Here is a 72,089-nt window from a genome sequence, read left to right on the forward strand (position 1 = left end):
AAAATAGTGTAAAAATTAATATGAAATTTTGTTATAAATTTGCTTAATCATTTTAAACTTATTCAATATGTTTAATCACACAATCGCTTACCTTTCATTGAATAAAATTAATTAATGGATTTCAAAAATTTAAGTTTTTACCTTTCGAAAGTTTTTACCTTTCGAAAGTTTTTATTATGAGTCTAGTGAATATAGTATTTTTATTCTAAAATTGCAAGATGTTAAATTGTAAGTGTTGTATGGAGTAAATTCGCTTAGTAGTTTGGAATCTCCTCAATAAATTTAAAGGAATGTTATTGGTGAGATATATTTTGTGCATATATTTGTACTTTAATTGTACATTGGAAACATTTTTCAATGTTTTATTTATAATTTTTAAATTATTTTTTTTAGTGATAATGAATTGAACTCAATCTATAAATTCATTCTCAAGTACAAATGTTAAAAGTTGTATCTTACGAAGAGTTATGAAACACAATTTCAACTTTATCAATATGTTGTTTAAAAAGGTTTGTTTGGAAAGCAACCACTCTTGACTAAATCATTGAGTATTGTTTAGAACACAATCACTCATGTCTAAACATGATTATTGTTTGAAATGCAGTCACTCATGGCTAAACCACCACTGAGTATTGTTTAAAATCAACTACTTCTGACTAAACCACACATGCTTACAAAGAAAGTGATATAAAGGTTCACATGGTTGCTCTCTAAAAAGTAAGGTTACGTCTTACAACATATACAAGGGTTATGCACTATTCTAGATAGTTATGGAACACAAACAATATTCTTACAAAGCTTAGGACCAAAAAGATTTAAAGGCTTTGAGTGTTAAGGTTGGTAGCATTTTGACAACTCTACTTCTCTTTAACTCTTTTTCAAAATGAGATATTGCTTTATATAGAGCTTTGAAGAATTTAGTTGTTGTAAATCATTTTTTTCCCAATGACAAATTATAGGAAAATATCAAGGTACTTTTTTAGTTAGTTTTTTCCTTAACTAGACTCATTAGGAGAAGACAACCTTTTTGTACGAATGAAAAATGTGAACACATTTTCCTAGAATTGAATGAAAGGTTAACCATTACAGGAGTGCTAAGAGTTTTAGATAGTTTGTGATATTAAAGAGGTGTAGGTTGCACTTTGATGCAAGATAAGAGAGTAGTAACATATGTCCTAAAAAGTTGAAGACATTATTTTTATGGTGTTCATTTCATGATATTTAATCACAAAATTTTCAAATAAACTTTTTTATATCAAAAAGAGCTAAACATGATGGAGAGGATGTGAATGAAATGATTTAAAGATTGTGATTTTGAATTAAAATACCATATAGGAAAAATTAATATCGTGATCGATGCATTGAGTAGAAAATCACTTCTCATCTTCTCAATGTTGGTTTAAGAATCGTTGTTGTTAGAAGAGTTAAGAAACCTTAACCTTAAGGTCCACTTAGAAGGTCACAATTTAAGTTTTGCTTATAATAGTTGTCTCTAGTAATTTAAGAAATCATATTAGAGAGAAATAAACGGTAGACTTAAACCTTCAAAATCATGGAGAAAAGTGAAATTTGTATGACACAGGATATGACCTTAACTTTTATGGGCAAGTTATGTGTTTCCAAGAAAGAAAGTCTTAGGAGATTTAAAAAAAGACACTTAGAAATAGTTCTTTTTTTTTATATAAATCCTAATGCAAAAAGAATGTATCAAGATGTAAAAAAATGATTTTTTTTGTTTGAATATGGAGAAAAAACATATCAATGTGTTGAATGCCCAGTGTGTTAGCAAATTAAGATTGAACATAAAAAACCATTAGGTTATTATAACCTCTTACTCTAAGTGGAAGTGGGAGAACATTATTACATATGTTGTTCCTGGATTTCCATGTTGAGCTATAAAATTGAGTTAGTTTGGTTTATTGGTTCTATCCACCTTAACCACTTAAGGAATGAGTTAACCTAACTCGGTCTACTTTTTGGTGAGACTTAAAATTGTTGAGATGAATTGACCGACCACGAGTTTGTAAGTTAAATGAGTTGATCCACTTAATTTAAAAATAAATATTTTTTCTCAAAAAATTATAACTAAGTTATAGTTTCTCACTAATTCTTAAACTTTTAAACAATCATAAAATACAATTCTTAAGAAAAATATAAGTCTTAAGTCCTTATCCATTGATTTTCAATATTGTTTTGAAATAAAAACATTTAAGCTTTTATAAAATTTGACCGTATAAAGCACCATCTAGATCGATTTTCAAAGGATATATATATATATATATATATATATATATATAAATATTCTTCCTATCCAAATTAATTTGGGGGTTTAGAATGAAACAAAATTGTAAACGTACCAAAACTTGAAAAACAAATGAAAAGTCACATTTGTACAATTCCACTTATCATATATAGTTCTATAAAAATTCAAATCCAATTTTGAATAATTAATTGGTTCAATTAATTAATTCAGTCAAACACACACCATTAAACTAGAGATGCAAATCAAATCAAAATAGCATTCAATCTTATCCTTATTTAATTATCAAATTAAGATTCAACCAATTCTTATTTAATTAAAATAAACGTGTACATAACTCCAATTTATTGCAAGAGAAAGGAAATGGTTTAAAACCTAAAAATCAATCACATTGAAAATATTTTCAATGTGTAATAAAATTATAACTACGTGCACATAGTATGTGTCATCATCTATAAGGACCGAGAAAAATAGTCTTAGAGTATAAATGGTACAATTAAAATGACACCGGAATATTTTATTATTAAAGTGAAAAGGCTATATAAATAGAAATTTAGTTATTCAGGTTTTCATTTTAAAAGAATCATCATCTCTCTAAAAACTCATTTTCCTTCCCTCTGCCTTCTCTCTAAAATTTCGACCTCCTCACTCGTCAAATCAACAATCGGAGTCCGCCATTGGACTCCTGGCAGTGAACTCTACAAGATTGACCGATCAAAATCTTAGATAGAGTAAGTTCATTTTTGGCTCCTTTTCCTTTGAGTTAGTTTTGATATGGTTAAGTTGCCTTTTAGTTTAAGTTTGCATGTGAGGTTTTTATCTTCAGAATTAGTCTCTAATAGCTCAGGATCCTAGTGATATAGTTAGATTTGTGATCAGGACTCCGTGGTGCAGGTTAGGGTATCCTTGAGCTTTTGATGGGTTTGGAGAGCTCTTAGTGAGCATCGGCTAAGTCCAGGTAAGGGAAGCTAGTTTAAAATTTTCAATAGAACCCTAGGTTAGAAGATTTGAATGTGAGTGTGACGTGGTCACCAAATTTGGACATAATAGCTCAATGATTCAATGAGAATGATTGTATCATGCTGAACAGGAAATGTCATTGTAATGTGTAGATTTATAATTTATGAATTGAATGAGATGTTGATTTATAATCTAATAGGAATATTAAGTTATGCAGATTTTTTTTGCATATTTTGCTCAAGCTAGCAAGTTTTAGCTCAAGCTAAAATTTCTGGGTGCTCTCAGGTTGTGTTTAGCTCAAGCTAGCAAATTCTAGCTCAAGCTAAAAAAATTCGGGTGCTCTCGGGTTGAGTTTAGCTCAAGCTAGCAAATTCTAGCTCAAGTTAAAATTCTAGGTGCTCTCGGGTTGATTTTAGCTCAAGCTAGCTAATTCTAGCTCAAGCTAGACTCTCTAAAAATAAATAAATAAACAAATAAATATGAAATTTGTTTTCTATATATATATATTTTAAAAGGTTGATTTATTTCTTTTTGTATAGTTATAAATTATATAGACTTTTATTTCATGTATATTTAATTGAAAATCTCTTTAATTATACATTTATATGATTAGTAGATGAATTGTGGTATGTTTTGGAAATTCTAAAATTTTGTATGATTTGATTCTTTGATGTTGGATTTTTGTGAGGTTATTCAGAGTATGAATTTTAATCAAGACAGTATTTTCAGGAAAGAAAATACCATGTTAATTGTTTAGGATGTGCATTGACTAGGGATTCGTCTAGAATGAGATATTCTGACTCTACTGAGATAATGAAATCATATAAATGAAGTTATTCAGGTGGTGAGAGTCGAAGGAGGTTCATATGAATGAGTAAGTTGTTTGAAAGATAATTAACTTGACATGTTATATGAGTTAACCATGTCATACTATGAGAGAGATGATATTGAGATTATTTATGCGCATAACTGTGTGGATTTCACAGTGATGTAGTATGACAGGTGCAGATTTCTGAATCTAAGTCAACGTACGAGTCTTTCGGAAGTAGAGTCAAGTGTCTATGTGTTATGAGTTAGTAGAAGTATGACATGAGATGAATATTGAAATTGTTGATAGACACTTGGTTATGTGGAATGCATGATAAAGGATGGATTTATGTGGATGTTTAATTTATATTGATGTTATAAGTTTTAAAAACACCTAGCTTGCCCTTTGTTTTGTTTTGTTGTTTTTTTTTTTACACGGGAGCAGGTGATGTTACAAGTGATAAAGTTTCTCAGTGAGAAGATGGATGATGAAAAATGTTTATTTTCTTTTGAAATCTTTTTTTAATTTTATGTAAATGTTTCAAGTCTTGTAAAGAGAGAGATTATTTGAAATATTATATGAAAGAATTGCAGATATATTTGTATTATGTTTATATATTTATTTTAATATTTCATACATATCATGGTTATTAGATATGGGAAAATATAGGGATGCTACATCATTCATAAAAAAAAACTGCATCATGTTAGAGTTGGTTGTCCATCAATATTAAATAACATTAGAATCTTGATCAATGATTAGATAACATTAGAATCTTGATCAATGATGAACAAATGTCTTGATACATGTAAGCGACATCACCACACGTATTAAGTGTTTGTATTGCACACATTCGAGCAACTCAATTTTTGGGATGATGACTAATTGTTTTCATGTGTGCTTTCTTTTGTATTGTGAAAACCACAATACTTGAAGGAAGAGAAGAAAGTGTGCGAAAAAGACAAAGTTATGAAAAATGTTGGAAAAAATGTGAGGCTAACCTAAATCAGAGGGTGAATTAGTTTGGAAATTTTTTTGGAAAAAATTAACCATTTTCTTTAAGTGCTTTGAAAAACTATTCTTATTAGAAAACTAAATGCAATTGATTGTGGAATTAAGATTGAAAAAGATTAGTAATTACCAAATATAGAGAAAACGAGATATCACACATAAATTTATACTGGTATAGATAATCACTGATCTTAGATCTAATCTCAAATTTTCAATCTTAGAATAGTTTGAATCTACTATTTTTATATATTTATACAAATACTCAACACAAACTAAACAAGATCAACTCTTGAATACAATCAAAAGGATATGTCATACACTTGAATCATACCAAGAGGAAACAAACTAAATTAGGTCTTGAAGACTAAAGAGGATACCAACTAGAAATAAGAGAAAAAAATGTTACTAGAAAACAACATAAAAGAATTAAGTAGCATGACAAAACCTTTTGAAAGAATTGTTTGAAAAATCTTGAAATCAATATTTAAGAACTCAAATTATCTCTATAAATGTTTGTAAATTTGCTCTTCAAAATATTATATGTATAAAATAATATAATTTTGAAAACATTGATTAAAAGTTATTTTAAACGCATTGAATCAGTTATCTTATGTTTGTAATTGATTATTTCCAGTAAAATCTGAAAATTAGATAAAACGCACCCTAAATCCTAGAGAATATAATGGATTATTTTTTTAAAACAAGTTTTTCTCCTTTCTGTTTTAATTAGTTAACAAAGAAGATAATCTTGTTCTAAAGCATGAAAACAAACTTTTAAAAAATCACATATTTTTAACCTTTCTAAAACAATTTAATTTGGTTAATTTTAAGATTCAATGTGTGCTAAACTGATTTTTTATTTTTTTATTAACTTGTGTGTAAGACTCTCAATCACATACAATAAAAACCATAACACACAATATTGGACATCAATATCTTTAAACATTATTATCAAAACAACTTCTCCTAAAGTTTAAGTTTGACTTTGTTCTTCAAATCTAACAAAATAAAAAATAAAAAAAATTGAATATAATGTTGTTCTTTTAATAAAACATTTACTTAGGAATGACATGAGTAACGTACCCATTGTAGTCCACTCACCCTTGACCCACAAAAACAAGACAGAATGGGTTGTCCGTCATAGCAAAACATACTAGAATACAGTTAATAATTATTTAAAATTGTAAATACATAATATACTTTTTAGAAAGATAAATTTTATTCATATGATAAAATCTATATAATTATTTTTATTTCATTTTATATTTATAAAAACACTTTTAAGTAATTTGGATCACCCGCTTAATGCCACAACTGAAGTGAATCGGCGAATGAAGCATGATGAAGAGAAAACATGGTTGAGGGCACAGAGAAAGCTTTAGGCAGCAGCAAGAATGACGTTGGGAACTGCTCATGCAAAAGCGCGTTTCATGGGAAGCACTTCTACGTTCTCACACTACAGAAAAAAGATTGCAGTGGCGAACTTATTCCAGAAGTACGGTTTTCCCTCTTCTCTCATCAACACCTTCATCTCGCGCAATCCTTCCCTTCTCCACTCCCCTCTCCCTCAACTCCACCAATCCCTCACCACGCTCTTCTCCCTCCGCATCCCCCAAAACGACGTCGTTTCCCTCCTCACTACCCACCCCTTCCTCATCCACCATTCCTTCCACCAAACCCTTCAATCCCGTCTTCCCCATCTCCAAACGCGCTTCCCCACACTCTCCCATTCCACCCTCGTCAACCTCCTCCTCTCTTCCGCAAAGTTACACCTCGACCCTCTCCAACTCTCCCCCAAACTCCACGCGCTCAAAACCAATTTCGCGTTTTCTGACGCCACCGTGGCCAGCGTCCTGGAAGGGTTCCCCGACGTGGTTGTCACGGGCGAGAACGAAATCGCGAGCGTGATCGATTTTCTCGTGGGGTTCGGAATCCCCCGGGGCGAGATTGATCAAGTTGTCCGTTCGTTTCCTAGGGTTTTGGCGCTCGGTGTTGAGCACAGGCTGAGGCCGTTGTTTCGGGAAATCAAGGAGCTAGGGTTTTCCAATCGCGAGATGAGGGGAGAGATCTCGCGGGACCCGAGGATTCTGGGGATGGAATTGGGAGAATTTACGCGGTGCTTGAGGCTGTTAGAGAGTTTAAGATGCAGGGAAACTATTAAAGAGAGGGTTTTGGGTTCGGGTCTGATGAGAGCGTGTTTTGAAGTGAAGTTAAGAGTGGATTGTTTGTGTGGGTATGGTTTGACTCGAAGGGATGCTCTGAAGATTATTTGGAATGAGCCAAGGGTGATTTGTTACGAGGTTGCGGATATTGAGAGGAAGGTTGAGTTTCTGGTGCAGAGGATGAAGTGTGGTGTGGAGTGTTTGGCAGAGGTGCCTAAATACTTGGGTGTGAATTTTGAGAAGCAGATTGTGAGCAGGTACAGTGTGGTGGAGTGTTTGAGGGGGAAGGGTGCGATTGGGTTTGAGGTTGGGTTGAAGGATTTGGTAATGCCTTCTAGGCTTAGGTTCTATAATCATTATGTGAAGCCATACCCGGAGTGTGAAAAGATCTATGGAAGGTTTTCTGGGTGTGGTGTTCAAGTTAAGACGAAGCATCCCGCTGGACTGTGGAAACTGTTTAAACCGCAGAAGTTTACTGAAAGGGATGAAGATGTGAAGAACGTGAGGTCCTTCATGGAGTCTCTGGTTTAGTGGTCTGATCTTTGCGTATGATGTTGGTTGGACCTTTGGTTTTGGTGGGATGAATTTGAGTCAATGAATGACTATCAAAATTGAGTTTTGACTTCATACCCTACTACTTTTGGTATTAATATTAGTACTCTGGAATTGCCCAATCCAGATTTTTTGATGTGTTACTGAAACCGAGCTTTGTAGGAAATATGTATGCTCATATTTTTGCTCAAAGAAAATAATAACAGGGTCTTGCAGCGAAGAAGGTGACATCATAAGAGGCACTGATTTCTCTGTTCTATTTGACTATCGGGCATAATTTGCTGTAGTTAATTTCGAGTAAGACTTAGAAATTCATTCATTTGAGTGTAGGGAAGAAGTTAGTTGCTTTTAAGTCATACTTGGGTGGGAACAGCACATGCTCTCTTGAAAATTCCGTTTTGTTTATGACATGAAAGGTTCCCCAAAGAGCTTCTCAAAGGATGAAACACGACTCCTTTCGTAACACAAGATGTGCAATATTCTTTGATAGTGTATAGATATCCACGTTGTTTTGGACTGATAGGCTTAGTTTCTAGAATAGTTCCTGATGTGCCAAGTTTAGTGCTGATGGAAGGTTTGTTGTCACCAGAAGTTAAAGGAGAGCTTTTGCAAACCAGCTGTGCTTAACCTACAGAAATTTATTTATTTTCTTATTTTAGCTTATGGAAAAGGTATGGTGGTCACAAGTTTGAATCCAAAAACAGTTTCTTCAAGTGTAAGGTTACGTACCCTTCGCATAAGCAAGGAACCTTTGGCACTAGGGTACGCTAGTTTTTCTTTTCAGATTTATTTTGCTGAACCTGGGGAAGTTCGTAGATGTAATTATTTTTGGCTTGACAAATTGACTTGGTATATAAAGCATTATATATGAACATGCTGTCTCTTGGCTGTGGTGGATCTTTTTCACTCAGTCTTGGCATCTTCTTATTTTCTTTAAGCATTTACTTTGAAAATTGTTGAGTTTTTTAAATTATCCTTGGAAATTGCTATTGTAAATCTGTTTATTTTTCTTATCTATCTATATATATTGTTTAAGATGTAGATGATCAGGTACTTGTCTAGAATCATAAATTATATAATAGTGCAGAGTTTTGATGTTAAGAAACTGTATCAAACATGTAATGTGTGTTCTATGTAATAGAGTTACACATGCATTGGAACCTTCTAATGGTTTATATTTTCAGCATGAGAGTTTATCAATATGGTATAAACGATAAACAAAGCAAGTAATCAAAATGTAAAAAAAAAAAATCTTTTCAATATATAAAATAAGATACATTTGGTAAAATTCAAGATGTTTAAAATTAAACTTAAAAATTGTAATAAGTACCCACGCCAGTTTTATAAATAAAGAAACATATGATTCCAACAAGTTTGAAAAACCTTTTTAAAAAATAATTAACATTGAAATAAATTATGAAACATGAAGCAACAAGTATAAGAATAAAATTGTGGATATTTCCTTTCAAATATTCTTGCACATTTTTATATTTATAACTTGACATCCTTACACAACTAACATACAATCAAATGATTGTTATCCAAAAGATTTTATATCCAAAGATTAAAAAACAATTGTTATCTATTCTCACTCCTTGATAAAGTTTTATTTGGAATACATTTATTCTTGAAAAATTTTCAGTAGTATTATTTAGAATGCAGTCACTTTTGACTAAAACCCAAGTGCTGTTTGGAGCAACAACCATTTTGGCTACACAATCCAAAGTATTATTTGGAAGTTAGTCACTCTTCACTAAAAGTTGAGTACTTTAACATATTTGTTTGAAAAAAAACTTACAACTAAGGATTTTTATAAAGAAGGTAGAGAAACATGTCTTTCAACGAATACACGATTTAAACATGTTACTAATTTGATAAACAAACATTAAAAATGTTTTTGTGAAACATAGGGCACATAAATCTTTCAGCAACAAATTTGTAGCATTTTAACAACTCTTGATCACTTTGTTATATTTCTTCAATTAGAAAGATTTCTTTAAATATGGCGATGAAAAAAGATTAGTTGCGAATCCTTTTCTACCTATTAAGAAACTTCACATCAAAATTCCATATTCCAACATTTGTTTGTTATGCATTAGATGTACCATGCAACATTAAATGTTTTTTTCTTCTTTAAGAAACATTATGATACTTGACATGAGTTATTAGGTCTTTGTAAGAGAGCTTTCCATTAAACTAGAGTAAGACATAGATCGTACAAGGTAGATAATCTTCCTAGAGTTGACATAAGGTGCGTCAGAATATGTTGGAGTAGAACAACTTTAGTGTGTACTTCATGAAATCTTTGATTTTAACATGTGCTTTATAAGATCTTCTTGGTAAACGTGAAGATGAGAACATTCTTTGCAACACAAAAATAAGTTCATAAGGAATTTGGTTAGGTACAATGTTAGATTAGAAACTCTATGTATCATCTATCAAAAACTTTACTTATGAGACAAAGTAAGAAAACACATATGTTATATTACCTGTTAGACAAAACATTATACGTGTCACATAATCTATTTAAAAAGCTATCGTCTTATACACTAGTATATTCATGTTTGTATTTTATTATTTAGCAACACTTCAAAATTTAACACTTCATCAAAATTTGTAAGGATATCTAGAACTTTACTCTAACAATCTTCCAATCTTCCATTTTTTTTTACGATAAAACAATAAAGTTTAAACATGAACATTTTCATAAAAAGGATAACAAATTAAGTTTTCTCAAATCTTTTGAAAATTCAATCAAACTTAAATATATAAGCAATGTATCACTCAAAGCATTTTGTAGCCTTATATAAGAAAGACTAGTAAAAATGGAAGTTGTATATGATAAGTTACAACTAAGTACCTTATAGTAAAGATATAAACAAGATGATTTTATTCATATTTGTTAAATTTTTAGGTAGAAATACGATCATAACATTGCAATGTTTTCTTTATTGTTTGTTTTAAACATTAGATCATCTGGTTGTGTAAATTCTATTTTAAGCACAAGTACTCTTATTAATGTATATATGTACACGTAGATACATATATATATATATAGAGTAAAAAATCATCACTTATATGGTTGTTCAGCTTTATTATCATCAAATCGGAGTCATCTAGTATTCTTAAAACTATAATACGATCAGACCATTCATGTCCTAACAAAGTTCCTTTCCTATTTGATGACAGATATAATAAGTTTAAAATAACTTTAAACTATATAAAAACATAAAATATTAAAACTTTGGTTAATCATTATAGCAAAAGTCCCCAGAACACTGGCAGTCCACACAAGATTTAAATTTTCTGGTAAAATTTTGAATGAGGGGTTTTCATACTCAACATGTAAAGCTCGTGGTTTAAAGGGTGTCGACCACAATCTATACAGGCACCCCCACAGACTGTAAAAGCAACCCATCAGATCCAATCTAACCCAAAGTCTAATCTTCCTAGTTTTTATAAACTATGCATTATTTAATAGACCGAGTATATTATTATTATTATGCAAATAAATGTCAAATAATACTAATGTACTTTAACTTGTGCAGACCAACCCATAAGTTTCACGAGACAAATGTTAACAAAAATTAAGGTCCGTTTATGATGCGGGATATACAGACTTATACCGTATGGAGAGGCTGAGTATACCCAGCTCCAAGACATAATAGCCCGCCAAGCTTCGTCTAATCCAACATTAAGTTACTTTGATGAAAATATGAAACAGTTAGAATCTCTCTAAATATTGAGCAGATCAAATTGGTAGAGATAGGTAATCTTCCGATTCCAAGTGTTGAATGGATTAACTGATTCTGCAGGGCAAGGCTACTGATAACAGATTAAACAAAAATGAAGTGAAATTTCCTGAGTTAACTTTTAATCAGTGATAACTTTAATAGTGCCTGTAAATGCATTCAGCCTCCTTCGCTTTATTATACAGTTTCCTTCCAGAACCGAACTGACCTATCAGTTCCACAGGAAATAAAAGCTGACTCAATTGGTGAGTGTTCAAGCCAGCGGGGTGCACCAACATGATTAGAAGGCCACTTCGCAACTTTTTCTGTTGTCATTGCATCCCAGATAATGATCTACAATGCACACCGGATGCCTCAAAATCAATCCAATTGATAAAGCTAACATCACCACAGGTAAACATAGAGGAAATGAAAGTTGATGAACAAACCTCGTTGCTCAGTTCATCTATGAATATAATAAATTCTTCTGTCTGATTAAAAATAGCCTGCCACAGAGAGGGCACACAAAGGTAACTATCAAAATATGTATAAAAATATCACCTGGACTAACGGTTAGGTGATTAGAGATTTTGGGTAGAGGTCCTGCTGTATAAACTGCTTCCCAATGTACCCAACAAAACAATAATTACCTGTGTATTGAGATGGTGAACAATAGATTAAGAGAAGCAATTTTAAAACCAATCGGCTGAATTAGTTTAAGAAAAAGAGATGAACACAAACATCTCTTACTGCAAATTAAAAATACAAGAATCTGCAATTCTGCATGACTATGAATTCACCAAGATTAACTGACTGAATAGTACGTATTATGTATCTATCATCTATGTACCTGGCACCTTAGCTGAGTATGCATAGCTCCAAGATATTGTCTGACTAATCTTCCAGAGCCAACTTCCCAAAGCTTTATGGTAGAATCCTTCCCGCAGGAGAGAACAAACCTAGAAATTTGACAGTTAAATTACTACACATCTACAAGATCTAAGCCTATTAAGAACTTCAGGAAAGTGTCACAAGTAGGTCTCGATGGGCATCAATAGCTATATCCTTGCATCAAAAGCAACGGACAAGTAAAAAATGCAACAACTTGTCCTATGGCTCATTTTTTCTTGGTTGGTGATTTTTTTCTATTACAGCGAGCAAAAATTGCATTCATTTAAATAAACAAAAGCTCAGTTGTAACCAGGAGTTTCATGAAGATTTTAAATTCTGATGTTGAGACCATTTGGAATGGAACAAAGGAAACACCTACTTCAAAGTCAACAACACTATTGCTAAGTTCAAAATCAACACTAGGATCACATTTCCAGGCATAGCTCATGACGTAGCAGGTAGTGACTAGTGACAGTATCATTCTCATGGATTTCGCTGTGTCCAATATTTGCAAAAAACATATTCATACCTTTGATCTTTGGTAAAAATTGCACTGGTAGCCTCAGCTGTTCCGTGGGCGGCAGTTATTGACCGCACACAATTGGCAGTGATACCATCCCATAACCTAACAGCACCATCTTTAGATGCTGTAACATACATGGCGCCTGTACTAGAATATCTGACCTACGAATCAGACAAGAAACAATCAACATCACTGTAGACAATGAAATTAAAAACATAGGTAACTCAGTTTGTGACACTGATCAATAGATAATTCACATGCCTGGTTTATGGCTCCATTGGGGCTAGTCTCTGGGACATTTGATGACAGATAACACTGAAAGGTATTTATATCATACAAATGTGGAATTGCATGATCAGTTCCTGTCAGAAATTCATATTTATGATCATTGATTTTTTGTGCAAAAAAAAAAATAAAGCAATAATCCTTGTTTGGGAAATTGGGAGTAATCTGGAAAGAAAGATTGTATCTCCCCCTTTAATAAATCACACAGTAGACAAGTCACCCAGTGGACATATGTGACTTTCTCATGCAGATAATTTGACACTGAACAGTGGACATGAGCATTCAAGAAATATCAGAGGAAGGTGTTTTTGAAATTGTTTATTTACAAACCATTTAAGAAATACAAGGACACAGAAACGGAAATCAACAGCAAAGAAAATGATACAATTAGCATTTCATAAATCTTAAACAATAAAAATGTGATAAAATAAATACCTGCCAGCAGAAAGTCTCCAGAAGGATGGAAAGATACAGATCGAACATTGTGTGTGTCCTGCACAACAGAAGTTAAATAGAAAGTTTATATTTAATTCTTATATTTGCTTACTCATTGCTAATGCCTAAAGGTACGGCAAAACAACCTGGATAACCCTGTATGCTCTCTTTGCATTCGTTTTTGAAATATCAAAAAACCTAAAAAATATAAAACAGCATGTCAGATTGTAAGAGCCTTTTCAAATAAAAAGGATACATGGGAATAAAATACGGATGAAATGCATATTATGGAGCAAAAACATACTTTATTGTTTGATCTTTGGCTCCTGAAATCAGGATAGTACCTTGTGGATGAAAATCCAGATCGTTTATTGGCTGCAGTTTATATATATATAAGAAAAATAAATAAAATTTACAATTTCAATTTCCACGGATCATTTCATAAACTCACATTTGTAAAGTAAAGCTTAATGAAACGAGAAAAGAAGCATCTGCCAAAACTCAGTATTAGAGAAAAAAATATCCACCACAACCAAGACACAAATTGGCATGTTGATATATTATGCTTTACACAAAGTAAATTTGTCAAGCCAAAAGCAATTACAAGTTACAACTTCGAACTTCTGCAGTTTCAGTGAAATAAATATGAAAAAGATGCTCTGTTTGGATAAACTTCGCTATAAGGACATATAAGAGAAGACAACAAACTAGCGTACTCTATTGTGAAAAGGTTCCTTGCCATGCAAAGGTATAGAGGAGGGTCATTGTACGTAACCTTATACTTGCATATACAAAGAAACTGTTTACTAATTTGAACTCTTGACCAATTAGTCACCATACCTACTCCGTAAGCTAAAATAAGAGAAGAGAATATGAAAATAAATTTCTCTAAGTTAAAACTAGGTTATGCATAGATGATTTAAAGACACTCGTATTTAACTTCAGTAACAAACTTATTTTAAATTATGTATAACTAATTTTAGATTATGAGAGAAGTTTATTTATTTTTCCTTCTCTTATAAGTACTTAAAGGAAAAATTTATCCAAACATAAACCAATAATCTCAAAAAAATAACCACACAAATTCTGTTACTGGTATATTAGGAATTGCAAACACACTTGTATATGATCATAATATGTTCGAATGACAGGCCGCACAGGACCATCCTTTGCCTCTGGCAGCAACATCTGCTTGATCTTCGAAACCTGCAAGACAAGCAGACGATTAAGTTCATATATAGTGACAAACTAAAAGCAAAGCTGCAAGACAAGCAGACGATTAAGTTCACATATTGTGTCAAACAAAAAGCAAAGCATCAAATACTAAACAAACAAATCAGAACCTCAAATAGCTTTATTGATGTATCGGCACTTCCAGTGGCAACAAATCTTCCATCAGCACTAAATCTAGCACATCTGGCAATATTCTAGAAACTAAGCCCATCAGTCCAAAACAAAGCTGCATTTTAGTATTTCATTGAATTATTATTGCAGGATATGTATACACTATCAAAGCATATTGCACACCTTGTGTTCCGAAAGGTGTCGCGTTTCAAGCTTCGGGAAGCTCTTCGAGGAACCTTTCATATCAGACGCAGTGCTAACATAAACAAAACGCAATTTTCAAGGGAGCATGTAATATTGTCACCTATGGCTAACTTAAGATTTCAAGTAACTAACTTTTCACTAAACTAAAATGAATGAACTTCTAAATCTTGCTCGAAATTAAATACAAGTTACAACAAATTATGTTTGATAGTTAATAGAAATGTAGTTTTGGAAGTTTGCCTGAAATCAATAGCTGCAGTGTGAGGCAAGGGCAGTGAGGCAGAGAAATGAGTGCCTCTTGTGATGTCGCCCTTTTCCGCTGCAAGACCCTGTTATTATTTTCTTAGAACAAAAAGAAAGGATCATACAGCACATACAAAAGTATATCCCTTCTAAACAAATTTCTTTCTAAACACTTTCAGGAAAAAAAAAAAACGTAAAATAAGTTGTACTTATCCCACAAACAAAATACACTTCAATTTAATAAAAACTTCCATTCAACTTTTTGAAAATTAAGATGTATGAGTTGAGTTTTAGCTTACAAAGGTGCAATGCAGTTCATTTTCCTGAAAGTGCTTAGGAGAAATTTATCCAGTAAAAGCTCAAGTGAAATAAGAGAGAACCTTAGCAACCAGGTCGAGAAGCCTGTTAGGTGGGGCTTCCACATTCAGTGGAGTCATGGTTGCTGAAGCAACAACACTTGCAGCCTGAAGAGAAATTAGCAAACATTTTACTTACTTTTTGAATAAAAAGGAAAATTGGTTTCTAAGATAAATAAAAGCATTCATTCAATATGTTAGGTTATGTTTGAAGGAAGATTGAGCTTGCCTGGGTGAGATTGTTGTCCCGAAGATGAGCGACGATGAGAGAATTGAGGTTTCTGTAGAGTTTGCCATCTTGCACGGCCTGTTCCGAGCTACTGCTATCCATTCCTGAATAGAAACAAAAATCCCCAATTCGACGGAACGAAGAACCCTAGAAACTGATCTGTTTGGTTAGTTCCCAAATCGGAGGAGGAAGAACTTAGCCATGCTTATTCGCTGCCGCCACTTTCAAAGTGTCTTCAAAATAAAAATAAAAAGAAATTATTTGCAAATTTCTTTTTCCTCAAAAAGAAAGAAAAACGGGCAAAAGCGATAAAAAGAAGAAATAAATTATCACAAAAAAATTAATATAAGGATATTTTGATTATGTTTTAAATATATCAATTTATAAAATAAATTTATTGTATTACATCAATTAAACCATTTACAAGTTTTTTTTAAAATAAAACTTTCATCTTAGGTATCATTATGCAACTTGACATTTCAGCTATACTGACACTTCAAGTAACAATCATAATTTGTCATCACATGAAAAAAATTATTATTAAAAAATAAAAAAGAAAGAAAATACAAAAATATGTGGGGATTATACCAAAACTCACATGTTAACAAAAATGATACATATGTTAACAAAAATGATACATATGTAGATTATACCTATCAATACAAAATTCTAAGAATAAACTAGATGGTGTAGCCTATTATACCAATGAAAAAATTCTCTAAGAATAATTCCTAAATTAGCCAAATTATCAGCACACACATTCCCTTCACGAAAAATATGAGTAACCCTAAACCTTAATTAAGATAAGTAAGTGTTTCATCGATTCCGAAACATCCACTGAACATTTGTTCTAGTTTGTTCTAGCAATAAACGCAGCACAAACCAAAGCAGAATCACATTCCAACCAGATATTAGTAAGCCCATCTTTTGAGCTTCCTCCATAGCATGTATAATCCCTTAAAACTCAACAACCAAAGCACTGAACTTCAAAAAACACAAAAAAAACTCCAATCAATTCCCCCATACTCCCACGGAAAATACCTCCACAAGTAGTAAGACCAAGATATCCCTTAGCAGCCCCATCAGTGTTAAGTTTAACTCAGTCTGGTGAAGGAAACTCCCATCTAACATTAAGAGGAGGAAGAACTTTACCGGTACGAGTATTAATACAAAAAAAACTTGATCACGTTGAAATCCAACATATCATTCTTCATTAAAGCTTTAAACGAATTATCCACTAGATGAGTTAAATCTTTAATAACCGAAATAGCCCTAAAAACCTCAATCTTATCAGCATAATTCCACATACGCCATATCATCCAAATAGAACAAGTTATCACAACAAACTTAATCAATTTAACCCAATTCTAAATACGCAAAACATTAAAACATTCAAAAAATAAATGTTGAATAGATTCCTTGTATTGTTCACAAAGCGTACACATAGAACAAATATGCAGATCTTTATTTTGAACATGTTGATATGTACGAAGCCGCCCATGAAAAACTTTCCAAAGGACAAGAGTTTTGGAAGGCGGAAGATATGAAGACCAAATAAATTTACTCCAACCATAGGGAACTCCTTAATCTAAGAAAAAAAGTTCTAGCTGATTTAAGAGTGAAACGGCCAGACTCATCTAGAATCCAATTAGGAATATCTTCTTCCGGCCTAACCATGATATGATTAAAAGATGAGGAATCTGCTGTAAAGACAATGGAATATTCCAATCATCACCTGTCCAAAACTGAGAGACGGTATCCAAAATGCTAGCACCATCATATAATCCTACAATATTTGCTAAAGAAGTAGTACTACACCATTTATTATTCCAGAATTTAATAAAAGAACCTGTACCAACAGTGTAGAATAAAACTGCTTAATTACAGGCCAAAGAAATGAGGATCTATAAACCATTCGAAACTCGTATTTTAATTTAAGAACTTTGGCTTTCAAGAGCAAAGACCAAGGTTTGTTGTTATAAGCAAAGTTCCAAACAAGTTTAAGAAGATACGCATTATTTTCATGGTGAAGGTTAATAATCTTCAAACCTCCATTCTCTAAGGGAGAACAAATCGATGAGCACATGTCGTAATCAATTCAAACAATAAGTGTTGTAACTATTTTTCAAAACTTAACTAAGAATAATCTATTAACACATTGAATAATCTATTAAAGGCATTAGTATCGGTTTTTTTATCATCTTTTTCTAAACTCTATAAATAGAACACTTGGCCTAGTGTTTTTAAGAATAGCATACACGTTAAAAAGCAAATTGAATTGAGTTTTTCTAAGGAATTTGGATACTCTTAATTATGCTAACAAGATTTAAAAGATAAAGGTTGTGTTGTCTAAGATTTAATCTTGTTGATTCCTTATATTGTGACACTTTGGTATATTCTTTGTTTGTCTTTTGTTTGCTGGTGTGTGATAATGCATATCCTCTTATTTGTTAGGAGTTGATTATTTATGTCTACATGGTTAAAATTTATGAACAGTTTAATTGATTACCTATAATTTTAATAGATTAAAGTTACCCATTTTGAGTTTTTATAATTGATTAAGATGACTATATTCTTTACATTAGTTTGTATTGATTGTTTTGACTATGATTTTAATGGAAAAAAAAACAATAACATTTTGTATGAATATTATTTATCTTCTAGTTCTCTCTACTCTCTTTCAAAATATATCATTTGAAATGACATCCACATCTCATCCTAAAAGAGAGTCAAAAGATCTACAATCAAGAGAGGAAAGACTCCTACTTTCTCTAGACCTTGAACTTCAATTGAAGGTTGGTTCAGTGAATTGTTTAAGAGTTATTCCCTACAATTCATTTAAAATTCGAGTACACTAGACATGTTCTTTTCTTCCAAAGCTCGAGTTGTGGGGATTATGTACCATCCAACCTCATGTACTTGGTTAATGGTCGATCAAAAGAAACCTCTGATATTTAGGTTGAGGTTGTTCTCAGCTTCAAGCTTTTCACCTTTAAGGCTTGAGCCAAACAAGTTGTGTACCACCAGTCTCATGAACACAATTTTAAACCAATAATCAAAAGTCATAAGTAAATTTAGTTGCTCATAAGCCTTAATCTAATGTCATCTACCTTCATATGGTAGAATTTGATTTTTAAATTGATAACAGAAAATAATCCTACCAGTAACAATTATATGAGAATGACAACACCTAAAAGGAAATCACACTTCCATGATATTAATTTAGGACAATAAATCAATATTGACATAACTTTATTCAACCATTTCCACTTTCCAAACAAAGAAAATTTGAAGTTAATAATCTTTTACATTTATAAATAATCTTAAACTCTCTTAAAAGGGGTAAGAGAAAACATAAGACATTGAATATTTGTGGCTTAAAAATCTTTAGACAACAAAACTATTAACTAATCAAGTGTGTTGAAAAAAACATATTAAAATGTGGTCCATAGAAGAGTGGTATTGCATTATTGCTTCACAAGGGATGGTGTCTTGAAATAATGTTGAGAAAAAACAAAAAAACATAGCTAACTACAGCATCTAATCAATCACTTACTTAGTAATCACATTTATTTTTCTGGTCCTGTGAGGGATGGATCTACCGTGAGAATAAGTTGTAGCAAAAGTCTCACCGACAAGTTTAAGGACAGTTTTTAAACTTTTCCTTTTAATTTATTTAAGGCCACGCACCTGTCTTTCCTTCACATGTTCCTCTCACTGTCGGTATCTTTCGTCATTCCCATTATATCCTTAAATAGGGTTCAAGAATTACCCGAGTAGTTTTCAAATTTAAGTGCCACATTAAAAAACAACATCTTGGTTTGAAAATTTAACAATTAAAATTACAATAAAACAAATGTATTTGACTGTTAAATGATAAAATTAGTAATTTTTGTTTAAATGTTTTTTAATTAACAGGTATAATTTTGCACTTAGTCAACAAAGCCTACTGTAAATAAAAAAAGATACTACCTAACTCTCTCAATAAATTAACCTTGTTGGTTCAATAAAATAACTGTCATCAAAGGGCAAAATTGGTATTTGGTGATGGCTGTTTTTATCAGATCTTCCCAATAGTTTGGTTACAGTTATACAATAAAGACAGTGATTACATGAAGTATCATGACAGACTCAGTTCATTTGGAAACCAAAGCTTCTGCTTTGTGATGGAACTAGAGAGCTGAGAGGTCTAAACTTCTGTTTGCTCTCTCTCCATTTTTGGTGCAGATCTTGAACTTGAGCAACATTGTCATATAAAATCTGCACCAAGAAATGGAACACACCATGCTATCTGCCATTGGATCTGTTGTCCCTCGTGCTGCCTTTGCAGTCTTTCTCCTGCTGCTGTCTTTTTTTTCCTCATTCACTTCTACAGGTATTGGCTTCCTCTTATTGTTTACATGGAGCTCAAATTTGGTTCCTACATGTACATTGATGATTTGCTTTCTGGTTCTATTTCTATTTGAGTTACTGAGTTCCTATTTTCCATTTTCTCAAAAGTTTGGCTCTTTTGGTAGAATTGTGATTGAGGAAAATGAAGGGCATTTGGTTACATTGATCTGTATATTAGTTGACTGGTCCTTGCAGTCAATTTGGATTCTCACTTCTTTGTGTCGGTTCATAGTCTTTTGTTTGGCACTTTAACTGATCAAAGAAATTGCAAGATGGAATCAATGTATTTCCTTTTGAATGCATCTTCTTTTAAATTTTAAGCACTTAGATGTTGCATATTAGTGATCTGGTGTCTACTAATAGAACTATAGTTTAGTACAGTTACACCCATCTGATTACTAATTTAGATGAGTTCACAGTGATTTTTTTTGTGATTATATGGATTTGATAATAAATCTCTACAAAAAATTTTGATGAGAGAAAACGAAAATAAAGAAAGGTATAGGCTCTTAAACCCTTACTGTTTCTTTATTGAACTTGGAGAAAGTGTGAGGTTGCTCATGGATACAAATTACACTTTTATCTATTTTTTGTTTTAGTGTTTTACTATATCAGTTTAATTTACAATTCATCAATATTTCTTGCTTGTTCATTTACAGAAGCCTATGATCCGCTTGATCCAACTGGCAATATAACAATCAAATGGGATGTCATTAGCTGGACTGCAGATGGCTATGTTGTAAGTGACCACAGATTTTTGAATGTAAATTAAGTACTCAATATGACTCGTACCTTGGAAATTTTTCTAAAATCGATGAGAACTATCTAAGACTAGACTTATTTGTAGCTTGATGGATCTTCTGAATTGCACATACTTTGTTTGAACAGGACTTAAAAGTTTGTCTGAGTGGGTAAATTTTACTATGGTTAATTGGTTATTACTCTTTTAACATTTTGTATTCACCATTAACTACACTGAAATCATGAATGACTTCACATGTCAAAGAATCAGCAACCATTTTTTTAATTTGATTGTGAATACAAAAAATATAGGCTTCTATGATCTGTTTCTGCTTCTTAAAAGAAGTTGAACCTTCTTGTATGGCTTGAGCAGGCTGTTGTTACAATGTACAACTTTCAACAATATCGCCACATTCAGGCCCCTGGATGGTCATTAGGGTGGACCTGGGCTAAAAAAGAAGTAATTTGGAGCATGATGGGAAGCCAAACCACAGAGCAAGGGGACTGTTCAAAGTTCAAAGCAGGTATTCCTCATTGTTGTAAGAAGGACCCAACAGTGGTGGATTTACTGCCAGGGACTCCTTACAACCAGCAGATTGCAAATTGTTGCAAAGGGGGTGTCCTAAATTCATGGGGTCAGGACCCCGGTAGTGCTGTAAGTTCTTTCCAGATTAGTGTTGGTTCTTCTGGAACGACAAACAAAACGGTCAAAATGCCTAAAAATTTTACCCTCAAAGCACCAGGACCTGGCTACACTTGTGGTCCTGCAAAGATTGTGAAACCAACTACATTTATTACCAATGACAAGAGGAGAACCACCCAGGCCATGAGTAAGTTAGTTGAAAATTGCATTGAATTAATCAAAATCCTTTTTATATACGTTTGACTTTTCTAAACTTTCTTCATAAAGCCAGCATCTAGATAAAAGAATTGAAGTTCCTTTTGAACTTTCATTATTATTTTAGTCACGGAAGTTCATTCTATCCATGTTTTTCACTTTCAACGTTTCATTTTCAATTTTTCATGCTAGCATCATTTGCTTCTGTAAATGTAATGGATATTATTTTTGTGAAAGAAATAATTGGTAGTGATGTACTAAATAATAAGTTATGCTTTGTACATTGTTCAGAAGAGTTCAGAGTATGAAATCCAAATTCTTACTTCGCTTCAACTAAACTTGCATACTTTGTGGCAGTGACTTGGAATATTACCTGCACTTATTCTCAATTCCTGGCTCAGAAGACACCAAGTTGTTGTGTTTCCCTCTCATCCTTCTATAATGATACAGTAGTAAACTGCCCAACCTGCACCTGTGGCTGCCAAAACAAAACAGATCCTGGCAGCTGTGTAGCGTAAGTCTACAATTTATCTATTCCTATATATCTGAAACCTTCCTTTTTTGTGTCTAGCAGTTCTTCAAAGTATTTTCTGAGTAAATTTTTTCATCATTTCCCATTCTTATGATTTATTTTTCTGCTTGTATTACAGTCCAAATTCACCACATTTAGCTTCGGTTGTATCATCATCAGGCAAAGGTGCAAGCACACCTCTAGTTCAGTGTACCAGCCACATGTGTCCTATTCGAGTACATTGGCATGTGAAGGTCAATTACAAAGAGTACTGGAGGGTCAAGATCACAATTACTAATTTCAATTACAGAATGAACTATTCACAGTGGAACCTTGTTGTGCAGCATCCCAATTTAGATAATATTACCCAGCTCTTCAGTTTTCAGTACAAGTCACTTACACCCTATGAGGGCTTGAGTAAGTTCTCTCTTTCATAGCCATATTTCAAGATGATCTTGTGAAGAAAACATCCCAGTCTTATGTTATTGATTTGGGATATGTTTTTTCAGATGATACAAGTATGCTTTGGGGAATCAAGTTCTACAATGATTTTCTTTCTTCAGCTGAAACTCTTGGTAACGTTCAATCAGAAATCTTACTTAGAAAAGACAAATCAACCTTCACATTTGATAAGGGATGGGCTTTCCCGAGAAGGATTTATTTCAACGGGGATAACTGTGTTATGCCTCCTCCAGATGCCTACCCTTGGCTGCCAAATGCAAGTTCTAAACTAGTTTTCTCTTTACTAAGTACACTCATAGCCATTTTAGCTTGTTTCTTAAGTGTTATTTAATCAATCATAGAGAATATAGAGATACCACCTACTCTTTTGGAGTATTATATCTCTGTCTTCTGCACCAGCTTGTTAAAAGATAAAGTCATCCCCATTGTCAAAACTGCATAGAAGCTGCTACCAAGGCAATAAAAAGTATAACAGATGCATAAATGCTTGCCGCAAGAATTCTGTCCTTTATTCACCTTGGGGATTGCATTTTACCCCGTATAAGTTACACATCTTTTTAGCTTTTGAGTTGTATAATTATTGTAAGTTACTTGCTTGGATGATAATTATTTTTTCAGATTATAGAATATCCAATTTATTAGTGTTGAGATGATGATTCAAGACGAAATTATAGGTATCACTTCTTCCGTTTCTGAAGTCATTTGTTATATATTCATTTTCACATTTTTACAATCCCAAAACCTATGCAGATGGAGTTATATTGAATGTAAAAAGTACTATGCAGAAAGGGTTGATAGTATATACCTGTAGGACCCAAATCACCTGTCTCGTTTGTTTGTTCTCATCTTACACTTTCTAATTTTAGAATGACTAACAACACGAAGATAAAATGTTACCTTATGAGTGAATATATTCATTTGATACGTGTAAGAGTTCATAAGAAATTCCATTTGGCATATCTTCCAGCTAACTCATCTCTCTAAGCTGTAAGCTTTAAACTAATAGGAGCCTCTCTTATACCTCAAAAAAGTGTTACAACCAAATGCAAAAATAATGTAAAAACCACATAGGCTGCCATCAATGTAATAGTTGTTGGTGGTTTTTGGGCAGAGTTTGGCAACATAGGATATGAATCAGGAGGTGGCAGCATGCATTCATCACCATTAAAATAGACCCTCCTAGGAAATGCCCATCCCTGCTTGAGAGTAAATGTGTTCTTGTCCTTCTTCATGAGCACCTCAGACTGGACATTCCCTTTAGGCCCAGCTTCCATCAACAGATCATTGTAATATTTCAAACCATAGAACATGCCTGTATCATCTGCATATACAAATCAGCAAGCAGAGTATTAAGGAAACCTCTTCTAAAGCACTAACACAGAAAAGACTCAACCATTTGGTGTCCATCTCTAAGAACTCACTTATGGATTCATAGGGAAGAAGTGGCATGTATTCAAAGCTATAGACTTGGGTTACATTATTGAGATTGGGGTGCTGCACAACAAGAGACCAATCAGTGAAATTCAACCGATAGTTGAAGTTGATAATGGCAATCTTGACACGCCAATAGTCCTCATAGTTGTCTTTCAAATGCCAGTGCACCCGGACATGACACAGGTGGTGTGTGCATTGCAGCAATGGTTTCGGTGTGATGTCTGATTTTCGGTGAGGTGAGGTGACATTCTCTTTCAGGATCTTCGAGTCTCTCCTGCATGCCCATCATAGTAAGATGTAAAAATTGTAGGCCATTACTAATTAGAAGGAGAAAAAAAATGAAGTAAAATCACAAGGGTGGCTTACGTGACACAGGTATCGTTATTCTGGCAACCACAAGCACAAGGTGGACAACCTGTTATTTTGTCGCTGTAGAAAGATGACATAGAAACACAACAGCTTGGGTTCTTGGAGGCAAGAAACTGTGAATAAGTGCATGTCACATTCCAAGACACTGCATAGAAAACCATAAGATAGAAGCATTAAACAATTTTAATTAGAATGCAATGTGTGTAAAGCATTTTTACTAGTGAACAAATCATATAAGATTGTTAACTTTTGAAGACTTTAATGTCATATATGCACTGATTTGGTTGAGTGTAAATTTTTTTACGCTAACCGTGTATGAAAATTAAACTCATTGTTAATACTAGCAATGCATCAGTAATCACAGAGATACAGTGAATGAAGGGAACTAGTAATGTAGGCACATACTCAATGCCTGCATTTTTCTCCTACGATCATCTGTGAGGATTGCAGTGGATGGAACAACCTTAGCAGGGCCACATGAATATCCTGGTCCAGGTCCCAGCAATTTGAAGTTCTTAGGCAATTTGACTGTCTTGTTGGAGGTGCCAGAGAGTCCCACACCTATCTGAAATGAGGAGACTGCACCTGAAGGGTTTTGCCCCCAAGATGTAAGCACACCACCCCTGCAGCAGTTGGTGAACTGCATGTTGAAAGGAGCTCCAGGTAGCAAGTCAACCACTTGAGGGTTCCTCTTGCAGCTATGAGGAATCTTCAACTTGAACTTGGCACAGTCTCCTTGCTCTGTGGCTTGAGCCCCCACCACGGCCCAGATTATTTCCTTCTTTGCCCATGTCCACCCCAGAGTCCACCCAGGATTCATAATATTTCGGTACAGTTGGAAATTAAACAATGTCACAGTGGCCTACCAAAATTTAACATAACTAATCAGTTTGTGTATAACTTGAGCATTCTTTTGGAGACCTTTTGATATGCATAAATATAGAATCCATGCATATTATGAATAGAATGGTCAGAAGTTACCAAATATCCATCTGATGTCCAGGACATGATATCCCATCTTATAGTCACGTTCCCAGTTGGATCCAATGCATCAAATGATTCTACAGTCACAACAAGATAAAAAACTTATAATGAATCCCTGAGCAAAAAAATAAACTATATTTAAACTCTAACTTATGAGTTTTTTTGGAACATATAGTTGTGTAATTTACCTGCTGGAGATATTAGAACGAAGCATAGAGCAATTAAGGCAACCAACTTGAAGCATCCAAATGTGTCCTTTTGCTGCTTTTTACCACTATCATATTCCATGCCTGAAGATGAAGTTCACAGAATCACTAGTTCTAGTGTGGCACACAACTTGCAAGAAGTGCTGATGTACCAGTGCATTTATAACAACATATGAATATGTTATCACCTAGTAGTTGTTAGGTCCATGTGATATCACATTCAAAAGAAATGTTATGTCTGCATCTCTCTTTTCAATTGCTTGCATGCAAGCAGCTATCCTCAATATGTTGGCGTGTTTAAACATAGCCAATTTTCTGTTTTCCTCAGGATACATCAGGGGTTAGCCAGTTTTCACTCACTTTTCATTCTTTAAACGACTTGCTTCAAATTGAGTAATGATTTATAGCTAGGGATCTTTTAAGTCTTTGTTTATTCTTTGGGATTATTAACTCTTCTGGTAAGAGGAGCATGTTATGAGAATAACTCCTACTGAACAATTGATTATTTTTCTACGGTGACGTTTTCCTTCCTTCCTCCTCCTCTCGGGCTTCAGCTTTCGGTCTGGAGTGCACGTGTAAAAGGTTTCCAATACTCAATTCGATATTCGATATAATTAAATATTGTTATAATAACGTACCTTTATTTTGATTGTTGTGCCTATTTATAGTATCTGATAAGCTCTTTTATTGGACCTAAATTAAAGCACGTGTCATAATTAAAGTTCACATTACCTAATTTATATAAGGTTAATATGCGTTTTAATTAATTTGTTCATCTTCTTATATGTCAGTACCGGATACCGATATGTCATGGGACCATTCGGTCCCTAGGAGTACATTAACCATTACATCTTAAAATAGTTATTTATCTGGAAGTAGTTTGTGTTTGGGGCTAAACATCAACATCTATCCATATAAGTTGTTCATGTTTACATAACAAATAGCTAAATCGTCTGTTTTCACCGTTGATATGCCTTGGGGAATATGGTACTGAGTTACCATCTTGGGATTGATTGAAAACAAATATAATGTGCCCAACAGAACCAGATCCTGATACTAGCCATAAAATGGTACAATACAACACATTTAAAATCAATTGATACATTGAACAAATCCAATGTAGCCCATCGGTCTCAATTGAAGTTATTGGGCCTTAGTCTTCAAACCTGATTATCTATCACTCAATTAAAAAATAAAATGAAATGAAGTTATTTTTGTAAACTAATTGTTAATTGATTCTTGATTACGTGGTTTGGAAAAAAAAAATTGAGTCACAAAAAGTTAAAGTTCTAGGAGTTGAATATTCTAAATTTAAAAACCGAAAATTTAAAAGCAAACTAAAAGTAAGTTATAACTCAAATTGCAACTCCTAGCATAAAGTGTTTATATTTGACTTTCTTACAAATACTGGGGTGGAGGAAAATATGAAAGAAGAAAAAAAATAATATAATAGGATTTTTTTTATTAATTTGGTTGAGTAAAAAATAGTAATATTTTATTGTAAAGATATTTCGTTTCTGTAAGAGTGATATATATATATATATATATATATATATATATATTCTCTTTTTATACATATCTAAGAAATACTAATTTTAATATTTTAAAATATATTAAAAATATTAAAAACAATATAACTTGAAGGCACTAAAAAATACTAGTAAAATGTCAAATTCTATATATACATCATGATTCAAATTTCACCTTAATAATATACAATATAAAAAAAAATTAATAAAATAAAACATTAAATTTTAGAAAACAATATTAACCATACTTTTATTATTATAGGTAAGTTTTGTTATTATATTAAAATTTATGTATGTAAAGTATTTGTGAGACACTTTAACGGTTACATATAAAAGTTCTAAAAAAGTAAAAACAAAACAAACTTCATTTCTTGACTCTCCAACGTGAGTTATTTAGCATGGAGAAGAATAAAAACATTCAAATTATGTTATGAAGATTTCAAGTTATTATCAACCAACCTCATTTCTCAGGAAGAATTTTTGAGAATTATACTCAATGAAAATTTAAAGAAACAATCTTAAGGGTGTTTAAGGACCTTGAGACGCTTATTTAGAGGAGTTCATTGACATCCTTAAAGCTAATGGAGTGGTGCTTTAACATGATGTCCAAAAAAGGTATAAAAAAATGGGCACTCAATGCTAAAAAATAGGGGTGGCAAAGCAGGCCAGCCCGCCCCGCATTGGCCCGTCCCGCAAAGTTATTGCGGGTTAGAATTCTTGACCCGTCCCCGCATAAGAGCTGGCTCACGGGTTTGCGGGCCAGTCCGCGTTCTTTTTTCTTTTTTTTTTAAAATTAAATATATTTTTTTTACATTTTTTTCTTAAAAAATTGTCAAATTAAACCTATATATTTGTTACTATCAAACCTAAATGTTTTTTCTTCCTTTTCAAACATAGTGAAACATCAAAACATTAAGATAAATATCAAATATCATTATTCTCCCACTTCCAAAACATTAAAAATACCTAATTCCAAAACATTAAACATAAACATTAATTCAAAAATATTAAACATAAACATTATTGACGCGATTGTATTGTGTTTTTTTCTTCGAAATTTTGTGAAAACCTAATTGCGTTGCCCAGCTGCTACTAAGTGCCAATTTTTTTTTCTTACGGGTTAGCGGGCCAGCCCGCCCCGCCCCGCTGCTGGCCCGCGCGGGCTGCGGGCTAATGCAGGGCGGGCTAATGCGGGTTAGCGGGTTGAAAAGGTTAGTCCGCCCCGCGTTTTTTACTAGCGGGCCCGCCCGCACGGCCCGTCCCGCTTTGCCATCCCTACTAAAAAATAGAAGACGGTTGCACTTGCCAAAATGCTAAAAGTAGTAAAGGATTCATGAAGCGTTGAGGAGTTAGATGAAGAAAAATTCTTCTTCCTATTTGATAAGTTCATAAATGTGCTCATAAAACATGTATGATTAGTAAAGGGAAGACTTTTACCAAAGACGAGTCAAAGTGTTTAGGACAAGAATGCAAGAAAATAGAATGTTTAGGAAAATAGAACATTACAAGTCAAAGTGTTCAGGACAAGAAACAAATAATAAATAAGTTTTCAAGAAGAAAAAATTTATGTCTATCTAGAAAGATCTTGATCTCTTAGAGTCAAAAGAAGAACTACAAGAGGAAACTCGCATTTGTCTCATGATAAACACATAATTTGATCCATCTTTTAACGAGTCTGATGATGATGTATATTTCAATGACATTCATTCTATTACTCAAGCATATTATGTGGTTATTTATAATACATTCATACTCTTTAAGACCATTAAAAAGGATCTGACCATACTCTTCACATGTATATCTCATGTCAAAATTCTATCAAATAAGACTTTGTGATTTTAGAAATTCAAATGAATAAGTTTTGGATCAAAATGAATTTAGTGATCTATAATAATCTATGCGATATAAATGGTTATGAGATCTATGGACAATTAGAATTTTATGATACAAACTTGTCAAAAAAGGTTTCAGGCCATAATTCTTCCTACTTAAAAGTTATGTAGTGCTAAAATATTTTCTACTCTTACATTATTTCAAACAAGCTAATTATGATAATTCTTTTTTTCTAAAACATGTTAGGCCAAAGACAACTACTCTCCTAATATATGTAGATGATAGTATACTTACTAGAAATGACATTGATAAAATACATAATATTACTTCTTCCCTTGATCAAACTTTCAAAATAAAGAATTTAGGAGATTTAACTTATTTTCATAGTTTTGAGGTGACAATAAGTGAAAGAGGAATACAATTGTGTCAACAAAAATACACTATTTGCATTTTAAGAGATGTTGGAATCCTTGCTTCCGCGCCTGTTTCTACACCTTTCCAAGCGTACAACTTTCACTGATGTTGAACTTTTAGTGGACTCAATTTCTTATAGAAAGCTCATTGGTAGATTTATACACCTCACTAATACTCGTCTAGATATTGCTCATGTTGTTCATAATCTTAGCCGATTTGTGGTTGCTCCTACCATGATCCATCATCAAGTCTCTCTCTACATACTATGATATCTTAAATGAACACATGGTCAATGCATATTTCTTAAAACAATATACAGTTGAAGGTGTTTAGCGATTCAAATTGGGCTAGATGCCCTGATTCTCAGAGATCTGTTACTAAGTATATTATTTTTCTTAGACATTATCCTATATCACAACCTTCGAAAAAGTAGTCAATTGTCTCAATATATTCCTTAAAAGGTGAATATAAGACTCATGCTTGTAAAACTTGCAAATTGCAATGGTTGAATCATTTTGTGTAGGTTCTTCATCTCATATTCTCAATCTGCTTTACTTTATTGTGACAATCAATCATCTATACAAATAGTTTTCAATCCTGTCTTTCATGAGCATACCAAAAACATTGAGATAGACTAACACATAATTAGAAAAAAGTTACACCAATGTTTAATTAATTTTCTCATCATACATACATCAAACTTTAGTTGATTGACATTCTCACCAAGACCTTACCATTTTACCATTTTCGATATTAATACATTGTATTGTAAGCTGGAATGCTGAATATTTACTCCCAACTTAAATAAAGATATCAACATTCAAAGAATTGTCTCATAGATATCAACTAATGCTCAAGTGAGTTTTTCGATTTTTCTATTTTCTTCTATATAAATTTGTCTCATAGGTTTTGTTAAGTGTAGTTTTTTTTAATGCAAAATAACTTTCTCAACCTCTTTTGTCTTTAGATATATCTTTTTCTTTTCCTTTTGCTTGATCACCTTGTGCTCTGTGTTTCTGTATTCAGTAAATAAACTCAGTAACATGTCTTTTGTCTTTTTCAAATTGCAGTTGTTTGAGCAAAACAAGAGAAGATGTTTTGATTCTAAAAGTAAAAAGTGATTGGCTTTATCCAGCACACAAACATATGGACCCTAAATTATCTAAAATGACAAACATAATAATATCGTATGTCGTACCCGTGTTGGACGTGGATGCCTTGATGTATCTAGATACAAATCTTAAAAAGTATATATATTTTTTATATATTTTTTCCTAAACTAAGATACCGGATATGGTTTTGATACGAATAATTATGAATGCTGCTTAAGTCATTTTCTATTTTTTAAATAAATTTTAATATTTTAAACTATAAAATAAAAGAGTAACAAAAAATTATATCTTCTATACGTAATCCCTCAAAAATAAAAAATACAGAAAGTTTACTATTTTTTTTTCTTTCTCTATGTAACGATTTACTCCACCTCTAGATTTTGTCCATTTATATTTATATGCCTAGACTTACCGTATCTTATTACGAAGTAGACTTTATACTTAACTCAACTTCATAAAATCAGTTTATAAGGTTGAGATTTGCACACACTTATATACAATAAATTGTTTTCATCTCTAGTCGATGTATGATCTCCAACACACCCCCTGTAGGAACTAATGGAAGGAAATAAGAAAAGGCAAAAAGTTATAGCAACTGATTGAACGTAATTGCACAAAATTACAAAATTAATCTTATTAATTTTGATTCACTCAATCATATATATATATAATAATAATAATAATTACAATTACTGGAAGCTATAAACTAGGAATACTAACACGCCTGTAAATTGACCATTAATGCAATATAACGGTGAAATAGTTTAAGGATAATAAAATATGAATTAATAATAATAAAATCTGAATTAATAACCAACATCCTCCCTTAATTCTGATTTGGAACAACCTTCCCAATTTGAGTCATGATATTGTTTTTCTCAATCGCCATCAATTCTTCATTCATAGCCTTTTGCCATTTGAGGTGTTGAATGGCATCGACAAGTGCAAGAAAAGCAAAGTGAACCAAATCTCCATTGTCATCAACTTCATCATCAAGATTGCGAAGTACAGGTTGTCGTTGCTGCCTTCTTGGTCGCTCCATCATAGTTGCAATTGGAGTTGCAACTTCAGGTTGAATTACAACTTCAGTTGAACTGCAGGTGTTTAAAGAGTGACTCCATCTTCCATATCATCGTTCAAAACATAAATATATCGTTTTTTCGAATCTATTTCAGTTGTTGCATTCCATTGTCATTCCTCATCTTCAGCAAATGTAACATCACGACTAACAATCACCTTCTTTGTCATTGGATTGTACAATTTGTATCCCCCATGCTTATATCCAATGAAAATGGTCTTAACTACCTTATCATCCAACTTCGATCTTGCTGCCTTTGGGACATGAGCATAAGTTTTTTTTTTTTTTTTTTTTGATCAGCAATGAGCATAAGTAATTGACCCAAATACCTTCAAGTGTTGCACATTGGGTTTGATTCCACTCCATGCCTCAATCGGAGTTGTGTTAGGAACACTCCGAGTGGGTGATCTGTTTATCAAATATACCGCACATGTTACGGCCTCAGCCCAAAAATAATTTGGCATACCTTTCGCTTTAAGCTTGCTCCTCGCCATGTCCATGATTGTTCTATTCTTTCTCTCAGCAACTCCGTTGTGTTGAGGTGTGTAGGGGCAAGTTATGTTATGTTGCAACCCAAGTTCTTCACAATGTCTCTTGAATTCATTAGACTTGTACTCACCTCCTCCATTACTACGCACCATCTTAATTTGTCTGTCACTCTCTCTTTCAACAAATGCTTTAAATATTTTAAAATCCAGGTTTTCCTTGAAAAATCATCAATAAATGTTAAAAAATACTTATTACCTCCAACTGATGATATGTTCATCGGACCACAAACATCTGTATGAACAAGCTCCAAAGGAAATTTTGCACGCCAAGGCTCCTTAACAAATGGTATCCTGTGATTCTTTCCAAAAATGCAAGCCTCACACAATTGATCAGGGTGATGAATATGGGGTAAACCATTCACTAAATTTCTTTTGGAAAGATTTTCCAAACTCTGAAAATTTAAGTGTCCAAAGCGTAAATGCCATAACCACGATTCATTATTCACTATTGCATTCAAGCACTTGAAATCACCCATATGAATATCTACTGGAAACATGCGGTTTTTTGATAAAAAAGATTTAAGAATCAAACTACCTTTTTTTATCAAAAATTGATAATTTATTTTCAACTATGTGCATCACATAACCCTTCTCGGCCAGCTGCCCCCATACTCAACAAATTACTTTTCATATCAGGTACATAGAAAACATCATATATGTACCTGTGATCACCATTCTTCAATGTGATAAGAATTAGTCCTTTTCCAATAACCGGAACGAACCTGCCATCACCAAATTTCACTTTTGTGCGAAATGAGTCATCCAAATCTGCAAACAACTCCTTCTTACCACACATGTGATTTGTGCAACCTGTATCCAAATACCAAGTCTGATTGTTTGGAGTTTCATTTGATGTGGCTGCCATTAGTACTGCATGATCCTCTTTATCTTGTTCGTGATTACTGTCTTCTTAAGCACAATTGGCAGATGATTATCACCTTTTGATATGCACTCATTGGCATAATGACCACGTTTATGACAATTATAACACTCAACATTTGATTTATTATAAATGCCTCCTCATCCTCCGCGTCCACGTTCACCACACCAAGAGTTATTTGAACTTTGATTGTGATTGGAACCAATGTTGTTTTGCTCAGCGCCTGCATGATTCTGGTCACCACGACCTTTACTACAATAAGTACCATGTGCTTGTAAAGCCTGTTAAATTGGTTTTTCAATCTTATTGCCATTCATTCGTTGCTCATGCGCTCGTAGGGAACCAGACAATAACCTTACTGTCATTTTTGAAATGTCATTGGCCTCTTCAATTGCGGCAACAATATGTTCAAATCTGGGAGTTAAAACCTCAAAATCTTTTCCACCTTTGCCTGCTCCGAATGTGTTTCACCATTGCTCTTAATCTGATTTATCAAGGCAAGAACTTTGTTTATATAGACATCAATAGTCTTTGTGGTTTCTATCTGCAGCAATTCATATTGGCGTCTTAGGGTTTGAAGGTGCACCCTTTTGATCTTATCATCACCTTTATAATTGGTTGACAAAATTGTCCAAGCCTCACTGGCAGTTGTTGCTCCTTCTATATGCTCAAACGTCTCGTCATTCATCCCTTGATGGATGAGATACAAAGCCTTATTGTCCTTCTTCTTCTGATCACGATGCGCTACTCGTTGCGCTTCAGTTGCATTAACAACTAATGCAGATACTCCACTCTCAACGACATCCCATAACTCATGATAATCAAACAAAACTCTCATTTGTACACACCACCGATTGTAATTTTTTCCATCAAGGATAGGGACTGATAATAATTGGGTAGAGTTCATGATAACAACCTAGCTCTTGATACCAGTTGTAGGAACTAATAGAAGGAAATAAGAAAAGGCAAAAGGTTATAACAACTGATTGAACGTAATTGCACAAAATTACAAAACTAATCTTATTAATTTTGATTCACTCAATCATATATATAATAATTACAATTACTGGAAGCTATAAACTAGGTAACAGGCCTGTAAATTGACCATTAATGCAATATAACGGTAAAATAGGTTAAGGGTAATAAAATATGAATTAATAATAATAAAATCTGAATTAATAATCAACACCTCCATCACGCCAAGAGTGACAGCTCGTGCGTGTGATAATATATTATGGGTGATCCGATAACGACCTGATAGCGGATGACCCGATAACGGCCCGATAGCGGATGATCCAATAAACCCAACAAACACTCGTTAGTATAGACTCAAAATGACTCTCGTACCATATTATGAAGTGAACTTTAAGCCTAACTGAATCTTATAAAACCGGTTCATGACGTTTATTACCACTTATATATAATAAAATATGATGATATTTTTTTTTTAAGTTATCGTGTATGTATACGTCGTGCCATACCTGTGTGGTATCGAGTATTGGGCTTCATAGCCAGCGAATAATCAAGGACTTTCTGACAAAAAGGTCAACTTTCAACTTACTTTAACTCACTTTATTCAATTAATTTTAAAAAATTTCAAATTTCTAGAACGAAAAATAATTTTTAAAAAAATAAATTTGGAATAGATTTTTCGTTTTTTAAAAGTAAAATTTTGAAATATAATTGAAAATAAAAATCTTATTATAGAAAGAAAAATCTAAAATGTAAATAACACAATCTGAAAAATAAATTTTGAAAAACAAAATTGGAAACCATATTTTAAAAAAAGAATTCCAAAAAACATATTTATTATTTCCCATTAGTGATAGGATGCATATTCAAATTTATTGAGTGTAGAAAGAAAAACCCTTACCTTATTTTAAAAATGATTCCTTAAGCTTTGAGTTAATAAAGTTAACATAAGGAGAAGTTTTACGTGGTGATTTCAGCGTTTGACGCATATGCTTAGAAGGTTAATTAAGAAATTGGTGACAGAGAATGTTGATAGAAATATGTTGCTAAGGAACATAGGCACAGATATTATGATCACTGGCTAGCTGATGAATACTAACGCTAATTGGTTTCTCCTAGACAATGTTCACATTGTGAATCACGTACACCACAAGAAATTGTTCTCGTAATTATAACTAATTAACCAACTGCATTTATTTAATCATAGGGATTTTCTTTTATATAAAAAGAAATTTAAATATTCAATTAGTGAGCTTTCAAGTAACAAATTGCACATATGGATTTTTGTGGATTTGGAGGCCATCTACGATGAGTGTTTTTTAACATCTTAGTGCAATTTGACAAGTTTATTAATGAGTTTTAAAAAAATTACAAAACTGAAAAAAAAATTGTACCAAAAGTAATATAACTTTATTTTGAAAAAATTGTGTAATGAAGATACGATTTGGATCGTGTAAAAGTGAAGTCATGATAATTTTGACACAACTTTAATATTTGTATGTTAATCTAATATTAATTAATGATTTATTTTAATATTATTGAAGTCGTTTAAAAAATTTGTTTATTTTTCTATTTATTTTTTAAAAATTTTAATTATAAATTTAATAAATTTTTGTAAATAAAAGTTCAGAATAGTAAAAAAAATTGATAAATTTTTGTAGAAAAAACTTTTGATAAAGAGTTGGGATTGTTAAAAATATTATTCAAATTGAAGTAAAAAAATTCATTTGGAGATACCAAATTTTCAAAAAAATAATCATCTATTAATTGTTTTATATTTTTTAATTTTTTTGAATTTTTTTTATATTTGAAGTTTTTAGTTTATGTTTTAAGTTTAGGATTTTAACATAATTTTTTAATTAAAAATAACGAAAATTTTCTTTCTTAATTTTGTTAAATTAATAATTCAATCAATTATTCTAAGTTTTTAAAAAACAAAAAATAAAAAACTTTCTAAAAAATCAATAAAACTAAAATTATGTCATATAACCACGACTTCAATGTAACCTTAAGAGAATTTCACTAATCAAAATCGTGTCAGATTGGTACGACTTTATATTCGGTATTAAAGTCATGTCACCTTGATACAAGTTCATTTTGACATGATTGTGACACTCTAACACAACTTTTTATGAAATTCTGTCATTCTTACACAACTCTTTTACTATAAGTCCTGCTATATTGACACAAACTTTTTTACAATAAAATCATGTTACTTTGATACAACTTTTTCATAAGAATTGACACAACTTCCTCCAAATCATACTTTTTTTTTTTTTTAATTAAGTCCCATTTCAGTAATAAGCTTATATAATTGCAGCCAACATGGTAAAAGACCTCTAAAATGCATACGAAATGGGTTGAAAATAAGTTCCATAGTTTAGATTTAGTTAAAAACATAACACTATCTATAGTATAATATATCTATAGTTCAACCGTACAATATTTAAGTTTTTGTCAAAAATTTGTTTCCTAATTTATCTCTGGAAGATTTTTTTCAAAGAATATCTTTTCAATTCACCAGAGTTTTTAAATGAAAATTTAACAAATAGAGATATGTTAAAATTTACATAGAATGTGTTTACTTTTCAGGAAAGAAAAATTTTTAATTTTTTTTTCTTTAGCAACATATGTCGAATCTAAACCAATTGTATAACTTGTTTTAATTTTAGTTTCATTCTTTAAAAATATAAAGAGAGAAAAATACCTCTTTTTCTCAAGTTATTCTAATTTATTAGTATTATTATTTTTAATTTTAAATAAATCAAATTAAATTTCACATTTTGCATCAATATAATTTTTTGAAAAACCCTAAAGAAATAACTCCAATTTATACAATTACATGATCCTTTTTTTCAGAATTATTACATCCCAAATATTCAAACAGAATGAAATTAAAAGCTATCTATACTTTTAATATTATACTTTATTAAACAAACAAGAATTTTTACTATAATTTTACACTAAATTTATCATTTGAAAAAAAAAAATAGTGTAAAATTACTCCATTTATGTAAAAATACCTAATCCATAATAAAAAGTTGAAGAATTTAAAGTAGTAAACACGCACACAGACACAGACATCCTTGGCTTTCCACACGTGCCAAGTACCGAGAATTTCTTCTACAAAACCCCCTCTGAAGGAAAGAAACACCCCCCCAATCCTCGTGCTCCTCGACGTTCTTCCAAAACAACGTTGTGGTGTATGAGAAACCTAGGATCAGAGGAAAAAGGAAGCATGTCAGGAACAGCAGCGACGGCGATTCTGAAGGAGGAGGTGGATATAGTTATCCCCACCATAAGGAACCTGGAGTTCTTGGAGATGTGGAGAGCGTTCTTTGAACCTTACCACCTCATAATAGTGCAGGACGGTGACCCTTCTAAGTTGATCAAGGTCCCTCAAGGCTTCGACTACGAACTCTACAACCGAAACGACATCACTCGCATTCTGGGCCCCAAGGCCCACTGCATTTCCTTCAAGGACTCTGCTTGCCGCTGCTTCGGCTTCTTGCTCTCCAAGAAGAAGTACATCTTCACCATCGATGATGATTGCTTTGTGAGTCCCCTTTTTCACATTTTACTATCCATGAGGATACTTGGGTATTACTTCTGTCAATTATTTTAACAAACACTTCTTAAAACCAAAAGGTGATGAACAGATGAAACATGCCTTGATTCTCACATTTTTTTTTAAATCTTTACTTTTTAATACATTACATGGTGTATCAATCGTGTTCCAGATCAGGCACATTGTCTACTAAAATCTGATGCAACATGTTGGTGTACAACATTGCTGCTATTGTTTGATTTGTTTTGTGATATGTATGTGAAACATCATGTTCATGGAGTAGAGGTTAGATCCCAGTTGTAAAATGAGATAGTCTTTCTTTTTTTGGGTTTTCTTTTTCCCCTTTTCAGGTTGCAAAAGATCCATCTGGGAAAGAAATTAACGCCCTAGAGCAGCATCTGAAGAACCTTCTGAGTCCATCAACCCCATTTTTTTTCAACACCCTCTATGATCCATTCAGAGAGGGTACAGATTTTGTCCGTGGATACCCGTTTAGCCTGCGAGAAGGTGTTCCTACAGCTGCTTCTCATGGTCTCTGGCTCAACATTCCTGATTATGATGCCCCAACTCAGCTTGTCAAACCTCTAGAGAGGAACACTAGGTATGCTGAATATTTGCATTTGTAGCATGCATGCATAGCAGAGATATTGGTTTTTTGTATTCTTGAGGTAATGTCTCGTACACTTTTCTTAGGTATGTGGATGCAGTTATGACTATACCAAAGGGAACCCTCTTTCCCATGTGTGGTATGAATTTGGCATTCAACCGTGAGTTAATTGGTCCTGCAATGTACTTTGGACTCATGGGTGATGGTCAACCAATTGGACGCTATGATGACATGTGGGCTGGTTGGTGCATGAAGGTATTGTATTCCAAACTTGTAGCAAAATATCTGTCTCAAGAAATTGTTAGGTAACATGGTACCATGATGTCTTTTAAGTTTATACTCAACATTTGACATTATTGTTATCTTAGTATAGCTCAAATCATTAAGTGAAGGGTCATTTTAAAATCAGCACTCGTGTCTCATGTTACAGCTTAACTGAGTCCTTGTTGGATGATGCAGGTGATAAGTGATCATCTGGGATGGGGGGTGAAGACAGGTTTGCCTTACATCTGGCACAGCAAAGCCAGCAACCCATTTGTAAACCTTAAGAAGGAGTACAAAGGAATTTACTGGCAAGAAGAGCTGATACCATTTTTCCAATCTGTTTCTCTTCCAAAGGAATGCACAACTGCTCAGAAATGCTACATTGAACTCTCCAAGCAAGTGAGGGCAAAACTTGGGAAGGTTGATGAGTATTTCAACAAGCTTGCGGATTCCATGGAGACATGGATTGAAGCTTGGGAGGAACTAAACCCTTCTGGGGCACCAAAATCTGATGCATTGCCCAATGGCTCCGCAAAGTAATGAATTCTTGATCAATGCGGCTCTAAGGATACAAACTATTGAGGATATGGTTGTAGTCATCATTTTTCTTTTCTCTTTCGATAGAACAATAAAACTTGTGTTCCTCCTCAACATATATTTTTTAATGTTTTCTTCAGTTTCACATGTAGCTTATTACTAAACTTTGAAATTGTACACTCACATTATTGCTCTTGGGAATGTGTTTTCATTCCTGCCATTTACAACTTCTCTTCTTCTTCCACACTCTTATTATTATTATTCTCATTATTAAGATGCTTGGTTAAAATTTTATTTTGAATCGTCTTACCTTGATTTTATTTAAACGTTTTTAAAATTTTAAAACTATTTGATTATTGATACTGTATCAAGCTGATTTAATATATAATATAATTTTAAAAATATAAATAGATATATAAAGTTACATGCTTGTAAATTTTTAATTTATTTAAAATTTTGATATTATATTGAGATAACATTAAATTTAGAAAGGGAGGTTTTATACAAACTGACGCCTATTCATTTGTTTATTTCACAATTACTTAACTTTTTTAGCCTTTTAAGTTGATATGTAAATTATATACTTATTATTTCACCGTTACATCCTTTAATTTTCCGTCTCTTTGAATGAACTTTTTCATTAACATTCTAAACGATAAAAATCAGATAAAAAAAATTGAAATTAACTTTTTTTTATATAAAACTAAAATTATATTATGCATTAACTAATTTATAAAACTTTATAATACATAAATTTTATTTTTAACTTTTATATAAACTATTTTTAACCTATAAAAGTGCTTATTTGATTTTTTTTAAGTATTTGTTGAGAAGCTAACCCAAACATCTTAATATACATACTCCAAGCTTCAGGAGTGAGATTAATTGACAGGAATTATTTCAAATTAACTATGGATTTCAAGTTTAAATTAAATTTAAAATGTGAAAAATGCTTCAGCGGCAGAACATAACAAAACAAAAATATGAAACTGCTTTAAGCTGTAAATAATCCTAGAAAATTGGTATCAAACAGAATTCTTTGATGGAATATAATATGTGAGCCTGTAAAAAAAATGCAGAAAAGAAAATGAGTTCTTTATGAAAGTTTGTTCAAAATATTTTGTGGAGCTTCTAAATATTACTCTAATGGACGATAGAACATGAAACACAGATGTTATTTCTTTGTTGTGTTTTAGTTGAGAAAGTTGTAACGAAAAGGAAAAGTTGGGGAAAACGTTAATTAGCGTTATGATTGGAGCGTTGAAGTGAACGTAAACGTGACATTGTTATAGTTTTCCTTGTTTTGTGAATTATGACATTGTCGTCTTCAATGTTTCCATCTGCATGTTCTTGTGCCGTCCAATGCCATAGCTAGAAAGCCGGCCTAGAAAAATATATTATTATTTCGTATGCATTTTCTCTTAAGTCACTTCAATAACTAATTGTAATCTACTTTTTTTGTCACTTACACAAACTTATTTGGCTATTTTACTAGTTATTTTAAGTAGCTTGATGAAAATAAACTTGTTAATTTATAATATGCGTTGTCTGCAACTGTGTCTGTATTTTTATCAGGTTATTTTATTTTAAGAACTTAATTATAATTTAATATTTATACTAAATTATTTTTTATATATATTTTTTTAAAAATTATTTGCATTTTAAAATTCAAAATTCAAAAGAATACATCACATACGAACACCACAGCTGCACTCCCACACTGTCAAGCCTGATCACACTCTTTTTCACATCACACAATACAATTGTCATAAGTATGGATAAAATAGTAACGTAATTTGTTTATATAATATTTCATTCATATACTATTCTATTGACCCTTTTAATTGATTTTTTTAAATATTTTTTTATTCTAATACTCGCATATGGTGACGTATAATAGAATTGACAAAAATATAAAATAAATAAAATATTAAGAACTAAAATTTAGAAAAAAAAACCATTAATGATTTAATACAAAAATTATAACTCTGAAAGGATTAACAACTTGTAAGTGAAGAATATATTTAAAAAGTTATAAATAAATGAGAAAATTTATAAGTGTTTTGAATGCTATGAAACGGTAGATAAAAGGAGATGATGTTTGAGAGATTGTGGCTGGGAAAAGCAAAACAGCGAAAATGAAAAAAAGTGATTTTAAGAAACGCCGTTGCCGGGGATCGAACCCGGGTCACCCGCGTGACAGGCGGGAATACTCACCACTATACTACAACGACTTGGATGTTCAAATTGATACAAAAAGGGTACATAATAGGAGTTAGATATCACAACTTTAAACTTTTGGTAATGGTAAATACAAAAACAGTCAAAATTACTCTAACATAATAAAAACTGTCTTGCCATTAAAAACTATTCAAAATGCAAAGTAGATGGGACCTCTTACCAAATTTCTAGATGCTTAGATTATATGGTAATGGAAAGGATTAACTTTTATTAAGTAGTGTTGTTATTTTTACATAAAACTTAGGTATTTTTTACTAGAGTTAGTATAACATTATTTTTATAAATGTTTCATGAGTAATAAAATTTATCAAAAATAGAGTAATGGATATTGTTGCTATTAGGATGTTGCTTGATTAGAAGAATATTTAATGCATGCATGAAGTATATTTAATACATTTTAGGAAGATGTTAAAATGAGCTGAAACTTCTCAACAACTAGAAAAAATATTTGTAATGACTATTTTCTTCTACACTTATATAAAGTCATCCTTCAAGAAGAAGAGTGACGAGTTCAATTTACAAAAAGTGTTGAAGTTTTATTAAAAATATTATGTCTTAAAAGCTTTACAATAACAATGCTTATTAGAAAACTATAAGATAAAGCTTAAACTTTGTACACATCGTAAGACTCTACCATACATCTTAGACAATCATTTGTCTTAGTCATGAGTTACTATTTATTGACTTGAAATTGTTGACTTGAAAAAAAATTGTAGTCCTAGTTAGAGTTTGTAGAATCTTATGTACTAAACTACTTTTTTGGATGAATATCTATAGTCTAATAAATTAGATCGCCTAATAGAGTTTACTGCTTATTAGTGGCATCTATTGTGTTATAATGTATAACGAAGTTTATGTTTATCAATAGGTATACTAATAATATTATGTTTGTACAATTGTTTTAGAAGTTTGTGAGTGCTTCTAACAAACTTGTAACAATCTCGTAATACTATAGAAGAGTTGTTATCTTACATATAACAAATATGATGAAATTTTACATGATGGGATAATAATACAAGACAAATTCATTATTTCAATCAAACTTTATGTTTTCTTTGTCATTTTGTCTCTAAAAAGTGTGGTGTGTAATCAATATTATACTCGTTCTTTCATTATTCTTAATCATAACATATACAACAAATATGCTATATAACATAAATATACTTTCAAATATATATATATATATATCAAGATATTGTCTTAACAATTTCTATTGTATTGTGAGAGCTCAAAAGTCAATAATATTTTTTCTCCCTCACAAGATAAATCTATTAAAAAGAGACAGTTTAAGAGATGATAATACTATATTTTTTGCAAAAGACAATCATGTCACTTAACCAAGGAATATTTACAATGTCATACACTTCCACTCTAGGCATAAGTATTTAATCTCAAGAACCTGCAATATTTCTTTTAGTTTGCTTAGGTTTCCCAAAAAAACAATGCAATATTGCAAATATGTTGTTATTATTGAGTTTTTCTTAGTGAGTTTGAAGGTTTGTTATTGGAGGTGGATATACGGGTTGTTCAAATCTTTAAGTCTTATAGCATTAAAAATAGTTTATTTACAAATTTAATTTTGTAAAGGCTATACAAAAGTAAAAAATTGATAATCATTTCCATTTTTTATATGTAATACATATAAAATTTGTGCCTATTCTTACATCTTAAATGATAATATATATATATATATATAATATGTTAAAAGAATATATTTTTATTTTATTTTTTATGTCAAAGAATTATTAAAAAATTATAATTATATAAATTTTAAAATAAAATACTAAATAAATTAAAATTATTTTAATAATTTAAAAGGGTGACAAAAACTTATGCTCAGCCAATTTTAGTATTTTTTATTAATATTGGGACAGATTCAAACAATGCATTTAGATGCATGCTTATTTGTCATCCTTATATCTATCTTAAAAAAAAATTGACTATACAAAGTGATCCTTATATTGTAAAATCGTTTTTTTTTTCTCAATTAAAATGTAATTAATAAATATATTTAAAATTCAAAAAACATAAAACATCAATCTTATTAAGGTCAAATAGAAAAGTTTAAATCTAAGTAGAAAATATATTAAAGATTAAATTACGTAAAAAGAATATGAAGCAACATTAATTTTTTTATGAATAACATTTTATGTCATTCTTAAAAAGTCGGCTGTTCCCCTTTTTCATTCTTTTTGAAAATTTTGTTCTCTTCAATTGCGACATTAATGAATAAATAAGATACTTTTGTTCACTTTATTTACGACATTAATAAATAAATAGATAAGATATTTAAAATGTATTAATTTAAATATTGAAGACAAAAATTTGATATCGGTTTTATAAGTTGGAACATTATGTTGTCTTTAATAAAATACATTTCAAATTTTATAATCTAAATTTCTACATTTTTTATTTACATATCTCTGATAATAAAATTTAGAAAGTATTTATAAATCTGAAAATACATTATGAATTCTAAAAAAAAAATTAAATTATAGAATCGAGAAGGTATTTCTGATTTAAAAATTCCTGATTTAAAAATTCCTTCTGTATTCTATAATGAATGTAGTATTTTAAAGAAACTCATTGAATTATAGAACTTAAAAAGAACATCAATAAAATAAAATAAAATATTATTTTGTATTTTAAGAAATATAGAGTGACACAAGAAACTATGAAGTGCAGGAAGAAACAATTCCAAAACATTGTCCAAAATTGATAAGCAGTAGCCTCACCAATTGCAGGTGGACGGTTTCTTCCTCCACCTCCATACCTTCTTCTCTCACCTCCATAATTTTTCAAATTTCTAAAAATATCCCTCTATAATATTTTGAATTATGTAATTCAAAAGTCATTTTTTAAATTTGTAATTACCTTCCGGATTACATAATCCGGTAACCTTTTTTCATAAACATGATTACTTTTCGGATTACATAATCCGGAAGTCTTATTTAGCTTTCGAATTATGTAATCCGAAAGTCTTATTTAACTTTCGAATTATATAATCCAGAAGTCTTTTTTTAAATGAGTTTTCAGATTACATAATCCGAAAACTACTCTATGGAGTGACACAAGAAGAAGAAAAATATATTTTCATGTTGTGTATGGAGGTGGGTAGTCCACACACTTAAGCCCAAACTCTGACCCCTAATTGCGATTGTATGTTTAGGGTTTATATATATTTCTTTTTGTTACCCAAGTATTTGGATATTGGGTTCGGTTAAAGTTTACTCAATGGTTGGTTGCCCACGTTTTGTTCAGCACCTCCATACAACTTTTAGACGTCTCCCACACGTTTTCAAATGAACGTTTTAGACTGTAATTTTAAGTCTCAAATGTGTCTTGGGTCTTTCGAAGAATATTCTAATAAATAGTGACTGAAGATATAAAAAAAATTATGATATCATTTCTAACTAAAAATTTAAAATAATGAATTTATAAATTTAGAGTTTTTTTTCTTATATATTAACCAACTTTCTCATTTTTTATTCCACTATAAGAAAATCAGTATTAGAGTTAATAAAAAAGTCGACTATGATAATAGAAAATCGATACTAATTAGGAAATAATGTTCAACTAGTGTTAAGGTGATTCTATGTAGCATTGACTAATTCATCTCTAATTTTCAAATTAATTTTTAATTTGCACAATTTAGTGTTGACCAAGCTATCATTGATGTATTTTTATTTTAAAATTTATTTAATTTAGTGTCACTTAAGTCAACGCTAAATGAAATATGTTTTTGATATTAATTTAATTTGTGATGGTGTGACTAATGTTAATGACACCAATTTAAATACACCGTCCTTTGTCTTTAACAAAAATAATACACAAATAAAAATAGTGGATGAAGGAGATTAGTATGGATGAAAGAGTTGAGTGTGGATGAAAGAGATTGGTGTGGATGAAGGAGAAAAATGTTAATGATGAGGATGGATGTGGATGAAAGAGATGAGTATAGGTAAATGAGACGAATGAGGATGAAGGAGACGAGTGTAAAAATATTTATATAGAGAAATAAATTGTGAGTGAGAAAATTCACCATCTTCAAATCTAGACATCTATATTAAAATAATCTATGGTTCTTATTCGCTCTCACGAACACACAAATTCATATCATATAAATTAGTACTAACTTAGCAAACTAAAATAAATATTAAAGATATATTATATTAACATCAACTAATTGACACTAACATAAATAAATAATAAAATAAATAAAATTAGTGTTGATAACGCTAATTTTAGTAAATATAAATTCCGAAAATAAATAAAATTAACGTCATCTAAACTAACACTAACCTACCTTATTTATATCCGTTAACATCGTCACTAATTTAACACTAACACAAACATAAAAAGAATTAAAAATATTAGTGTCAATTTAAAGTCATATTAGTGTCAATTTAAAGTCAACTAACATTATTGTGTGCAACATTAAACGAAATCTATTAACATATGCTAATTGACACTAACACAAGTATTTTAATTTTTTAAAAATTTAACACCAACTACTTTTATAATTATAGTGTCGGTTTAAGTAACATGATATAAATTAAAAAATTAACTTTTTTTAGTTTAGCCTAATCAAATATCATAATGTTAACATTTTGAACACTATTACTTAAAAGCGATCATAGTCTTCAATACAAAACACAAACAAACTTAAATTTCAAACAAACTTAAATTTCTAATTATGTTTGAAAATATGCCAACACGTCCTCCCTTATTATTATTATATATAAGTGAGAGTAATTAAATTATATCAGTATAATTTTTATTAGCTATTATATTATTAAATAGTTTTAGTTGAATAAGGACATGCCACCATACTATTTAGGTAGAACAATTTGTAGGGTGTGGTATGAATATTCTAACAATATTTTAATTTAAATTATCCCTTATGAATATAACAACATTTTCTTGGTAAAATTTCAAAAGTAAACTCACCTTTTGATAGATGAGAAAAACATGTTGCCCCGTTTTCAAACTTGCCGTCTACCTAACACATGCACATTATGGATCTTCCCACACAAGACAAAAACTTATCACACACTATAGGAATGGTTTTAACAAGCATTTACATAAATACAGAAAAAAATTAAATTACTATTTCTTTGTATTTAACTTAGATATAATTAATTTATAATTTTTTTCTCATATCAGTTTTTAAAATTTATACATTTTTTTTAACTTGAACATGCACCAATTTTAACTCATAAAAGTTAATTTAATTTTATCTCTTTATTCTTCTCTCATAAAAAAGACTTATGAAAAATTTTGCCCAAACAAACTCTTTTATCACCCTTTTTAGAAGAAAAAGATATGAAAAAAATAAATAACTTTTTCCCAAAAATATATATATAAATTAGTCTATTATTATAAGAAAATTATTAAATAAAGATTAATTTTAGGGATAAAAAATAATTAGTCACTATATTATCTAAATTCGATACTATTTTATAAACTAAAAAATTTGGTATTTAACATAATTTTTATTATTAATAAATATTTTTTAAACTAATATTTAATTAGTTACAAATTAATTAAATTCTAAAGTTGGTAGTTAAAATTATATTAACTAATTAGATATTAGTTTAAAAATTATTAATAATAAAAACTATTTTAGATACCAATAATTTTTTAATCTCTAAAATTGTATCTAATTTAATTAAGATAGTAATTAATTATTTTTTATATCTAAAATTAGTCTCTATTCAATGATTTTATTGTAGAATATACACAAATTAAAAATAAAAAATAAAAAAAATAACATGAGAAAATTCTAATATTAAATTTTTGTATGAAGTAATTTTAATTTTTAGAGATATCTATTATATATCTTTTTCTTTTAATTTTGCTTTCCTAAAAATTATCACACGTACAATTGTCAAAATATGCTCAAAATTTCACTAAAATGATTCCTCGTTTTGGATATCATAAACTTTATGCTTTCATTTAATGGAGAGTGAGGGAGTCAACATCAAACCTTATCTCCTATGCCCTAGCTAATCAAAATAATTTTGGTAAACATTGGCTATAATCAAGACAAATGTTAATCTCTTTGACCTCTTCCTCAACTTGTTCTTTGAGATACTAACATATGGGGAACATGGCTTGAACTTGATCAAAACTATAAGGGGACAAACCCTAATCCATAGAGTAAAAAGCCAAGAACTGTGCAAAATTTATGAGTATTTTTTCTTGCTGTTATGATACCTATTGGATGAGACAAGTGGAATTTTATCCTGCAAATACACAGAAGGTGTATGAGAAAGGCAATGAGTGAATCGAGATGAGGTTAATTAGACCCGACCAAGAGAAACATAATCAATTTTTGGAATTAGATACGAATATTTTATTGGATATAAATACTTTCTTATCACTGGGTACAAGCATATGCATAATTTATAAGAAAACATCATCATAATAATATTTATCACTTTTTCAGAAAACAATTGTTGTTCGACACGACTGCATGTAGGAGACAATAATTTCTGAGTTCAACTCATGTTTCATAAAGGAGAATTTGCATGCTCTTAATGATTGCTGACATGAGATAAAAAACCGCTAACTTTTTTTATTTCAAGATAAAAGAAAAACAAAAACAAGTGACTCAAGTGATAAAAAGAACTCATAAGTAAGGATATATATGAAAGGGACACTAAGCTTTTTTTCACCCATTTCTTCTTTTTTATTCTATAGAAAGTGTAAATGGTACGCGTTATAATGGTATTCTGGTAAGAGATCATAAGTTTAAAACCCATTAATTACATCTATTATACCCCTAAATGATTGTGTAAATGATCATTGCATATTTACATGTAAATGAAAATTACCAGTGATACGTTAATTCCTATACTTATGCTTATAAAATTCTAGTCAAAATTTTAGATTTATTTGAATTTGTAGTAAGAATGCATTTTATTTTTTTACTTATATATGTAAAATTGGTTTGGGTTTTCAGTTTAAACTTTAGATTTATTAGATATTTGTAAGAAAGTTATTTCATTATTAAATTTTTTATATGATAAACAAATTTTTTTATTGTGAATTAAAATTTTAAAATATTTTATTGTGACTCATCATTGTAAATGTTATTATAATAAATGTTATAATATTATAATACACTTTATAATGAAAATTATTTTATTTTAATATTTTTTTACTATAAATATTCAGAAGTTCTAAAAATTTAGACTAAAAACAAAAATCAATCTTATAATATCGAAATGAAAAATATATTTAATCATTAAATTAAAATATATTTATTTGTAAAATATTTTTATTCTAATATTCAAGCATTAATATGATAAAGTTATTGATATTTGTATATTGATGTTTGTAATATTTATCAAGTGCCCTTAAAATTTGAGTGTTAGAAAAGTTATTTCCATATATGGAAACTTCTTAAAGTTAATTCTTGTTCTCCTTTAATTTGTCACTAGGCGAAGAAAAATTATGCAGTGATGTCTTTTCTTCTTTTGTTTAAACGCTTTTTAAAATAAGGTACGCTTTAATGATTTTTTAATTAATAAAAATAAATCCAATTCTGTTTTTATCTATGAAAGTAGACTTATTACTATTCATCACTGCAATTCCATTCTTAGGGAGTCAAACTATGATATTTCTTGGTATCTATCATTTTCTAAAACCAGATCTAAATTTGATTTTTCAGGAAGTCAGTTCTGACCTGATTTTTCATATTCTTTTAAAAGTAAGAAAATAAAGAATAAATAAAAAAAATACTTGGGCCTTTTTTATTTTATTTTTTTGGGTTTTTAAATAATAATTAAATTAAAATAACTTAAATAAAAAAATAAAAAATTTAATGAGTGACACTAATTAGTAGAAATTAAGAATAATTTTTTATATTAAAACAACAAATTTAAATAATGAAAAATAAAATTACTAAATATTTAAATACATTTCAAAGCAGTTAACATAAATAACAATATATTAACAATATAGTAATATATTGTTGAACTTGAAGTATAAAATCAAGTCAAACTTACTAGCAAGTCAAGTTAGTTTTAACAAAGATGGTGTTGAAGATGTATTGTTTGTTAAAACATTCATTGTGTGTATGTAACTCTTATCTAAGGTAATTCACAAGTGCACACAATTAATACATATCCTATTTTTTTTAAAAGCTTTAAAATGATTTAAAAAAAGGTTTTTATTTTATTTTAATCGATTAAACATCTAGATAATCAACTAATTCCCTCTTGATGTATTCCTAGATTCAGCAAGAACATAATAACTTATTAATAGATTTTCATAATTGATTAAAATGTTTCATAATTAAACACGAGCTTCTTTATTAATCGATTAACAAAACCAATAATAAAATCTTTTTTTGTTAAATGTTGCATAACTAAATATGTGTTTGTATGCATTAATTGATTTTTTATTTTTATATAAAAACTTTTTTATTAAGTATCATTATACAACTTGACATCTCAATTAGACTGATACCTCAAGTAACAACAATCATCTACCATCACATAAAAAAATATTATTGTTGTATAAATTAATTGATTAATAAAGATAATAGTTAACTAATATATTCTCGAAAGTTTAAAAAAAAATGAATAACAATTTAACCGATTAAATGATATTGTAATAGATTAAAACAATGGTGATATTTCACTAAAAATAATTCTTCAAATAATGAACTACCAACTTAATTAACATAATCAATAATTTGTAATAAAATCAGTTTTAAACTAAGTTTTCAAAACTCTATAAATTCAACATCTCATTAACACTTTAAAGACTTCTGGAATACATTTTAAATATACGATTAAGTTATTTATGTGAGAAATTTTCAAGTTGTTTCAAGAGTACATTAAGAATCTTTTCAAGAGTTTATTCATCACTCTTCTTTTTCAAAGATTTCAAGAATGCTATGTTAGAAGCTGTGAAAGCACTTGTGAATGCTTTTAGTATTTACACATCGATATTGATCTTGATGTTTGTGAATTGTGTGATCATTATTAATATTGATTCCAGATTTAATTATATTTAGTTTAGTCTAACTATATATATTTTTTCGATATATTATAAGAAAATGTTGATTTACCTACTGATTATTACGTATCAATGTAGAGTAGTAGGTAAATTTAACATTACAAACAAGACTTTATCTACCAATTTAACTCCATATGTAAATATATAATAATACGTGTGAAATTTTCGGTACATAAGACTAAACTAATTACCTAACTGTGTACAAAATGTTGACACGTGTCATGGAAATAATTTTGAAGGATTTTATCCATAGGTAATTCTAATTTTATTATTGAACGAAACATTTGAAAAAAAATCCAAAAGAATAAATGTCGAATCCAATGAAGTTCATTCCTAAACCCTAAAATTGACTTTTAATCCTATTTTGACACTAAAAATCCTACCACATGTGAAAATGTAAGGAAGAAAACTTAAACCTGTCTCTTCACATCATTTTTCTTCTGACAACGTCATTGTGGTGAATGAATTTGAAGAACGAACAACTTACTTTACTCGCACAATGCCACATCTAGTTTGTAGCGAACGACTTAGGGTTTCAGAGTGATCTTGGTTTTGGCTTCGACTTAGGCTTGTGTATATGCAAGAGTCTTCGTTCGTGACGACACAAGGTTTAGGGTTTACTCACTCAATGACGAGTTACGTTCGTGACGAGGTTTAGGATACCGATAAAAAAAAATACTCACTTTAGGCAACACTTTTCTACCCGTTGACATGTTAGCGTTGTCTAAAGTAAAAAATGAGTTTACAAATGAGTTTACCAATGGACAAGACTCCCTTATATACAAGGAGAATTCTTCCAAGAAGAATGAGACTACAAAATTGAGTTAACTTTGCTAATCAAAAGTTAACTCTCCTAAACATGATTAGTATATGATAATCCCTTGAAATTTAGGACTGGACATGGGTAGTTTCTTGAATCCAGGAAAAGGTAATAATGAATCTTTGAAAAGCAATGATGACTCTCGGAGAAGTCACATGTTAGACACCTATATAATTTCAATGGACATAAGACTCTAGAAAGGTTGATGAGACATGTGAAAAGTCAAACTATCCCATGCGCACTTGAAATTGACATCTGGTTGTTTAGAAGCTCCAAAAGACACTTCCAACTTCAATAATTAAAGAATTCAGTCTAAGCTCTCCAAAGTTAAAAACATGAGGTTCTAACTTCTCTCAAGTTCATCTAAAGATCAAGAAACTACATACGTACTTGTATTTCATATTCTAAAGCTTGGAGTTTTCCTCATGTTATTCTTTCTAGGATTCTCTCCCTTTTATTTATTTTTTATTACTTTTTGTCATGCTTCTTGGATTTATTTCTCCGCTCAATGATTTGAAGTGAAATTTTAGGGTACCCTCCACCTTAATTTCGCTCAGCACTAACTTTTTGTGCTTAGTGAAAACTTTGTTCACTGATTCAAATCTACTCAACTGCTTCTTGTTTCTTCCGCTACATAAAAATCATGTAAACATAGATTAAGAAATTCAAGTAACTTTTCTAATTATAAACATTCTAAAATTCTAAGTTGGTATTAATTTTATTTTGCAAAAAGTAATCTTATTTGTGCAAGTTAAGTGCCTAAATCATGATGACAAGTAAATTTGATATTTATTAATTGTATAATACATCTCTTTCTCAATTTTCACATTTAACCTCTGGTTCAATATCTATAAAGAAACCTTTTCCCTTTCTTGAATGTTTCTTGAAACTTTTAATTATTTATTTTTCATAAGTGATTTCTTCAATTTTTCTAACCTTATCCATTAATTGAGTTATATCTCTTAGAGATTGGTTTACTAACTTCTTTCTTACTAAGAACTGTAATCCACAAGCAACCTTTCTAATCAAATCATGTTCAAGTTTTATGTATAAAAGTTTGTCTCATTTGTCTAAATCAATTTAAATAATAAAATATAGTTTAATTATGATATTTTTTGTTATACATTAAATTGATAAGACTTACCTTAATCTCTACTATAAAAAATTTCTTATCAAAATTTATTTCTAACTAATTTCAAGTAAGAAAAGAATTAAGGGCCAATGTTGTAAACCATATGAAAGTATTTTTAGTCAAAGAATTCAAGTATTCATTGATTGTTATATCTCCATACTAAATATGATATTTCATTACATGTTCTAACATAGATTCACCCATTTCTAGTAAACATAGAAACTTCAACATTTTATATCATCGAGGTAGTTCAACTCTTAAGACTACCTTTCAGAATGGAGAAAGAAAAATGGGGGATGGATTATATTTTCTAATATTCCTTATTGATTTAAGAACTGTTCAAACATGTTGTTTATCTTGTTTGAAGACGCTTGAAGACCCTGAACCTGGAAGATTGACAATGGTGAGGGAATTTCATTTTGGGAGGATAATTGGGCAGGGTGTGGGGCCCTAAAAAGTGTTTACCCGAGACTCTTCTCCCTGAGCTCTATCAAAGACGTTAAGGTGTCAAAGCTTGGGGATTGGAGTAATGGAGTTTGAGAATGGAAGGTAGCTTGGAGAATGAGGCTCTTTGTTTGGGAAAAGGCTTTGGAGAACTGTCTTGACCAGGTTTCTCAAGAGCGTTGTCCTTCTTTGGAAGAGGAAGATAGGTGGGTTTTGAAGGATGGGGAGCTCCTAGAGTATACAGTTAATTCGGCTTATAAGTGTTTAAGGAGGTGTGCTGAAGAGGAGAATATATCAATGTATAATAATTTTTGGAGGTGTAAAGCCACCCCGTCGGCTCTTGTCTCTGCTTGGAGGGTGTTGGAAAATAAGATTGTCACTAGGGTCAATTTAGAAAAGCGGGGGATCATGGTTGATAGTCTATTGTGTTGTTTTTGTGGGTTGGAGGAGGAGTCTTGTCGTCACTTGTTTTTTGAATGAAAAATAGTTTGGAATTTTTTGAGTTAGTGCTTTGCTTGACTTGGAGTGTCGTTTGTGTCTCATAACGATCCAATTTTAAACTTTCATCAGCTTAGGATGTGTAACTCTTAGTGAGATTTGGACGCATATGAACAAAGTTATTGTCAAAGGGGGGTGTGGTTGATATTGTGGAAATGTTTGCTATGGCTAAGCTAAATGTATGGTCTTGGCTAACTTCCAAGTTGAAATCTACTACCTTCTCTTATTCTGAATGATGTTTTGACCCTTTGGCTTGCATGAGCATGGTCTGATCTTGTAGTCTTGTTGGTTTTTTGTGGGAGGGTATGAGGTTCAGTAGGGGTTCGTTCTGTTGTTTGTTGGAGTTTTTTTTATAGGGTACATGTCTTTTATTGGGAGGTCAAAGTTTTTCTTTCTGTATAAGGGTTGAACCATCCCTGAAGTGATTCACATTTCTTTTTTATTGCTGATAAAAAAAATCTTGTTTAAAGTTTAAGTGATTATTACCTAAGTTATTGTTCAAATATATTTGAGCATTATTTCTCATAAAGGGTTGTCTTTTTGATGAATTTGGTTATTCATCCCTAAATTATCCTTATTTTATCTCAAGGCAAAGTCAAGGTCTCTTCCAATCTAGCCTTTTGATTTGTTAACACTTTTAAACGGTCTATTATTATTATTTTTACTAGAGGATCAAACACAAAGGTCATTCATTGAGATAACATATAAGTCATCTTAAATTTATTATGGTCCATTTGTTGTTTTGAAACTTATAAGGTTATACTCGAGATACCTATGTTTAAATAGTCATTCTTAAGATTTCAACCAGAAGTATAAGCCGAATATCGACTATCATTATATATTGATCCAGGATTATTATTTAACCATATGATTTGGATATCTTGCCAATTAGCCTTAGGATATTTTTTACTCGATGTCCATGCTCCTAAAATGAGTATAACAAAGAAAAGTGATATTGGTTCCACTCAAGTTGTCATTATCGAACTTACTAACATCAACACTAGTTGGTCAAAAAATCTGACTAACCACTATCATCACCAAATTAATTAAATACTATAAGAAAATTATGAAATAGAAACTAATTTTAGAAATCACAATTAGTCACTATATTGACTAAATTATATGTTATTTTAGAGACTAAAAAAATTATTGATATCTAAAGTAATTTCTATTATTAATAAAACTTATAAACTAAATTTATAAATTAATATCTAATTAGCTACCATCTAAAACCATGGTATTATAATTGTTTCTCGATCCCTTCTACTTATATAATTGCTTCTTCAAAAAATTTCTAATTCCTCGAGTCAAGACTTTCTCAAGAAGGTTGATCTCTCTTAAATTTGGTTTGAGGTTGATCACTTAAATTTTCTTTTGTATTTTTAAAATTAAATATAATATTTTACAAATGAAATGTGATCTATGTTTCATCTTATTTGTAGCATATATTATAACTAAGAAATAAAGGAAAGGCAAGAAGGGTCCAAACATTGAGAATTTGTTTGGATTAAAGAGAGAATGAAAAATAAAAGAAACGAATATAAAGAGACTAGAAAGTTAAATTTTTGGATAGAGGAATAGAGAGTAGAAATTGGTGAACATTTTCTAGTAGATGTGATTGATATAATAAATAAATTTTTGATATATATTTAAAAGAAATTTTAAATTAACATAAAAATTATCATCTAATATCAATAAATAAATAAAATTATATATTAAAATAGTTAATATATCAATTTATTTTATTTTATTTATTATTTAGTTATTTATTTTATTATAATATTAAGATATATATTAATGAAATATTAATAATATAATTATTAAGAAAATTATTATAATATTTATAATTCGTTTAATGATATAAATGTAAAAATAATAAAACATTAAAATCATAATCAATTATGCTTTTTAATATAATCGATTATATCATACTTATTTTATTATATATATATATATATAATTACTATACTAAAAAGTATAATTGATTATTATTATTATTATATTTTTACAAGTCTATCTAAAGAGTGTAAACTGTTTGTCAACAACTTGTTTTTTGTTTTTCATCATTTGTGTTTCGTTTTTCCAGTTTCATTATTCCTCTTTCTATCCGCATAAAGAGTATATCCATAGATATAAACACATCTCAGTGAATTAACTTTTTTTTACTTTATTTTATATAGATGATCATAACAATATTCTAAAGTACCAAAAAGTTCGACATGTGTCGTTTCTAGGGTTATAAATTATTAATAAATTAAACTGAATTCTACTAATTATATTAAAATAATTATTAATATCACTTTTTAGATAATATTTTCTACATGTCAAATATAACTAAAGTTTTTTATATGATCCAATTTTAATGAACTAAATATGTGTATATATATAAATATATAGTTTAAATTTAAATTAAATAGATATTTAAATAAAAACACACAAAAACATCGACCCTGTATATTCACAGATTTCAAAACATAAGAAAGGATATTATTAGTCTCATTACATAAACCATTATTCAAATTTCTGTGAATAGAAATTTAAATTCCTGTCAAAGATACGTAATTTGAATACTATTGCAAACAAAATCCATGGTGTAAATATACTAGCAGATTTATCATATAGTTTCCGACAATATGAAATAACTCGTTCAAGCTATTTTTCTTATGTTGTTATTCAGAAGCAGATTATTATAAACTTTAGTCAAACCTATAAAATTATATTTCTGTATTTAGATTTTTTTATATACTATACTTTAATTGTATTTATAGTTGTGTTGACTTTTCAACTAGAACTTACATAATGTTCTTAATCTTTACTTTTTACCTAATTTCTTTGTGAATTTATTAGTAAGTTTGAAGAAAGAGGAGGTAAATAATAACAGACAAAAGCATAGGAAAATACGAGGAAGTAAAGACACAAGGAGAGATCGTACATGACGACAGGGAGCAAGGGACTGTCCCGATAGTGCCTCTGTCCAATCCAAGCTCGACAACGTTTTTGACGAAACCGCTCTGGTTTTGCAAAACCACCTTCCCATCAGGTTTTTTCCCACTCACTTTTCTTTTTCTTTTCCTCGAATATAATAATAATAGCCAATGATATTTGCTCTTTTAATTTTTTATCTTATGTTTTATTGTCCACTTTATAAAAAAAAGAAGAAGAAGAATGAATCATAGGGAGACTAGTGGTCAAGGTCATATGTTAATGTTCGTCTCCCACACACACCACATAGCTCTCACGTACGTAAATAAAGATGTTGATGGCATATTATAAATCACAGAATTCCATACGCAGAAACAAGAACACCAAGAGAGAAGCATAGACAAGAACACACCGATAGAGGGGAATTGAAGGGTGCTACGTCGTCTTTCTTGTGATCTGCTATTAATGACTGGAATTCGTGTGGGAATTGTGTTGTTGGTGTGGTGGTGATCGTGGGAGTGGATCAAAGCAGCTAGCAAAGTGTTGGAAGCAGAAGCAGTGTGTGGTGGTAGAATATGGGGAGAGGAAGGGTGCAGTTGAAGAGGATCGAGAACAAGATCAATAGGCAAGTAACGTTCTCCAAGAGAAGGTCTGGTTTGCTCAAGAAAGCTCATGAGATCTCTGTGCTTTGTGATGCTGAAGTCGCCCTCATAGTCTTCTCCACCAAAGGCAAACTCTTTGAGTACTCCAGCGATCCATGGTATCTTCCACAACCTCACGTACCTTCAACCCTTTTCATTTCTCTTACTATAATCCCAACACTCTCTCTATTCTTTTCTTCCTCATATCATACTTAATTCATTAATTTTCTCATGGATCTCTGTCAATTATGTTTACCATATATTATGCCTCTTCTTGATGATTTCTTTAACCCCTTTATGGTAACTGGTATTCTTCTGGGTAACATATTCAATTACTTTCTAATCCCCCCTTTTGGTTTAGTAGTAATTAGTGTGTGATTAGACACTCAATTCTCAAATTTTCTTTCTGATAAAACTCATTTCTCTGATTTTCATCACGATATGATTATCTAGAACTAGCAATCTTCATAGATGTGTATATGATTCGTTTTGCTGTACTTGAAAAGAGTGTCATCATGCAGTGACATATATATATATAGTTTAGTTTTAATTACTGTTTAGCATGAGTTGATTAGGGAGTAGTTTGTGTAGTGTGTAGTGTAAGTGAGACTTACATCACTCTCTCCGCATGGCCATATAAAGCGTACGTGATTCGCTATTAGAAAGAAGCAGACTGATCTGACAAACTCAGCCTCAGATACACAAATATGAGAAAGGAGGAACCACAAAAGTGACCGATCACTGTGACACTAGGGTCATCAACACACACAGAGACACATAAATATATATAACAAATTCAATTTAAAAACGGTGCTTCCACCAAAAATTCAATATCACACTCGAGTGTGCACAACTTTTTACCTTGCTACCTATTCCAGCATAGTACTCTTGTCCAATTTATCACTTATCATACGTTTGTTATAACCTGTTTCCTCTTTCGTTCCCGAAGGAGATTTTTCTGACATTTTTTCTAGGATAAATTAATAGGTGTAGTGTGGATCTTAGGTAGACTTCACTCAATACACAGGTTAAAGGAGGTAACTCCTGAGTCATGGGTGAGCATAAATCAATTTTTTTCTCATAAAGTATGTACTCCTCTTTGTCACTGAATTTTAAAGCATTTTTATATATTATACTAAGTATTTCAAAATGAGTTTAGCAACCTTTTAATTATAACTTGTTTTTCTTGTATAACATGGAGCATATTTTTCATCAAACACAAAAATAATTACAGTTAATGTAGTCATTTTGGTGCATATTATGTGTTTTAACTTATGTTTTGAGTTATAAAACAAAACATATTTATAGGACGAAACAATGAAGCTCACAAGTTCTGCTATATTTTTGTGTTTGGCTTAGGAAACATTGGATTGGATTTAATGCATTGTACATAAATAAAATCAACAGATCCCTTATATGAGAGCTACTCCTATATAGTTGGAATGAAAGTGTTACTGTGAAATCAATTTTTTATTGGTGGTCGTAGTTTTGTGTTCCTTATAGACAGAAATTTCGGACAAATATGTAGTTAGAATTAATCGAACCTAAAAAAATTATGTTAGGACTGAAAACAGTGTCAGAATGTTTTTTAAAACCATGTATGTGGGATGTACAAATTTTACCTATATAATATATGGGTATATATGGGTCCTTCAAAGGAGAACTTATTTAAATTTTAACTCTGATTCTCCCTCTTGAAGTGCAACTTGTCCATTTACCAACATTATGTGAAATCATTGTTGATATAAAATGTGAAAGAAAAGAAAATATACAATTTTTTTATTGGATGACTTTATTATATATGTGAAAACTGAGATATTTATTAAGTTAAATCTTCGTCTTTCTATCCGTTTATGAAATATCTTATTTTAAATATTAAAACACTATTGATTTACGAGATAACATTTAAAAAGATAAAATAGTTATTTTTTTGTGTATAATTTTCTTCAGCAAGTGCATTTCAAATTTAGAGAAAAGAAAATTGAAACTAAATAATGAAACATAATAGATTATGATCTATTTTTACGTGAAATAATATTTCCCTCTCTCCATTTTACGTTTCATCTAACAATTTCAAAGATAGTCGAAAGTTGAGATGTGATGAAAAAGGTATTCAACATAATGAGATGATATATATTTAGCCATGTTCTTACTAACTTGGTTAGTATTTTGGAGCTTACGAAAATTAAGGTCTTTTGTTATAGATTTGTTCTGACAAATGTGGATTCTTGTTCTTGTCCTGTACTTAATTGAACGCATAAAGCAAATTTGTATGGTATAAACATGATAAACCTTTTACATAAGGTTGGAGAACTCATTGTCCCATCTCATGATGTTATTTTGTTTGGTTTGATTAAAAAAATATAAAGTTAGAAGCACACCCAAGTTTCCCAAACCACCATGGGTTAAATACAAGTATTGAAAACTGCGATTTGATCCCACATAATAAGACTAAGGTGAAATCTTTTAGCTAGCACGTTAATGGAATTATGAAGTTCTTCCTTTAGATATGTTAACACAGGTATTATACATGCATGAAGCTAACTTGTATGGTGTAATATTTAAACATTGTTATATATATTTATTATTTTTTATTAATAATAAATAAATAAGAATACTTCAATTCTTATAAAAATTAGTTATAGATATGTTCTCTATCGTTGACAAATTTTCTTTCTCAACAGTATGGAAAGAATTCTTGAACGGTATGAGAGGTATTCATATGCAGAGAGGCAGCTTGTTGTAAGTGATCAACCACAAAGTGTAAGTATATATGTAACCTTTATAATACTCATTTTCTTGATTCAATTGATGATAATCTAAGATGACAAAATTAAGGCTTAAATCTATTTTTTTTTTCCTTTAGTTTCCCAATCTTCAATTTTGATCCCTGTAAAATCTTGGTCTTTAAATTTTATAAAATTAAGTACTTTTAGCTCACTATTATTATGGAGGAAATGTTAACATTTTTTTTATGAACAATTAAACTATACATTAATGGTAGATTAAAATGGTTTAATTTTGAAAAGTAGAAAACTAAATATATACAAGTAAAATTTTATAAGAATGAAAAGTATATATATTTTAGTCAAAAGTAGATTTATAGGAATAAAAATAGATTTAGAAAACTACATGATCAAAAGTAGATTTAAGCTCAAAATTCATTGATCATAATTCTTTCTCTAAACCATGCGTAGGACTATTTTTATTAATTTTACTTACTAACAACTGATTTATTTAGTTCTAAACCTGAACATCAATTTTGTTCAAAGGAAATTTTCAACTTACGAAATTCATGTATTTCCTTGTTTTTATCAATCAGAAAAAAAGTATATAGATAGATATATAGATATATAGATATTGCCCTTCTACACAGATCATTACAAGAATGAGATAAGACTAACTTTATTATAAACAATGTTAGGAAAATTGGACTCTAGAACATGCAAAGCTCAAAGCAAGGTTGGAAGTTCTACAGAAAAATCAAAGGTACTGAAATAGTTGGAGAAGGGATTTGGTGTTCTGCAATTACTAAAATGTAAAACAGTAGGATTTCTGCAATTGTTTTGCAGGAATTTTATGGGACAAGATTTGGATGGTCTAAGTATCAAAGAGCTTCAGAATTTGGAGCATCAGCTTGATAGTGCTCTCAAACACATTAGATCACGGAAGGTAAAACCATGCAGTAGTAGTGCATTTTCCTGATATAGTTTCAACTCATGAATGTTATATATAATAGTCTTTCTAACTATTTAATTATGTAATTTGCAGAACCAACTCATGTATGAATCTATTTCAGAGCTTAATAAAAAGGTGATTCTTCTTGTTTTCATCTTTTTGTCAAGTATATATGTTGCAAAATAACCATTGATCATGAACGAATCAACAAAGGGTGGAAAACTATTTTCTTCTCTTTCTGAACAAGTTTACTCATGATTATAACATGTTTGCAAATGTATTGTATTTTTTTTTACTGTGGTCTATGAAGCAAAATTAACTTATATATATGATTTTTTTTAAACGGTACAAAAAGTATTGCAAATTACTTCTATCACTTAGCAATACTAGAAATATTGTTTGTCCAATATGATTTATTGTTATCTTTGAACTAAAGATTTTGAATATAATAAATAAATTCGTATCTATAAAAGATGATACAATTAAAGTAGTTTAAACTTGTATATGTAAATGAGGGATTCACATTTGACTTAATTCTATGCCAATACATGACACATTCAATTTATCCAAATGACTCTGTGGGTTTAAGAAACCCAAACACGTATAATTGAAGAAGAAGGTTGGAGATGATAAAGACTGTGAAAATTATATATATAGCTCCAATAATGTATCCACCTCATACCCTAATTATTTACAAAGAAAGAGTCTGAAATAGATGTTATTGAACAATTGAAATAACAGGTTATCCAACTAAAATAAAACTGAAGGAACAACTCAAATAAGACAAAATGTTATTGAAATAATATTAATAAATTAAAAAAAAGACTAAAAATATAATTGGAGAAAATGATTTATGTTTTATTGATTTGCTTATTTAATAGATTTGGAAAGTAATTGCATATCACAAGTTTCATGTTTCTAGACTTAAAAATTGGAGAATTATAATCAGATCTTTAACACCTAAAAAAATCCAAACAAAATTGAATAAAAAAATTATCTATGCTGCAGTCATTTTAGTCACAATTTTAATAAATTTCCTTTTTTCCTATAGCTAGATACCTAATTTATTTCTTAAATCTTCAAATTTTATTTTTGGGAGGACTCTTGTTAAAATATATTCACATTGATCTTTAGTTTTGCACTAAAGTTTTTTACTCTAACTTCTCTTAAAAAAGACAAGTTGATCTTGAAATGCTTAGTTTTGCTATGAAAAAAAAAAATTATTTGAAATGGAAATAGCCTATTGATTATCAACTAGAATCTCTATAGCTTCCTTTTCTTCCATATGGAAATCAACAAGTATATGTGTTAACCAAATAGTTGAATTCATAGCTAAAGTGGTTGTCACATATTTTGTCTCTATTGTGCTTTGGGTCATAACGTCTTGTTTCTTTAAACACCATGGAAATATACATGTACCAAAGATAAAGCAATAACCCAATAGGTTTTTCATGTCATCAATAGAGTTAGCCCAATCATTATCTTTAAGTATCCTTACAACTTATCGACTCCATCATCTTTGCTAAATTTTTCTTCTTGGTTAATTAGTGTATTAGTTGTTGGGTGATGTGTCTTTTATTGTCGAGTTTGACACTTGGTTATGATAATTCAGCCTGATGGCAAAAACCTCTTGTATGTCTTTGTTTGAGGGTGTGACCTTTTTGGTGGGTTGATGTAACTGTGTTTGTTGGGTTCTTATATTTTGTACTGGGATTGTGTATTGTTGGATCATTAGTTGGTAGGGTACTAGAATACTTGTATTTGGGGTTTTGTATAAGGGTTGTGACACCCCTGAAGTGTCTCTTTTTATTTTATTTATTCTTTGCTGATAAAAAAAAGTGTATCAATACTTTTGCATTTCTCCATGCATAAGTTTTCAATATTTCTTTTGCATATTGTTTTGACATATATAGACTCCATATTTTTCTTGCTTTACTTCCATTTCTAGAAAAAAAAATGACATTAAACCAAGATTTGTCATCTTAAACATCTGAAGCACTTTACTTCCTGTCATTTTCACATAAAATGTAGTTTCACTTGGACTTTTAATAAATCCAATTTTTAAAAGATAATCATCAATTCTGTCATACCAAGTCCTTTGAGTCCGTTTAAGACCATACAAGGTCTTCTTTAGCTTGTAAGCCTCGTTTTCTTGTCCTTTGACTTGAAATCCCTTTGATTGCTTCACAAATATCTCCTCTTACAAATAACCATTTAAAACTGCAAATTTTGCATCTAAATAGTCAATTTTCAAACCTTTTTGTGAAGCCAAAGCAAATAACATTTTGATTGTATTAAGGTATGCAAAGGGAGCAAATCTTTTTGAAAAATCTACTCTAAACACTTAAGCGTAGCTTTTCACAACTAATTCGGTCTTATGTTTATTTGTAGAACCCTTTGCATTTAGTTTAGTTCTATAAACTCATTTCACTCCTATGTGTTGTTTGTGTTTGGGTTAATCCACTAGCTTTCATGTATGTGTCATTTTTTTCAATCATATTTAATCTTATTAATCCATTTCACATCTTTTTTAGCTTCTCAATTTTAGCATGTTCTAAGATAGTCTGACATTACACCTTTGATAAATATCATATATAGATCTTGTCCCTTTGACAAGAATTTCATTAACTTCATCATCAAAAAGTTGTGGAGTTTCTAGAAGTTGCTTTCTTATTGGCTCATCACAATTCCATTGTTGATCTTCCATGAACTTTACATCTTTGCTCACAAGAATTTTACACATCCTCCATTAGATTTAGATTATAGCTTTTAAATCTCATTTTCACTCTAAACATATATTTTCTTTTTTGTGTCTTTGATCAAACGCTAGTTATATTCAAATATGACTTTGAAGCCTTTTTTTTTCACAAGTTCTGCAACACTAAGCAGATTTCGATCAATATTAGGCACAAATAAAACATCAGAGATATACTTCAAACATGTAAAACTTTCAATAGAAATTGTCCACTTCCCTTTAACTAAGATGAAATCACAATTTTCAATTTTCACTTTAGAAATGATGGTTTTTCCAAGCTCTCTAAAAAGTTTCTCGTTATTGGTCATGTAGTTTGTACAACCGCTATTTATTAACCACGAGTCACTAGAAGTTTTGGTTGTAGTAAAGAATCTTGCAACAAAGATTTGATTATCTTCTATCTCCTCCAAAGTTAAATTTGTCTCTTTTGATTTAGACTTGTAGATTCGCTCTATACGTCTTAAATCACCGCATTTTCTACACTTGACATTTAACATTCACCAACATTTTTCTTTGGATGATTTGTCTTTTTACAATGTGAACAAGGGAAAAGTTCTCACCTTGTTAATTGTTGAAGCCTTTTTTGTTCTTTTATTTATTGTTCTTATTGTTTTTTCCACCTCTAAAATTGTGTACAAAATACATATGTATTTGAATTATTTCAATAATTAATTGTAATGAAAAGAATTAATTTTTAACTTGCATAATCACTTATATTTTTGAACTTATTATACACATGGATGGAGTTAACTTTGTTAGGTTCAAATGTTGTAGGATAAGGCCCTACAAGAACAAAACAACACTCTCGCAAAGAAGGTATGAAATTAACGTCAATTTTTTTACTTTTTTATTTGGATATTAATTTTATTTTATATGGCTACATTGTTTTGAGTAAAAACCAGATAAAGGAAAAAGAGAAGGCACTAGCAGCACAACAAGCACAATTTGAGCGACAAGCTGATGAAATGGATCTAGCCTCCTCAGTCCTTGTACCTCAACCATTGGAGACATCTAATATTAGGTTTGTATATCTAGTTTCAATTTTTAACTAATTTTATCCTATTTAATAAGATTATTTCTAAAATACCATTCATTTAATTGACGTTGATGATATTTGTTTTAAAGTAATTTTAAAAATTAAATTTATTTCATAAAACATATGTTAGACATTACTATGAAATCTGACATCTTTGCTAGATTGACATCCAAAATCTAAACAATCATATGTTATCACATGAATTATAACATAAAAAAAACAACAAACATGAAAGATTAGGTTAAACTCATGCAAAAAAAAAAAGAGTACAAAAATAAATTCTAAAACTAACTAAGCAAGATGAAACACGTGAAGTTTATTCCTCTTATAAGAAAAATCAAAATTGAGATCGGACTACATCCTACTATATCATAGTTACTCAATCTTATTTATCAACCCTAAATAAATTAATTAAACAACACAGTTGATGTTAATTTTTCATAGGAGGTATGTGTTTACTTTTAAATTTGTTAAGTTAATGTAACTATCATATGGTGTATTGTTTCGGAAATTATCCATATTATAAAGAATTCATATTTAGCATTGTGGAATTAGTCTCTAATCTAATCAGCTTGACATACAAGTGAAAGGATATAACAAAATCATTGAAGTGAAATTATTGTTACTAAATGGTTTGAAAAGAAATTTCATTAGTGGGATTTTGGTTTTTAAAAGTCTTTTAACAGTTTTTAGAGCTTGAACATCTATTTAACTATGAACTGTTTGATTTTCCTTAACTAATTTGTGCATGTCCATGCATATATAGGGGTGCATGAGACTCTTGAGTAGGGTTATTAAAACATTGTGCATATTGTCTAATTAAATAGGGTATTTGATGCAGAGGGTCCTCACAAGTAATAGGTGATGGAGGAGATAATGAAGGAAGTGCAACAACTCCAAGTCGAGTAAATGCCATTCTTCCACCTTGGATGCTTCGTCCTACAAATGAATAGAAGAAGACTATTAATAGCATAAAAATTAAATATGAATATGGCCAATACAAAGCTTACCTTAATATAAGATCTAAAACGTTCTAGTGTGTTGATTTGTGAACAACACCCCATGAATTCAGCTGGAATATCATTGGTATGTAATATGTATGTCACTATACATTGCAATGCTATGGCCTCTCTAGATACAAACCTACAACACATATGTAGTGGCAATTGCAATTGTGAATCTGGGGTTCTTACCAAAACTTTAAGTTTCCACCTTTATTTTGAATAAAAATATTAATTAATTGCATTCGAAATTTAAAAGAAAAACATATGTTATGAGACATTCAAGAAAGTTTCAAGAAAGTAAAAATGTAAACATCACAATTCAAACATTGTAACTTTAATATACATGATTTAAGCTACAAAACTATTGATATCATCTCTAATAATCTTTCGATTAGTCATTGCTCCAGTAAGAATAATTGATTTCACCCATAATATTTTATATAAATAAACTGTTTTTTATGCAACATAGTACTAATAATAGATGTTCTTTTTTTATGCAACATAGTACTAATAAAAGATGTTCTGAAACAATGTTATTTTGAACGCTTAGAGAAAATTCATAATTTCCTGCAATACTTCATGGGTATGGTTTGCAATAGTCTTGTTGATTTTATTAATTGTCATTTATTTCTCACTTGCCTTTTGATCATGTAAGGTTTACGTACCCTTCTCAATTACCACATGCATTAAATACAGATTCATAATTAAGGTTCTTTGGCATTACTTAAAATTCCGAAAAGAAATTCACTTTTTGTTTTACCCCACTCACGCCATTAATAAAAAGGACTATTTGGTTTTAACAATAAAAATTAAACCCTTAATTTATTGCTTTATTATGACGTTGCAACTATTTGGTTTTAGTAATAAAAACTAAATCCCTTTCTTATTATTTTTCAAAACTGCTCTTTCTAAGAACTTTTTCCTTCATCTCTAAGCTTTAAAAAAAAATCTATCTTTACAAAAATGGTGACAACTACTTTCCCCCACTATTGGCTAGATGTAACTCCCCTTCGTCAACATTTAGTGCTAAAATACTAGATTTAAACAGTATAAAATTTGTGTTTGTCTTAAGTTTGGAAGAAGAATCAAAGAAAATTTGAAAAACATAGGTATTAATTCTCTATTCCTCTTCTAACATTACTTATATTATTTTAGGACCCATTAGAACTTCTCGCTCCCTTAACTCTTCTAAAGAATCATTTGCCTCCACTAAGGAAGGAATGACTCTCATTTATAGTTCATAAATAATGTCCAATTTCCTAGATATCACATTAAAGGTATATAGGATTGGTGGAATAGGAAAAAGAGCCAACTATTGAAAATGGTTTGACAGAGTGCAAAACTCTTATGCCAAACAATGGAAAGTTATTGGTATCTTTAATCTAATTCAACTCTCGTGCTTCTACTGTCTTTCTTTCATATGTTTATCTTCTTGGTTGTATTACATTTATGGAATCAAGAAGATTACATTAGAAAAGACACTCACAAGCTAAAAAGGCTTAGGTCACTTCATGACCAATCATCACATCAACAATGAGAAAACTTTTGTATTAAAGGTCAAACATATAGCTTTTTTAGTCTATTAGCTATTGATAGAAGTCTTCTACCCCTAATCAATCCAAATCTCACAAAATTACAACAATTTAGCCTATCTTTTACAAAAAGGCATCCCACAAATATTGTTGGTCAAACTTCTACTAGCTCATGTTTATTTCACATCCCTAGAAGATGCACGACTAACATCACTACTCCCTAAATGAAGCAAACCCTCTCAAACTAAACATGAAGGTTATCTTGAGGTGATTCTTAGATACAAGAACTTTTACAAAGACTTCACTCTCTTTTCTAAACTTCACTTTAGGTCAAATGTTGCTTACCCGACATTGGCAACACCTATCCTTCAAGCTCAATTAGTACTTATTAGATATGGAAGGGGTTTTGACTTAGGATATATTAGTAGTGGGCTTCCACATAAAATATGTAAGTTATTTTCTTATCCTCGGTAGTATTTCTCAAGACAATTTAGGTTAATTAATTCTTTCCTTTTCCCATTTTTACAAGACCACAATGGACTAGTTATCATAAATAAAGCTTTAAATTCATAACTTAACTTGAGAGTGTTATCTTGAAAAGGGAAAATGAATTCTACACATTCCCTTTCAAGACCAATTATTTTTAAAATAAAGATTTATTTAATTAATGGAATAAGTGGTCTCTTCACACCATAAAAACATTTCTAATACCATTTCATGACCAATTGTTTCTTTATAATATTGAGGTTAGCACACCTTATTGAGATAGTTAGCATGTAAGTAAGATCTCATAAATTGAGTCAGGCTAAAGCAATACATGGCTAAAGCAATACATGGCCTACATTTCTTTAGCTCTTTTAAAATCGTGCACTTTCAAATGCTCTTTTTCTTCCAGTGCACACATCAAGGCATTCTTAGTCTTTGAGTTCACCATGTATCTTTGTTTGTGCTTGCTTGTTCATATGATTCTAGGAACATGTTCATTCTCATTATGTACTGCAATGTACTTACCATTCTCTAATATGTCCATCATGTCGATGTGACACAACCTAACTTGGGATACGTATAGTTCTCCATTACAAACCATAAAGTGTTTTACTAATCAAACTTGATTACAAGTATTATATTATGCCACTTCTGGCTGAGTTAAAAAATTTACTCATTGTTATCATGAGTTAACAAAGCCACTTTATCTACCCTTGAGATAAAAAACAAATATTATTTAACACTAAGCCACTTTTAGCTTCCTTAAATATACAATGTCATTAATTACCAACTTTACAACAAAATTTGTTTTCATGTTTTATAAGGAAACTTTCACTAGAAATGATATAATATATGAACTTACCTTTTACAAGAGAATAACTTCATACATTGAAGATTTAAAATATAAAGTTCACTCTTTTTATGTCTTAATGATTTATCAGATAAAATCTTTATGAAAACTTTTTTATGCACATCAATATATTCATGTAGGATCACTTATAATCCTTATTTCTACATAGGAAAGCTTCTCACATGCTTATCTATGTCCTTGTGTCAATGCTTTACCAAAATATGATTTTCTTTTTAGGTGACACCTTTCTTTATAGCACTCAAAATTCTATGTTTATAACAATTTTATCTGTAAATTCATTTGTATTACTAGCATTACCAAAATGAGCATATAAATTAAGAAAGTTAGTCCACTATGTCTGAATCATGTTGGAGATCTAGGAGTAAACATTGATAACAAGTAGACAATCAAACAATTTAAAATTACATTTCATGATATCCACATGTATACTACATCTACTTCTCATGTTAAGATAACTCATTTTTTAGATTTTGTCTTATTTTTGCAAAATGTCTAATCTCTATTTAAGCTTACAATGGGCCTAATATCTTTCAAGGTGTTTAGTTGTTTGCACTCTTAGAAATACTATATGTAGTAACATCTTGTCTTTGTTTAAGCTTATGATTTGTGCAGTCTCTTATAATGCATCTAGTCTGAGTTAAAATAACTTCTTAAGAGGGTTAAACTAACCATTCATGGTTACAATGAGTATAGAACGTACTCTTGGTTATGACGTCATAATCTCCCCTAGGACTAAGACGGTATTCTCAGTACAACAAAGGTTGAGGCAATTTGTTCAGTCCTTTGTGTTTAACATTCTTCCATAGCTCACAACAGTTCAAAGGTCACAAAACATTATTCTCTCAATGCATCTTGTATCATCATTTATACAATGTCAACTATTTCAGAAGGTTGCATACTAACAGGAATAATTTTTATGTGCTTAGTGCTTTGAGAGTTGGAACATGTATAATCGTCAAACAATGATTGTCCACCTTCACATCTGACTCAAAACACATTTTTGGAACTCAATTGAGAACTAGATAACTTAAGACGTGTTACATGACGACTCACATTTTGCACATACATTCATATGCTTTATTTTCAACTTTTTAACTAATTTTCTTTCAATAGTAATAAATTAGGTTCAACGTACATATTTACTTTAATTCTAAATTTTCATAGATTCAAAATGGACACATGTTTTGCTATATTTTGAGTTGTCTTCTATTTTCTATGATTTTTTCAAGTTGAGAGAGATTTTCTGAAATTTTATAAACCAACCCATGCATATTAGGTATTTTTTGTATTAGCTTAAATTTTTGGAATTAGGCTTATGAACCTAATTAAAACCCACGTTTAGCCCCGAGCATATATATAGCTTAAATGTTCTCCAAACAAACAAAGACACAAAAATCATTTACTAAATTTCAGAGTTTTAGGAATTGTCTTTTCATCTTTTTTTTTTCTCTCTCTTTTCTCTCAATTCCATTTTTTACATTTCCTCTTCTCGTATCTTCTGAAATTCATTTCTTATTCATAATCCATGGAGAACAAAATTTGAGGATCACTTCACATGCTCAAGATCAAATTAACATACTTGAGTTTTGAACCACTAAATACTCCAAGTTTGTTTTTCTCTTCTCTAAGTTGAGTATTGCACCTTGTGATTAAAATTTGTGTTTCTAATTTTAGAATCAAATTAGGAATTGATTGAATGTTGATTTGCTAATTAAGTTTGGATTAGATTAAATGATACTTTGATTTGATTTGTATAATTGATTAATTGAATTGGTTAACTGTTCAAATTTGGATCTAAATCTTAAGAGAACTATGATAAGATGAATGTTTGATTCTTGAATCAGTGGATTGATATATTTTCATCTTCTTAATTTTCACTTTTGATTATTATTTTCAATTTGAAATTTTGTTTCACTGTGAAAAGAGATCAGTCCACATATTCAATAATAAACAACCATATTATCATAGTTCTCTAAAAATTTAGATCAAATTTAAACAATTAACTAATTCAATCAATCAATTAAATAAATTATACAAATCAAATCAAAATATCTTTCAATCTAATTATTAATTAATAATCAAATCAAGATTCGGTTGATTCTTAATTCGATTCTAGAATTAGAAACACAAATTGTCAGCACAAAGTGAAAAACCGAACTTAGAGAGGAGAAAAACAAAGTTGAAACATTCAACGATTGATGTCAAACTAAATCCGACTTGTTTGATCTTGATTCAATGAATTGATCCTCAAAATTTAGTTCTCCATGGATGCTGAATAGCAAACAAATTAATTTCAAAGAAGAAGAGAGAAAAAAAGAAAAGTCGAAAAAGAAGAAAAGAGAAAAGAATAAGAAGAGACAATTCCTAAAACTTAAAAATTTTAGTAAAAGATTTTTATGTCTCTATTTTGATATATGATCTGAAATTTGAAGTAAACATGGACTTAAATGTGGGATTTAATATGGTTCATAAGCTTAATTAGAAAAGTTTAAGCTAATACAAAGAAAAATTAATCCACATGGGTTGTTTTACAAAATTTCAACAAATCCACCTCAATTGCATTTTTTTATAGAAAATAGTAAAGAACACCAAATTCATCAAATCATATTCTATTTTGAAGCTCTAGAAATGTAAAATCCAATGCAAGTAGAATCAACGAAAAATAATATTTACAAAAAAAGTTATGGTCAAAACTACGAACAAAGGTCAGATGAGCCGAAAAAATAAAATTACAACAAATATATACAATAAACCCAATTTATTAATTTTGAAAGGAAGTAAGTTAAAAACTTAAATGAAACATATGGAAAGTGCATTCACTCTACAATATTGCTATAAATATGTGTCATTGTTCAAACCAAAGTGACATGTGATAGTTGGAAGCTTTCCAAAGACGTTTCCAACTCTCTAGAATTCGTCCACCCTCTCTCAAGTTCCAAATATCAAGTTATAACTTCACTCAAGTTACTCTAAAGACTATGAAACTAGAAATTTACATGTCTTCTTATCTCCTCTTCCATAGTTTGGAGTCTTCCTCTTGTTAGTCTTCCTTGGAATCGTTTTTTTATTTCTTCTTCTTTATTCATTTTTGTTATGCTTTTAGTATTTATTCCTTTTATGTCCTTTTGTCTATTTTCAATAAGCCTTTGATGCATCCTTTTATATATATATATATATATATATATATCAATTTTTCTTTGCATTTCCTTTTTTCCTTCTGGATTACTCATATAGGCTAGCCTATTTGTTAATGATGTTCCTCGAATGAGGTCTATTTGATCTTTAATCCTCTTAAGGGTGGAAGTCCCTTTGGCGGGTCTTGGAAGATATCCTCATATTTCTTTAAAAGATTTTCTTAAGCCTGAAGAAGGTAAAAATGGAAATTGAAAAGACAAAGAACAAAAATTGGTAGCAAGCAATGCCTTTTTAACTTCCTTGAAAGAAACTAAGAGTAATTATTTATCTTCTCAACCTTAGGACTTCTTCTTTGAGGGTTTCTTTTCATCTTCTCTTGTTTTCCTCATCACTATTTTATCTATTCTCACTTAGTTGAGAGTGAGAGACTTAAAAGAGTACTTCTTTCCTCCATGTTCAAAAGACTTGTTTGAAAGGAAATCATATTGTCATGGCCTTCCTAACAAAACATGATTTGCTACCATTGACACTGCATCACATAGTACTCCATCATTATATTTAACAATGGTAAAGATTATTAGTCCATGT

The 72,089-nt window shown here is 30.5% G+C and overlaps 6 protein-coding genes and 1 non-coding gene across 22 annotated transcripts; 4 read left to right on the top strand and 3 right to left on the bottom strand.

Moving 5' to 3' along the window:
- Nucleotides 1-6,331: 6,331 nt before the first annotated feature.
- On the top strand, nucleotides 6,332-8,690 carry LOC137821404 (Mitochondrial transcription termination factor family protein). Its single transcript, XM_068625990.2, has one exon. It carries the CDS (start codon nucleotides 6,434-6,436, stop codon nucleotides 7,730-7,732), a length of 1,299 nt encoding a protein of 432 aa, XP_068482091.1. The 5' UTR covers nucleotides 6,332-6,433; the 3' UTR covers nucleotides 7,733-8,690.
- Nucleotides 8,691-11,266: 2,576 nt separating this feature from the next.
- Nucleotides 11,267-16,275, bottom strand: LOC137822802 (Transducin/WD40 repeat-like superfamily protein). Of its 15 annotated transcripts, none has more exons than XR_016515533.1 (14): nucleotides 15,995-16,275; nucleotides 15,790-15,873; nucleotides 15,407-15,495; nucleotides 15,146-15,218; nucleotides 14,962-15,045; nucleotides 14,738-14,824; nucleotides 13,923-13,993; nucleotides 13,765-13,816; nucleotides 13,619-13,676; nucleotides 13,160-13,213; nucleotides 12,905-13,054; nucleotides 12,335-12,443; nucleotides 11,934-11,990; nucleotides 11,267-11,838 (listed from the first exon to the last, which is right to left on the bottom strand). XR_016515533.1 is itself a non-coding variant. In XM_068627802.2 (14 exons), exons 1-14 carry the CDS (start codon nucleotides 16,094-16,096, stop codon nucleotides 11,683-11,685), a joined length of 1,278 nt encoding a protein of 425 aa, XP_068483903.1. In that variant the 5' UTR covers nucleotides 16,097-16,275; the 3' UTR covers nucleotides 11,267-11,682. The 15 variants fall into 15 exon arrangements, 7 of the variants coding, with proteins under 7 accessions (XP_068483903.1, XP_090151300.1, XP_090151299.1 ...); XR_016515531.1 differs by having other exon boundaries at nucleotides 12,905-13,059; XR_016515532.1 differs by having other exon boundaries at nucleotides 11,934-12,134; nucleotides 12,905-13,059.
- Nucleotides 16,276-20,011: 3,736 nt separating this feature from the next.
- LOC137822801 (protein COBRA) lies at nucleotides 20,012-23,586 on the top strand. The gene is made up of 6 exons (XM_068627801.1): nucleotides 20,012-20,369; nucleotides 21,046-21,125; nucleotides 21,501-21,957; nucleotides 22,323-22,479; nucleotides 22,616-22,893; nucleotides 22,986-23,586. The coding sequence occupies exons 1-6, from the start codon at nucleotides 20,267-20,269 to the stop codon at nucleotides 23,267-23,269; spliced, it is 1,359 nt and encodes a 452-aa protein (XP_068483902.1). The 5' UTR covers nucleotides 20,012-20,266; the 3' UTR covers nucleotides 23,270-23,586.
- A 238-nt stretch (nucleotides 23,587-23,824) lies between these two features.
- Nucleotides 23,825-26,064, bottom strand: LOC137822800 (COBRA-like protein 4). Its single transcript, XM_068627799.2, has 6 exons — nucleotides 25,914-26,064; nucleotides 25,723-25,802; nucleotides 25,147-25,603; nucleotides 24,739-24,886; nucleotides 24,360-24,646; nucleotides 23,825-24,259 (listed from the first exon to the last, which is right to left on the bottom strand). Exons 1-6 carry the CDS (start codon nucleotides 26,011-26,013, stop codon nucleotides 23,961-23,963), a joined length of 1,371 nt encoding a protein of 456 aa, XP_068483900.1. The 5' UTR covers nucleotides 26,014-26,064; the 3' UTR covers nucleotides 23,825-23,960.
- Nucleotides 26,065-37,436: 11,372 nt separating this feature from the next.
- Nucleotides 37,437-39,515, top strand: LOC137821083 (UDP-arabinopyranose mutase 3). Its single transcript, XM_068625506.2, has 4 exons — nucleotides 37,437-37,853; nucleotides 38,216-38,466; nucleotides 38,559-38,727; nucleotides 38,932-39,515. The coding sequence occupies exons 1-4, from the start codon at nucleotides 37,503-37,505 to the stop codon at nucleotides 39,274-39,276; spliced, it is 1,116 nt and encodes a 371-aa protein (XP_068481607.1). The 5' UTR covers nucleotides 37,437-37,502; the 3' UTR covers nucleotides 39,277-39,515.
- A 1,920-nt stretch (nucleotides 39,516-41,435) lies between these two features.
- On the bottom strand, nucleotides 41,436-41,507 carry TRNAD-GUC (transfer RNA aspartic acid (anticodon GUC)). The gene has a single exon. It is a non-coding gene; the product is annotated as a tRNA-Asp (tRNA).
- A 15,094-nt stretch (nucleotides 41,508-56,601) lies between these two features.
- Nucleotides 56,602-65,718, top strand: LOC137821729 (agamous-like MADS-box protein AGL8). Of its 2 annotated transcripts, none has more exons than XM_068626462.1 (8): nucleotides 56,602-57,123; nucleotides 59,689-59,767; nucleotides 60,429-60,493; nucleotides 60,577-60,676; nucleotides 60,776-60,817; nucleotides 64,212-64,253; nucleotides 64,340-64,458; nucleotides 65,315-65,718. In XM_068626462.1, the coding sequence occupies exons 1-8, from the start codon at nucleotides 56,939-56,941 to the stop codon at nucleotides 65,424-65,426; spliced, it is 744 nt and encodes a 247-aa protein (XP_068482563.1). In that variant the 5' UTR covers nucleotides 56,602-56,938; the 3' UTR covers nucleotides 65,427-65,718. The 2 variants fall into 2 exon arrangements, with proteins under 2 accessions (XP_068482563.1, XP_090151437.1); XM_090295311.1 differs by having other exon boundaries at nucleotides 56,740-57,123; nucleotides 60,552-60,676.
- Nucleotides 65,719-72,089: the final 6,371 nt, after the last annotated feature.

Source organism: Phaseolus vulgaris, chromosome 9 (genome assembly GCF_051622355.1).
Source record: "Phaseolus vulgaris cultivar YP4 chromosome 9, ASM5162235v1, whole genome shotgun sequence".
In the NCBI taxonomy this organism is placed as follows: domain Eukaryota; kingdom Viridiplantae; phylum Streptophyta; class Magnoliopsida; order Fabales; family Fabaceae; genus Phaseolus; species Phaseolus vulgaris.

Bases quoted from the DNA above. Each gene is read 5' to 3' on its own strand.
- LOC137822801 (XM_068627801.1), top strand. From the start codon at position 20,267: ATGGAACACACCATGCTATCTGCCATTGGATCTGTTGTCCCTCGTGCT. The intron at 20,370-21,045 runs GTATTGGCTTCC...GTTCATTTACAG, and splicing joins TTCCTCATTCACTTCTACAG to AAGCCTATGATCCGCTTGAT. The intron at 22,480-22,615 runs GTAAGTCTACAA...CTTGTATTACAG, and splicing joins GATCCTGGCAGCTGTGTAGC to TCCAAATTCACCACATTTAG.
- LOC137821404 (XM_068625990.2), top strand. From the start codon at position 6,434: ATGACGTTGGGAACTGCTCATGCAAAAGCGCGTTTCATGGGAAGCACT.
- LOC137821083 (XM_068625506.2), top strand. From the start codon at position 37,503: ATGAGAAACCTAGGATCAGAGGAAAAAGGAAGCATGTCAGGAACAGCA. The intron at 38,467-38,558 runs GTATGCTGAATA...CACTTTTCTTAG, and splicing joins CCTCTAGAGAGGAACACTAG to GTATGTGGATGCAGTTATGA. The intron at 38,728-38,931 runs GTATTGTATTCC...TGGATGATGCAG, and splicing joins GGGCTGGTTGGTGCATGAAG to GTGATAAGTGATCATCTGGG.
- LOC137822800 (XM_068627799.2), bottom strand. From the start codon at position 26,013: ATGGAATATGATAGTGGTAAAAAGCAGCAAAAGGACACATTTGGATGC. The intron at 25,803-25,913 runs GTAAATTACACA...TTGTGACTGTAG, and splicing joins CGTTCTAATATCTCCAGCAG to AATCATTTGATGCATTGGAT. The intron at 25,604-25,722 runs GTAACTTCTGAC...AAATTTTGGTAG, and splicing joins GGACATCAGATGGATATTTG to GCCACTGTGACATTGTTTAA.
- LOC137822802 (XM_068627802.2), bottom strand. From the start codon at position 16,096: ATGGATAGCAGTAGCTCGGAACAGGCCGTGCAAGATGGCAAACTCTAC. The intron at 15,496-15,789 runs GTTCTCTCTTAT...AAATAATAACAG, and splicing joins TTCTCGACCTGGTTGCTAAG to GGTCTTGCAGCGGAAAAGGG. The intron at 14,825-14,961 runs GTTCTGATTTGT...CTTGTCTTGCAG, and splicing joins CATCAATAAAGCTATTTGAG to GTTTCGAAGATCAAGCAGAT.
- LOC137821729 (XM_068626462.1), top strand. From the start codon at position 56,939: ATGGGGAGAGGAAGGGTGCAGTTGAAGAGGATCGAGAACAAGATCAAT. The intron at 60,677-60,775 runs GTAAAACCATGC...TGTAATTTGCAG, and splicing joins AACACATTAGATCACGGAAG to AACCAACTCATGTATGAATC. The intron at 64,459-65,314 runs GTTTGTATATCT...TATTTGATGCAG, and splicing joins TTGGAGACATCTAATATTAG to AGGGTCCTCACAAGTAATAG.